The sequence below is a fragment of the Hippopotamus amphibius genome, chromosome 15 (genome assembly GCF_030028045.1).
Source record: "Hippopotamus amphibius kiboko isolate mHipAmp2 chromosome 15, mHipAmp2.hap2, whole genome shotgun sequence".
In the NCBI taxonomy this organism is placed as follows: Eukaryota; Metazoa; Chordata; class Mammalia; order Artiodactyla; family Hippopotamidae; genus Hippopotamus; species Hippopotamus amphibius.
The window spans coordinates 8,794,715-8,845,575 of record NC_080200.1 but is presented as its reverse complement, the minus strand read 5'-3'; the positions used below and the strand labels follow the sequence as shown (position 1 = coordinate 8,845,575).

General features: G+C 38.7%; 1 protein-coding gene and 1 non-coding gene across 2 annotated transcripts; one reads left to right on the top strand and one right to left on the bottom strand.

The window, feature by feature from the left end:
• Positions 1-23,672: 23,672 nt before the first annotated feature.
• Positions 23,673-37,643, bottom strand: ZNF846 (zinc finger protein 846). The gene is given in 8 exon segments (XM_057708261.1): positions 23,673-27,263; positions 27,265-27,655; positions 27,658-27,854; positions 27,856-27,969; positions 28,423-28,507; positions 32,803-32,889; positions 37,233-37,401; positions 37,587-37,643. Coding segments are annotated over 8 exon segments (1,554 nt in total). The 3' UTR covers positions 23,673-26,809.
• A 9,320-nt stretch (positions 37,644-46,963) lies between these two features.
• On the top strand, positions 46,964-47,070 carry LOC130837581 (U6 spliceosomal RNA). Its single transcript, XR_009049355.1, has one exon. It is a non-coding gene; the product is annotated as a U6 spliceosomal RNA (small nuclear RNA).
• Positions 47,071-50,861: the final 3,791 nt, after the last annotated feature.

The following is a 50,861-nucleotide window of genomic DNA, read 5'->3' as shown; positions in this document are numbered from 1 at the left end:
AGGTGCTCCTATATTGGGTGCATATATATTTATAATTGTTATCTCCTCTTCTTGGATGGATCCCTTGATCTTTACGTTATGTCCTTTCTTGTCTCTCATAACATTTGTTATTTTAAAATCTATTTTATCTGATATGAATATTACTACTCCAGCTTTCTTCTGATTTTCATTTGCATGGAATAACTTTTTCCATACCCTCACTTTCCGTCTGTATGTGTCCCTAGGTCTGAAGTGGGTCTCTTGTAGACAGCATATATATGGGTCTTGTTTTCGTACCCATTCAGCCTGTCTGTGTTTTTTGGTTGGTGCATTTAGTCCATTTACATTCAAGGTAATTATCAATATGTATGTTCCTATTACCATTTTCTTAATTGTTTTGTTTTTGGTTTTGTAGGTCCTTTTCTTCTCTTATGTTTTCCGCTTAGAGAAGTTCCTTTAGCATTGGCTGTAGGGATGGTTTAGTGGTGCTGAATTCTCTTAGCTTACACTTGTCTGTGAAGGTTTTGATTTTTCCATTGAATCTGAATGAGATCCTTGCTGGGTAGAGTATTCTTGGTTGTAGGTTCTTCCCTTTCATCACTTGAAATATATCATGCCACTCTCTTCTGGCTTGCAGAGTTTCTGCTGAGAAATTAGCTGTTAACCTTACAGGAGTTCCCTTGTATGTTATTTGCCATTTTTCCCTTGTTGCTTTTAATAACTTTTCTCTGTCTGTAATTTTTGTCAATTTGACTACTATATGCTTTGGCGTGTTTCCCCTTGGGTTTATCCTGCCTGGAACTCTCTTTGCTTCCTGGACTTGGGTGGCTATTTCCTTTCCCATGTTAGGGAAGTTTTCAACTATAATCTCTTCCAATATTTTCTCAAGTCCTTTCTCTCTCTCTTCTCATTCTGGGACCCCTATAATGCGAATGTTGGTGTGTTTAATATTGTCCCAGAGGTCTCTTAGGCTGTCTTCATTTCTTTTCATTCTTTTTTCTTTATTCTTTTCCACATCAGTGATTATCACCATTTTGTCCTCCAGCTCACTTATTCGCCCTTCTGCCTCAGTTAATCTGCTGTTGGTTCCTTCTAGTGTATTTTTCATTTCAGTTATTGTGTTGCATATCCCTGTTTGTTTGCTTCTTAATTCTACTAGGTCTTTGGTAAACTTTTTGATCTTTGCATCCAGTCTTTTTTCAAAGTCCTGGAGGGGGGGAGTCAAGGAAGGGAGGGAATACGGGGATATGTGTATAAAAACAGATGATTGAACTTGGTGTACCCCCCAAAAAATAATAAAAATAATAATAATAATAAAAAAAAAGTCCTGGATCATCTTCACCATCATTATTCTGAATTCTTTTTGTGGAAGGGTGCCTATCTCCTCTTCATGTAGTTGTTTTTCTGGGGTTTTATCCTGTCCCTTCATCCAGTACAAAGTCCTCTGCTTTTTCACTTTCTCTATCTTTCTGTGGCTGTGGTTTTCAGTTCCACAAGATGAAATACTGCTGATACTGCTTGATACTGCTCTCTGCCCTCTTGTGGAAGAAGCTATCTAGGAGGCTCTTGGGTGCTTCCTGATGGGAGGGACTGATGGTGGGTAGGGCTGGGTGGGCGGAGCTCAGTAAGACTTTAATCAGATTTGATGGGCAGAACTCAGTAAAACTTTAATGTGCTTGTCTGCTAATGGGTGGGGCTGTGTTCCCACCTTGTTTGTTGTTTGGCCTGAGGCTACCTAGCACTGGAGCTTACAGGCTCTTTGCTGGGGCTAATGGCAGACTGTGGGAGGGCTCACACCAATGAGCACTTCCCAGAACCCTGATGCCAGTGCCCCCTCTCCTTGGTGAGCCACAGCTGCCCCCCACTTCTGCAGGCAACCCTCCAACACCAGCAGGTAGGTCTGGTTCAGTCTCCGATGGGGTCACTGCTCCTTCCCCCCGGGTCCTGGTGAGCACACTTTTTTGTGTGCCCTCCAAGAGTGGAGTCTCTATTTCCCCCAGTCCTGTGGAGGTCCTGCAATCAAATCCCACTGGCTTTCAAAGTCTGATTCTCTGGGGATTCCTCCTCCCGCTGTTGGACTCCCAGGTTGGAAAGCCTGATGTGGGGCTCAGAATCATCACTTTAGTGGGTGGACTTCTGCAGTATAACTGTTCTCCAGTTTGTGAGTTACCCACCCAGCATTTTTAGGATTTGATTTTAACACGATTGCACCCCTCCTACTGTCTCATTGCTTCTCCTTTGTCTCTGGACATGGGGTGTCTTTTTCAGTGAGTTTCCGTGTCTTTCTGTCGATGATTTTTCAGCAATTAGTTGTAATTTCGGTGCTCTTGCAAGAGGGAGCAAGCGCACATCCTCCTACTCCACCATTTTCCAAAATTATAATTTTTATAATTTTAATTTCATAACTAGACACAATAGCCAAGACATGGAAACAACCTAAATGTCCATCAACAGATGAATGGATAAAGAAGATGTGGTATACATATAAAATGCAATATTACTCAGCCATAAAAATAATGCCATTTTCAGCAACACAGATGGACCTACAGATTATCATACTAAGTGAAGTAAGTCAGAAAGAGAAAGACAAATACCATATGATATCACTTATATGTGGAATTTAAAATACGACACAAAGGAACATACCTATGAAACAAAAACAGAGTCACAGACATTGAGAACAGACTTGTAGTTGCCAATGGGGAGTGGGGTGGGGGAGGGAAGGATTGAGTTTGGGATTACCAGATGCAAATTAGTAGGATGGATGAACAACAAGATCCTACACACAGGGAACTATATTCAATATCTTGCGATAAAGCATAATGTTAAAGAACATAAAAAAGAATATATATATATTCTTTTTATATATGACAATATATATATGACAACGACACTCTCATATATATATGAGTCACTTTGCCGAACAAGAGAAATTAACATTGTATTTTAACTACACTTCAATAATTTTTTCTTAAAAATGAAAGTGGATGGGATATTCTTTTTGAAAACAAGTGTCTTGAAGTTAAACCTAAAATTTGTTCCTTATGTTTCTCCATGATAAATTTTAGACATTTTTTTAAGTTAATCAGAACCTACAAAATGGCACAAGATCTATGGAATAGAATTTATAATATCCAGAAAAATAATTGTATACTTGCCTTTGACCTAAAAAACCAACCTAAAAACTTATTCACTGCAGGTTATTAACAGATGTTAAACAATTGATAGGGGAAACAAGATATTCTGAGTATCAAAAGAGCACCCCACATAGAACTTTTTTATTCTTATGGAAAAGCCTATCTTTAAAGTAGAGAGCTCTGGTGATTACTACCTTAAGCAAGTACTCAAACTTAGCACACTAACCAAGGGATGTCATAAGTTTACATCTTCCCAAGGGAATGCAACTTGATGTTCACAACATCACCTTCAAAATATTTTTTTAATTTTTTCATCTTTATTGGAGAATAATTGCTTTACAGTATTTTGTTAGTTTCTGCTGTACAACACAGTGAATAAGCTATATGTATTCACAAACCCCAATATTCCCTCCCTCTTGAGCCACCCTCCCACCCTTCCTATCCCACTCCTTTAGGTCTTCACAAAACATTAAGCTGATCTCCCTGCAGCAGCTTCCCACTAGCTATCTACTTTACATTTAGTAGTGTATATATGACAATGCTACTCTCTCAATGCATACCAGCTTCCACTTCCCCCACCCCCCATGTCCTCAAGTCCATTCTCTATGTCTGGATCTCTGTTCCTACCCTGCCACTATGTTCATCAGTACCATTTTTCTAGATTACATATATATGTGTTAGCATACGGTATTCGTTCTTCTCTTTCTGATTTAATTCACTCTGTATGACATACTCTAGGTCCATCCACCTCACTACAAATAACTCAATTTCATTCCCTTTTATGGCTGAGTAATATTCCATTGTATATATGTGCCACATCTTCTTTATCCGTTCATCAGTTGATGGACATTTAGGTTGCTTCCATGTCCTGGCTATTGTAAATAATGCTGCAGTGAGCATTGGGGTACATGTATCTTTCTGAATTATGGTTTTCTCAGGGTATATGCCCAGTAGTGGAATTGCTGGGTCATAAGGTAATTCTATTTTTACTTTTTTAAGGAATCTCCATACTGTTCTCCATAATGGCTGTATCAATTTATATTCCCACCAACAGTGCAGGAGGGTTCACTTTTCTCCACAGCCTCTCCAGCATTTATTGTTTCTATATTTGTTGATGATGGCCATTCTGACCACTGTGAGGTGGCACCTCATTGTGGTTTTGATTTGCATTTCTCTAATGATTAGTGATACTGAGAATCTTTTCATGCGTTTGTTGGCAATCTGTATGTCTTCTTTTGAGAAATATCTGTTTAGGTTTTCTGCCTACTTTTGGTTTGGACTGTTTGTTTTTTTGATATTGAGCTGCATTAGCTGCTTGTGCGTTTTGGAGAATACTCCTTTGTCAGTTGCTTCATCTACAAATAGTTTCTCCCATTCTGAGGGTTGTCTTTTTGTCTTGTTTATGGTTTCCTTTGCTGTGCTAAAGCTTTTAAGTTTCATAAGGTCCCACTTGCTTATTTTTGTTTTTATTTCCATTACTCTAGGAGGTGGGTCAAAAATTATCTTGCTGTGATTTATGTCAAAGAGTGTTCTTCCTGTATTCTGCTAAGAGTTTTATAGTGTCTGGTCTTACATTTATGTCTTTAATCCATTTTGAGTTTATTTTTGTATATGGTGTTCAGAAGTGTTCTAATTTCATTCTTTTACATGTAGCTGTCCAGTTTTCCTGGCACCACTTATTGAAGAGGCTGTCTTTTCTCCATTGTATGTTCTTGTTTCCTTTGTCATAAATTAGATGACCATATGTGTGTGTGTTTATATCTGGGCTTTGTATCCTGTACCATTGATCTATATCTTTGTTTTTGTGCCAGTACCATACTGTCTTGATTACTGTAGCTTTGCAGTACAGCCTGAAGTCAAGGAGCCTGATTCCTCTGGTTCCGTTTTTCATTTCTCAAGATTGCTTTGGCTATTTGGGGTCTTTTGTGTTTCCATACAAATTGTAAAATTTTTGTTCTAATTCTGTGAAGAATACAATTGGTAATTTGATAGGAGAAGAGCTAACACCTAACCTTCTCAAACTCTTCTGAAAAACTGCATAGGGAGGAACACTCCCAAATTCATTCAACAAGGCCACCATCACCCTGATGCCAAAATCAGACAAAGATATCACAAGAAAAGAAAGTTACAGACCAATATCACTGATTAGCATAGATGTAAAAATCCTCAACAAAACACTAGCAAACAGAATCCAACAACATATCAAAAGGATCATACACCATGATCAAGTGGCATTTATCCCAGGAATGCAAGGATTCTTCAATATACACAAATCAGTCAATGTGATATACCATATTAACAAATTAAGGAATAAAAACAATATGGTCATCTCAATAGACGCAGAAAAAGCTTTTGACAAAATTCAACACCCACTTATGAAAAAAAACTCCCCAGCAAATGGGCACAGGGGGAACCTACCTCAACATAATGAAGGCTATATATGACAAACCCACAGCAAACATTATTCTCAATGGTGAAAAACTGAAAGCATTTCCACTAAGATCAGGAACAAGACACGGATGTCCACTCTCACCACTCTTATTCAACATAGCTTTGGAAGTCCTAGCCATGGCAATCAGAGAAGAAAAAGAAATAAAAGGAATATGAATTGGAAAAGAAGATGTGAAACAGTCACTTTTTGCAGGTGATACACTATATATAGAAGATCCTAAAGATGCCACCAGAAAATTACTAGAGCTCATCAATGAATTGGGAAAAGTTGCAGGATACAAAATTAATGCACATAAATCTCTTGCATTCCTATATACTGACAACAAAAAATCAGAAAGAGAAATTGAGGAAATAATCCCATTTACCATTGCAACAAAAAGAATAAAGTACCTAGGCATAAACCTACCTAAGGAGACAAAAGACTTGTACTCAGAAAACTATAAAACACTGATGAAAGAAATCAAAGATGACATGAACAGATGGAGAAATATACCATGTTCTTGGATTGGAAGAATCAATATTATGAAAATGACTACACTATCCAAAGTAATCTACAGATTCAAATTATTTTGAAGTGACTTTTTGAAGCTTCTACACCAGGAGGTGGCACACTTTGGTCACAGGCATGTTTTTGTAAATAAAGTTTCTTGGGATCACAGCTATGCCTATTTGTTTGTTAGGCTGTTCTCCCACTACAAGGGCAGAGCTGAGTAATTCCACACCTTACAGAGCACAAAGCATCAAGTACTTGCTATCTGGACATTTTCAGACAAAAAGCTTGCCAACTTCTCCTCTGAACCCAATTACCAACTGAAAGGAAATACAAGACATGAAGGAAAACTTAAACATACTGTGAAAATATAAGCAGAAATATCAAACTGCGTGACTTTCTAAAAGAATGCATGTGACCCTTCAAAGAGTCAATATAATGAATATAATAGACAAAACATAGAGAGTGATTTAGGTTAAAATAGACTAAAAGGTATAAACAACTGTCATATAAAAACCCTTACTGGGACTCCCTCTTTCAAGAACACCACAATCACAACTGCTGAACAATCATCAACAGGAAGACACTTGAACTCACCAAAAAAGATACCCCACATCCAAAGACAAAGGAGAAGCTGCAATGGGACAGTAGGAGGGACACAATCATGATAAAATCAAACCCATAACTGCTTGGTGGGTGACTCACAAACTGGAGAACAGCTATATCACAGAAGTCCACCCACTGGAGTGAGGGTTCTGAGCCCCACGTCAGGCTTCTCAACCTGGGGTCTGGCAATGGGAGGAGGAATTCCCAGAGAATTAGACTTTGAAGGCCAGCAGAATTTGATTGCAGGACTTCCACAGGACTGGGGGAAACAGAGATGCCACTCTTGAAGGGCACAAACAAAGTAGTGTGTGCACCAGGACCCAGGGGCAAGGAGCAGGGACCCCATAGGAGACTGAACCAGACCTAACTGCTGGTGCTGGAGGGTCTCCTGTAGAGCCAGGCGGTGCCTGTGGCTCAGGCTCATTGCAGGGACAAGGACACTGGCAGAAGTTTTGGGAAGTACTCATTGGCATGAGCCCTCTCAGAGTCCACCATTGCCCCACCAAACAGCCTATAAGCTCCAGTGCTGGGTTGCCTCAGGCCAAACAACCAACAGGGAGGGAACTCAACCCCACCCATTAGCAGACAAGCGGACTGAAGTTTTACTGAGCTCCATCCACCAAGCAACACCCAGCCCTACCCACCACCAGCCCCTCCAATCAGGAAGCACACACAGGCCTCAGCTTCATCCACCACAGGGCAGACAGCAGTATCAAGAACTATACTGGGCTTCCCTGGTGGCTCAGTGGTTAAAAATCTGCCTGCGAATGCAGGGGACAACGGTTTGAGCTCTGGTCTGGGAAGATCCCACATGCCATGGAGCAACTAAGCTTGTGTGCCACAACTACTGAGCCTGTGCTCTAGAACCTGTGAGCCACAACTACTGTGCACATGTACCGCAACTACTGAAGCCCAAGTGCCTAGAGCCTGTGCTCTGCAACAAGAGAAGCCACCACAATAAGAAGCCTGTTCACCTCAATGAAGAGTAGACCCCACTCTCTGCAACTACAGAAAACCCACATGCAGCAACAAAGACCCAACACAGCCAATGAATAAAAAATAAATAAATTTAAAAATAAAATAAGATCAATTTCTTAAAAAGAAGAAGAAGAAGGAGAAGAAGAAGGAGAAGGAGAAGGGGAAGAGAAAGAAGAAGAACTGTACTTCTGCAGCCTGTGGGGAAAAAACCACAGCCACAGAAAGAGAAAATGAAAAGGCAGAGGAATTTGTACCAGATGAAGGAACAAGATAAAACCCCAGAAAAACAACTAACTTAAGTGGAGATAGGCAACCTTCCAGAAAAAGAATTCAGAATAATGATGGTGAAGATGATCCAGGACTCTGAAAAAAGACTGGATGCAAAGATCAAAAAGATGCAAGAAAAGTTTAACAAAGACCTAGAAGAACTAAAGAACAAACAAAAAGAGATAAGCAAAACAATAACTGAAATGAAAAATACACTAGAAGGAACCAATAGTAGAATAACTGAGGCAGATGAATGAATAAGTGAGCTGGAAGACAGAATGGTGAAAATCACTGACATGGAAAAGAATAAAGAAAGAAGAATGAAAAGAAATGAAGACAGCCTAAGAGACCTCTGGGACAACAGTAAACACACCAACATTCACATTATAGGGGTCCCAGAAGGAGAAGAGTGAGAGAAAGGACTTGAGAAAATACTGGAAGAGATTATAGTTGAAAACTTCCCTAACATGGGAAAGGAAATAGCCACCCAAGTCCAGGAAGCAAAGAGAGTTCCAGGCAGGATAAACCCAAAGAGAAACACGCCAAGTCAAATGAACAAATACTGAAGTAGTAGTAGTCAAACTGACAAAAATTGAAGACAAAAAAATTATTAAAAGCAACGGGAAAAATGACAAATAACATAAAATGGAACTCTCATAAGGTTAACAGCTAATTTCTCAGCAGAAACTCTGCAAGCCAGAAGGGAGTGGCATGATATATTTCAAGTGATGAAAGGGAAGAACCTACAACCAAGAATACTCTGCCCAGCAAGGATCTCATTCAACAGAGAAATCAAAACCTTTACAGACAAGTGAAAGCTAAGAGAATTTAGCACCACCAAACCAGCCCTACAACAAATGCTAAAGGATCTTTTCTAACTGGGGAAATACAAGAGAAGAAAAGGACCTACAAAAAGAAACCCAAAACAATTAAGAAAATGGTAATAGGAACATACATATTGATAATTACCTTGAATGTAAATGGACTAAATGCGCCAACCAAAAGACACAGACTGGCTGAATGGATACAAAAACAAGACCCGTATATATGCTGTCTACAAGAGACCCACTTCAGACCTAGGGACACATTCAGACGGAAAGTGAGGGGATGGAAAATGGTATTCCATGAAAGTGTAAATCAAAAGAAAGCTGGAGTAGCAATACTCATATCAGATAAATTAGACTTTAAAATAAAAAATGTTGCAAGAGGCAAGAAAGGACACTACATAATGATCAAGGGATCAATCCAAGAAGAGCTATAACAATTATAAATATATATGCACACAATATAGGAGCACCTCGATACATAAGGCAAGTGCTAATAACTATAAAAGAGGAAATTGACAGTAACACAATAATAATGGGGGACTTTAACACCCCACTTATACTAATGGACAGATCATCCACACAGAATATTAATAAGGAAACACAAGCTTTAAATGACACAATAGGCCAGCTAGGTTTAATTGATATTTATAGGACATTCCACCCAAAACCAGCAGATTACATGTTCTTTTCAAGGCACATGGAACATGCTCCAGGATAGATCACATTTTTGGTCATAAATCAAGCCTTGGTAAATTTAAGAAAGTTGAAATCGTATCAAGCATCTTTTCCGACCACAAGGCTATGAGATTAGAAATAAAAGGAAAAACTTGTAAAAAAACAAACAAACAAACAAACAAAAACACATGGAAGCTAAACACTATGCTACTCAATAACCAAGAGATCACTGACTAAATAAAACAGGAAATCAAAAAATACCTAGAGACAAATGACAACAAAAACACAATGATCCAAAACCTTTGGGATGCAGCAAAGGCAGTTCTAAGAGGGAAGTTTATAGCAATACAATCCTACCTCAAGAAAAAAGAAAAATCCCAAATAAACAATCTAACCTTACACCTAAAGAAACTAGAGAAAGAATAATAAACAAAACCCAAAGTTAGTAGAAGAAAAGAAATCATATAGATCAGAGCAGAAATAAATGAAAGAGAAACAAAGAAAACAATAGCAAAGATCAATAAAACTAAAAGCTGGTTCTTTGAGAAAATAAACAAAATTGATAAACCTTTAGCAAGACTCATCAAGAAAAAGAGGGAGAGAACTGAAATGAATAAAATTCGAAATGAAACAGAAGTTACAACAGACACCACAGAAATAAAAAACATCGTAAGAGACTACTACAAGAAACTATATGCCAATAAAATGGACAACCTGGAAGAAATGGACAAATTCTTAGAAAGGTATAACCTTCCAACACTGAATCAGGAAGAAATAGAAAATATGAACAGACCAATCACAAGTAATGAAATTGAAACTGTGATTAAATATCTTCCAACAAACAAAAGTCCAGGACCAGATGGCTTCACAGGTGAAGTCCATTGAACATTTAGAGAAAAGCTAACAACCATCCTTCTCAAACTCTTCCAAAAAGTTGCAGAGGAAGGAATATTCCTAAACTTATTCTACAAAGCCACCAACACCCTGACACCAAAACCAGACAAAGATACTACAAAAAAAGAAAATTACACAGCAACACTGCTGTTGAATATAGATGCAAAAATCCTCAACAAAATACTAGCAAACAGAATCCAAGAACACATTAAAAGGATCATACACTATGATCAAGTGGGATTTATCCCAAAGATGCAAAGATTCTTCAATATATGCAAATCAGTCAATGTGATACAGCATATTAACAAGCTGAAGAATAAAAACCATATGATCACCTCAATAGATGAGAAAGCTTTCAACAAAATTCAACACCCGGGCTTCCTTGGTGGCACAGTGGTTAAGAATCCACCTGCCAATGCAGAGGTCACGGGTCCGATCCCAGCGCCAGGAAGATTCCACATGCCGCGGAGCAACTAAGCCCGTGTGCCAAAATAATAATAATAATAATAATAAAATAAAAAAAAAATTCAACACCCACTTATGAGAAAAACTCTCCAGAGAAAGTGGGCATAGAAGGAACCTACCTCAACGTAATAAAAGGCATATACAATAAACCCACAGCAAACATCATTCTCAAAGGTGAAAAACTGAAAGCATTCCCTCTAAGATCAGAAACAAGACAAGGATGTCCACTCTCTCCACTACCATTCAACATAGTTTTGGAAGTCCTTGCCACAGTAATCAGGAAAGAGAGAAGAAAAAAGGAATCCAAATGGGAAAAGAAGAAGTAAAGCTGTCACGGTTTGCAGATGACATGATAATATACACAGAAAATCCCAAAGTTGCCACCAGAAAACTACTATAGCTCGTCAATGAATTTAGTAAAGTTGCAGGATACAAAATTAACACACAAAAATCTCTTGCATTCCTTTACACTAACAATGAAAGATCAGAAAGAGAAATTAAGGAAACAATTCCATTCACCACTGCAACAAAAAGAATAAACTTACCTAAGGAGGCAAAAGACCTGTACTCAGAAAACTATAAGACACTGGTAAAAGAAATCAAAGATGACACAAACAGGGGCTTCCTAGGTGGCACAGTGGTTGAGAGTCCGCCTGCCAATGCAGGGGACATGGGTTCGATCCCTGCTCCAGGAAGATCCCACATGCCGCAGAACAACAAAGCCCGTGTGCCAAAAAAAAAAAGATGACACAAACAGATGGAGAGATATACCATGTTCCTGGATTGGAAGAATCAATATTGTGAAAATGAGTATACTACCCAAAGCAATCTACAGATTCAAGCAATCCCTGTCAATTTACCAATGGCATTTTTTACAGAACTAGAACAAAAAAATCAGAAAATTTGTATGGAGATAGAAAAGACCCCAAATATCCAAAGCAACGTTGAGAAATGAAAAACGGAGCTGGAGGAATCAGACTCCCTGATTTCAGACTATACTACAAAGCTGCAGTAATCAAGACAATATTGTGCTGGCACAAAAACAGAAATATAGATTAATGGAACAGGACAGAAAACCCAGAGATAAACCCAGGCAATCCATGACAAAGGAAGCAAGGATATACAATGGAGAAAAGACAGCCTCTTCAATAAGTGGTGCTGGGGAAACTGGACAGTTACGTGTAAAAGAATGAAGTTAGGACAATCCCTATCACCATACACAAAAATAAACTCAAAATGGATTAAAGACATAAGTGTAAGACCAGACACTATAAAACTCTTGGAGGAAAACATAGGAAGAACACTCTGACAAAAATCACAGCAAGATCTTTTTTGACCCACCTCCTACAGTAATGCAAATAAAAACAAAAATAAACAAGTGGGACCTTATGAAACTTAAAAGCTTTTGCACAGCAAAGGAAATTATAAACAAGACAAAAAGACAACCCTGAGAATGGGAGAAAATATTTGCAAATGAATCAACAGACAAAGGATTAATATCCAAAATATAAAAAGTTCATGAAGCTCGATATCAAAAAATCAAGCAACCCAATCAAAAAATGGACAGAAGACCTAAATAGGCATTTCTCCAAGAAGACGTACAGATTGCAAACAAATGCATGAAAAGATGCTCAGCATCACTAATTATCAGAGAAATGCAAATCAAAACTATAATGAGGTATCACCTCACACCGGTTAGAATGGGCATCATCAGAAAATCTACAAACAATAAAAGCTGGAGAGGGTGTGGAGAAAAGGGAGTGCTCTTGCACTGTTGGTGGGAATGTAAATTGATACAGCCACTATGGAGAACAGTATGGAGGTCCCTTAAAAAACTAAAAACGGAATTACTATATGACCCAGCAATCCCACTACTGGGCAAATACCCAGAGAAAACCATAATTCAAAAAGACACATCACCCCAATATTCACTGCAGCACTATTTACAATAGACAGGTCATGGAAGCAACCTAAATGTTCATCAACAGACAAACGGATAAAGAAGATGTGGTACATATATGGAATGGAATATTATTCAGCCATAAAAAGGAACAAAACTGCATCACTTTAGAGACATGGATGGACCTAGAGACTGTCATACAGAGTGAATTAAGTCAGAAAGAGAAAAACAAATATCGCATATTAGCGCATATATGCACAATCTAGAAAAACGGTACAGACTAACCATTTTGCAAGGCAGAAATAGAGACACAGATGTAGAAAACAAACATATGGACATCAAGGGGGAAAAGCGGGGTGGGGAGTGTTGAGCTGGGATGAATTGGGAGATTGGGATTGGCATTTATACATTATTATGTATAAAATAGATGACATAAAAAATATCAACTTGTACCCTTTAAATATATGAAGTTTATTGTATGTCAATTATATCTCAATAAAATTCTTTAAAAAAAAAATCTTATTGGGTTCTAGATCCCAAAACTACCCAAAGCATATTTTGGAATAACATGGAGAAGTTAACCTTTTAGAGTAGGTATTAGTAAGCATTGTTATTTTTACCTTTCTTGTGTGAAATAATGCTACTGTGATTTTAGTACGATAATGCCCATATCTTCAGGAGAAGCATTACCAAATATTTAAAAGTCAAGTATCATGTACGCAATTTATTTTCAACTTAATCTCAAACAGCTCACCATAAAATGTACGAGAGAACACACATGCATAATGCTAAAAGTAAGTGAACCTACTACAATGAACACTCATACTGGATTTTCTTGAGGCTTAAGATTTTACCAAAAAACAAAAAAATGTGGGTAAAAAACACACTTAGTCCAAACTACACTCCTACTAAGGTGAGAAGAAGACAACATCAGAAGTAGACACCTAGCCCAAGATCCTGGACCTGACTCATATGATCATTTTTAATGTTTTCATGACTTCTTGGACCTTTGCATATGAATCAAATGTTTTTTTTTAATCATGGGAATGATCTTATTTTACTTTTAAAAATCAATCCAATTGTTGGATTTGTGGCCAATTATCTGTGTCTAGTACTTCTGGATTACCTTGGTGGATTTCTCCACTCTAAGGCTCTAATTGGATGGCCCTTAGGAAATTTATTCTAGAAGGAAGAAATTATAGTCCTGTTCAGGCCACTATTGGTATACTAGATGGGTTCCCCTCACCTAGCCAATTAATAATACCTGCTCTGACCCTGGCCATAAAAAATAACTTGTCCTCTAAAGTTACTCAAGCTCAATTAGAGCAACAAGCAAAAGTTCAGCCAAGGAATAAAACCTCCCACAATTATGGTATGGATTTATGTGGTTAACATTAGGCTATGGTCATTTAAGTTTGAAGACCCCCCCTTCACCTTGGGAACAATTAAATGATACTAAGGATAACCAGCCTAGTAACACTAGGAAGTTGGGCTGGGAGCCTTATGAACAGTGCCAATATATAACTTATCTGAAAGATAAGGAATGGTACAGAACAGACTAAGTCAGATGACCTGGGAATATACTGGGCCACATCTAATGGAAGTTCTTGGCATAATTCTTACTTATGATTTTAATATTTTAGCTAAGTTATCTGTATTTTGCCTATTTTACAAGATTATTGTTTCTTATATTACCAAATGTATGACTGATCCTCCAACAAAAATAATGATGACTAGGCAACTTGAAGCAGTTGATCAAATATATAATTCTGTATGTGATCAATGATTGTAAGAGTGTAACTCTAGATATGGGAAAATGCAATAAGAGGAAATTTTTTTTCCTCGAACAGACTAGTATACCGGTGGTCCAGAGACCTTTAGCTCTTGTTAGTAGGACCTAGTCGAGTGATAGCAGATTGGGGGGCTTATGAGTGATATCTTTGCCAGACCAAGAAATGAGCCTTCCTAGCAATATGGGACAAAATAGTCATGAAATGCCTCCCAAAGCATGGTTGAGTTTATGACCAGAAATGGGCCCTGTCAACTACAAATTGGCACTTGCCATTGGCACTTGACTTCTACCTCCACAAGGATTAAATCATGAACTTCTGCAGCTGCTGACTTTCAACACCCACTGAAAGGCATTCAGGGTGGAAAGTAGAAATGAGGCACTCTGTGCTCTGAGAAAAACTGGCAGAACAGTTCTTTCAGATAGTTAGATATTTTCAGGAGCCAATTTTATGAGCCCAGTTATTGTATCTCCTCACATCTAGAAAAGCACGAAAATCCTTCATGGTAGCTCTGTTCCTCACGACTACTAGTAAACTTCACAAAACTAGCAGAAACCTGCAAAAAAAAAAAAAAAAAGTGCTTCCCATTTATGAAAAAAACTATCCAGAAAACAGGCATAGAGGGAATCTACCTCAACATAAGGAAGGCCATATATGACAAACCCACAGCAAACATTATTCTCAATGGTGAAAAACTGAAAGCATTTCCACTAAGATCAGGAACAAGACAAGGATGTCCACTCTCACCACTCTTATTCAACATAGTTTTGGAAGTCCTAGCCATGGCAATCAGAGAAGAAAAAGAAATAAAAGGAATATGAATTGGAAAAGAAGTAAAACTGTCACTGTTTGCAGATGATATGATACTATACATAGAAAATCCTAAAGATGCCACCAGAAAATTACTAGAGCTCAGCAATGAATTTGGTAAGTTGCAGGATACAAAATTAACACACATAAATCTCTTGCATTTCTATACACTAACAATGAAAAATCAGAAAGAGAAATTGAGGACACAACCCCATTTACCATCACAACAAAAAGAACAAAATAACTAGGCATAAACCTATCTAAGGAAACAAAAGGCTTGTACTCAGAAAATTATAAAACACTGATGAAAGAAATCAAAGATGACATGAACAGATGGAGAAATATACCATGTTCTTGGATTGGAAGAATCAATATTGTGAAAATGAGTATACTACCCAAAGTAGTTTACAGATTCAATGCAATCCCTATCAAATTACCAACGGTATTCTTCACAGAATTAGAACAAAAAATTTTACAATTTGTATGGAAACACAAAAGACCCCAAATAGCCAAAGCAATCTTAAGAAAAAAAAGAGCCAGAGGAAACAGGTGCCCTGATTTCAGACTATACTACAAAGCTACAGTAATCAAGACAGTATGGTACTGGCACAAAAACAGAAATATAGATCAACAATACAGGATAGAAAGCCCAGAGAGAAACCCACACACATATGGTCACCTAATTTATGACAAAGGAAACAAGAACATAAAATGGAGAAAAGAAAGCCTCTTCAATAAGTGGTGCCGGGAAAACTGGACAGCTACATGTAAAAGAATGAAATTAGAAAACTCCCGAACACCATATACAAAAATAAACTCAAAATGGATTAAAGACATAAATGTAAGACCAGACACTACAAAGCTCTTAGAGGAAAATATAGGAAGAACACTCTATGACATAAACCATAGCAAGATCCTTTTTGACCCACCTCCCAAAATAACGGAAATAAAAACAAAAATAAACAAGTGAGACCTCATGAAACTTAAAAGCTTTAGCATAGCAAAGGAAACCATAAACAAGACAAAAAGACAACCCTCAGAAAGGGAGAAAATATTTGTAGATGAAGCAACTGACAAAGGATTAATCTCCAAAATACACAAGCAGCTCATGCAGCTCAATATCAAAAAAGCAAACAACCCAATCCAAAAATGGGCAGAAGATCTAAATACACAGTTCTCCAAGGAAGACTTGCAGATTCCCAACAAACACATGAAAAGATGCTCAACATCACTGATCATTAGAGAAATGCAAATCAAAACCACAGTGAGGGACTTCCTAGGTGGTGCAGTGGTTAAGAATCTGCCTGCCAATGCAGGGGACACAGGTTTGATCCTTGCTCTGGGAAGATCCCACATGCCTCGGAGCAACTAAGCCCATGAGCCACAACTATTGAGCCCGTGTGCCACAATTACTGAAGCCCATGTGCCTAGAGCCAGTGCTCTGCAAGAAGAGAAATCACCACAACCAGAAGCCTGCACACTGCAATGAAGAGTAGCCCCCACTTGCCACAACTAGAGAAAGCCTGTGTGCAGTGATGAAGACCCAATGCAGCAAATAAATTAAATCAATCAATCAATCAATCAATTAATCTATTTTTTAAAAAAAACCACAATGAGGTGTCACCTCCACTGGTCAAAATGGCCATTTTCAAAAAATCTAGAAACAATAAATAGTGGAGAGGTTGTGGAGAAAAGGGAAACCTCCTGCACTGCTGATGGGAATGTAAATTAGTACAACCACTATGGAAAACAGTATGGAGGTTCCTTAAAAAACTGAAAATAGAGCTACCATATGACCCATCAATCCCACTACTGGGCACATACCCTGAGAAAACCATAATTCAAAAAATACATGTACCACAATGTTCACTGCAGCATTATTTACAATAGTCACAACATGAAAGCAACCTAAATGTCCATCGCCAGATGAATGGATAAAGAAGATGTGGCACATATATACAATGGAATATTACTCAGCCATAAAAAGGAATGAAACTGAGCTATTTGTAGTGAGGTGGATGGACCCAGAATCTGTCACACAGAGTGAAGTAAATCAGAAAGAAAAATACCATATGCTAATGCATATATATGGAATCTAGAAAAATTGTACTGATGAACCTAGTGGCAGGGCAGGAATAGAGATGCAGACATAGAGAATGGACTTGAGAACACAGCAGGGAGAGGGGAATCTGGGATGTAGTGAGAGAATAGCATTGACACATACAGAAATGTAAAATAGATAGCTAGTGGGAAGCTGCTACAGAGCACAGGGAGGTCAGCTTGATGCTTTGTGAAGACCCAAAGGGGTGAGAGAGGGAGGGTGGGATGGAGGCTCAAGAGGGAGGGGATATGGGGATATATGTATACATATAGCTGATTCACTGTGTTGTACAGCAGAGATGAACATATACTGTAAAGCAATTATACTCCAATAAAGATTTAAAAAGATAAACATAAATAAATTAATTAAAAATATATATATGCGCTTGATTGCAGGCATTCCACATACACCAAAATCACATATATACTAACCTTCCCCCCACACACACACCTCTTTGGAGCAGTTTCTCAGAGCTATCTGAGGTGCTGTCTCCCTGGCTATAGTCCTCATTTTGCCCCCAAATAAAACTTAACTCACAACTCTCACATTGTGCAGGTTTTTAAAGTCAGCACGTGCTCGATGCTAAAAATAAGTGAATCTACTACAACGAACACTCGTAATGGATATTCACATTGAAGTTTAAGATTTTACCCACCCCCCCAAAAAAAAAAGTGGGGAAAAAGAACACAGTCCAAACATCCTGTTCATAGTTCCTCATTCTGGAACTAGTATCATAAAGCCTCCACCACATCTCCTGGAAGCCATTTTTGTTCTGTAAGTATGTACAGCCCTAGAAAGCTCAGATGAGGAGAAGACCAAGAACTCCTACTTTTTATTAGATCTGTGCTCTACACACGTTTACATTTATATACAAAAACATGCACACCCTTGACACTTGAGAAAGCACCTTATCTACCTCTATGTAATATTCAAAAATAACGTGTGAAGACAAAGCCAAATTAACAGATGAAACATTCTTTTTCATACAAAAAGAACTGGCCCTTTAAACCAACTTTCCCTAACACTCAGAAAAACACGGCAGGTTCACCAGGTTCATGATACCAGAAGGATGTGGCGCCGAAGCATCATTGACTGAACAGTGGAAATTCTTTTCCTCGTGGAAGAAAGTCACAGAAAACATAGTGGAGGCTTTCGAATAGTGAAGCACAGTGAATGATAGCATCCTGCAGATGCGCCCTTACCACACATCTGACCCTGCTAAACACTGGGGCTCAGGTCTCAGGGGACGCGAGTGGAGGGACCAGGTCTTTCTAAGGAGGCCCCTCGGTGGCCCAGTCCAAACCAGTCCTTTAACACCCTCCTTGCATCCCAGAGCCCTCCCTTGATGCAAGCCTAACAAAGGGCACACTGAACCACACGACGACTAGCTCCACCAGGTTCTGGGCCTCAAGAGAGAAGACTGCTTGACTTCAATCTCTGGCAGGGGAACCAAAATTCTGCTTCAAGCTGCTGCAGGCCAGGGCCACCTGAGATCAGGTAGTGAGGAGTTTTACAGTAATGGTTCAAAGAAGAGGGCATGATCAGCTCGTGGACATTCTTTTGACTGGCTGGTGGTAAGGCAATTAATGCTGAAAGCTCAGCTTCTCTGCACACTGAATCAAATCTCAGACACAGAGTTTTGGGTGAAGTAGAAAAGGATAGCTTTATTGCTTTGCCAGGCTAAGGGGGACACAGTGGGCTCCAGCCTGAAAAACTTCGCACCCCAACCCCGGAAGGTTTGATGAGGAATTTTACAGCAATAGTTCAAAGGTGGGGTGCTGACAAGATTAGGGTGTGTGCAGGCAGTTTCCTAATCTTGATGAGCTTCTCTGGTCCCTTTAATCTTGCTTCAGGTGATTTCTTGGCTGCTTCTCCCTTGACCAGAAACTGTCTAAATCTGCCCTTTGGAACTCAAGGAAGGTAAAACGGGCTGGAGTCTTGCCTACAAGAAATGGGGAACAAAAAGATCCATGTCCCCTACACTGGAAGGCAGATTCTTAACCACTGTGCCACCAGGGAAGTCACAGCTATGTCATTCTTTTAAAGGTTGTACCCTGCCCCCTTCCCTCCTTTTCAATAATAGAATCTATAGTATCAAAGAAAGAAAAGCAAAAATGTCCTGAGTCCAATTTATACCTCAGGTGAGGGAGTCTAAAGACATGGTGAACTAGGTGAAGTCTTCTCCAGGGCAGGAGGTAAAGTCATCTCCAATAGCAAGATCTGGGGCTGGGGTAATGTCATCTGAAGCAATCTCGTCACCCCAGTGAACTTCTGGGCCAGGGTGATGTCATCTAGGAAGTGGGACTGGGGTATCCTTTCTCAGATGCTATCCACTCATGTTGATGTGGGTCACAGCACTGACCTACATATGTTTGACTGAAACAGTGACATACGTGGAGGATTTGGACCTCTAGATTGTAAATCAGTGAAAGAATCCAGACCAGGAATAATAAGACCAACGGACAACAGAATGATGTGCAGCTGTGCTTAACAGATTTTTTTGTTTTGTATCTTGGTGGAAGTTTAGTCTCAAATGGGCCCCCCTATCAGATGAGCAGCTGCCTGGCTGTGAGATAATATATGTTTGATGTCCCAGGAGAGTATGCACCCTCCATCTGGCTGCTTCTCCCAACTCTTACGGAATCAAAAATTTATAAAGATGGATGTGAAATGAAATTCACATTTTATGGCAAGACAAGGAAAATTTAAACATAAAAATTCTTCTCTGCCCTTTGGCCTCCTCTCTCCTCCCAGTGTGCACTGTGTATCTGCATTAGGCATCGATAAGACCTCCCTCATCAGCTGGAATACCTGCTCAAGCATAAAGAACAACATTTTCTTAGCATCAACAAGACAACTCCTTAAAAGATAACTTCTTGATCTTGTCAAGGGTCACACAACCCACCATGATGATGCTTAGATCTGGACTATGTAAACTGTCAGTAGTATGTCATTTGATGTACAGCCCTCTGTCTCAATAAACTTCTGTAACTATGCATTGACTTCTAACAGGCAGAACAGTTCTCAGACCCTTGTGAGATGCTCTTCCCAGGTTATAATCCTCAAATTTGGCTCAAATAAAATTTTCCATTTCTTTCATAGATTAAGTGATTAATTTTTCATCGATATAGGTTATGGCTCAGGGCAAGATAGAGAGCCACTCAGTGGTTCATGGTCAGACTGGAATTTAAAAGAAATTGCTTGAGGAGATCATTATGTCTTCCAGTTAAACTGGCTGTCTGGGACCTTCCAGAGCCATGAAACTTTTATTGAATGCCTCCTCCAAGAGCCTAGTGTTGTGTGTTTTGAGAAGTGAAATGTGTGCCTTGATTACTATTGGTAATGTCTATAACTCCAAAGGGAAAATGGAGTGTCCTGACAAGGTCTTATGTTGCGGCCTCAGTAGATGTAGAGACATGTGATTTTGAATGATAATTTGGGTATCTGTGAAGCAAGAGAGTCCTAGAGCTCTTGACCCTGAATGGATGATTTTTAGGGAATGTCCCTATGGTTCATAATAAATTTGTTGGCCAGAACATCCACAGCCAAGATGTCTGCCTGAAGTTTGGCCAAGTGTTTTGTTTGGGAGGTTGGGGGGTGTCCCATTTTTTATTAGGACATCCTGGTTAAGAGATGGGAAGCATTGGGTTCCATCATATATGGTTAGCAGTGCAATTTAATAGTCCACCAACTCTGCTGTTTACTCCCAAGGGGTTAATCCCAAGGGGGTCCCAAGGTAGCCAAGGGATGGATTTCCCCTTTCTTTCTTCCTTCCTTCCTTTTCTTTCTCTTTTTCTTTCCTTCTTTTTCTTCCTTCCTTCCTTCCTTCCTTCCTTCTTCTCTCTTTTTCTTCCTCTCTTTCTCAAGAACACACAAAACTGGGCTATTAAATGGAGTGAGGATAATCACCTCTTTATCAATTAAGTTTGTATAGTAAGTTTTAAACCTTGAAGGCCGTTTTAACTCACAATGGGACATATTATTTTAACTAGGGTGTTGGTGAAGGGGTCTCGTCTTATCAAAATAACTCATGTCAAAGACTTAAATTTATTATTGTTTCAGGGCATCTATGTCCAAGATGGAATAATTTAGGGCAATAGGTATTATGACTATGGGAAATTTAGGAAAGGCTACAATTAAAGTGAGGCACACCTATTTTTCCTCTACTGTTAGCTACTTTTTATAAATTGTAGATGAGTATGTTTAAATTTAATGGGATCCTCGGGTATGCCTGCAATTTGAGTACCAGCATTAAGTCTATAAAGATTTGTCAATTAGTGCATTTTAGCAAATGCTAAAGTAAATTTAGAAGTTACGTTGTAGAAGCACTAAAGCCAATCAGTGCACTTTTAATCTTTTTGTTATAAACATTTTTAGTATATAAATTTTATTACAAATTTCTTGTATATCTTAATTACATGTAAATTCTTATCGTGTGAGTTATTTGGAATCTCCAATTTGGTCATATCATGGACCTCTGTTTCAATCTGCAACTTATGCACAATTTATATAATTTATTATACATCTATATTAAATTACACATGTATACATTATATAAACAAACATATATAGGATATATGTAGTTAATCTTTATTCCCCAGTATGTAAGGGTTTATTTTTCTTTGCTGTTTTTAAATCAGTAAGTAATATGAGACTACTGCTATGTTTACTAGACCTGACATTTTTTCTGTAAAGATTTCAAAAAAATGGAGTATAATCAACAAAAATATTGAATCACTATGTTGCACACCTGAAACTAGCATAATATTTTAAATAAACTATACTTCAATTTTTTTTTACTTTAATTTTTTAAATTTCAAGTTTTATTTTTGGGAGGGAAGGGTGCTTGTAGTCACCTAAATCTGCTATTTTTTCTTTTTTGTCTCCTGTCTGATCCCAAGACAACTGTTTGTTGATTAAGCTGCTGGGGGTCCTGACTGGTCCCTGCTGTGAGTGGCAGGGGCCCCTCTTCCCAGGGTGTCTCTATCAATCTTAGAGGCACTGGGGGTTACCTCCAAGAGAACAATGATGGCAGAACACTGATTTTTGGTTTTCAGGAGGATTTTCTTAGCATGTTGATAGACAGCAGCACTCAAGAGTGCCCAAGTACACTGACCAGGCAATTTACAACCTCACAAATGAGCTGAGAGCCCCTCTATGCATCTTGTGGGAAGCAAGAACAAAATGTGCCTTCCCCTATTCCTTTTCCATTAAACACTGAGCCATGGTCTCTATGGATACCATCCCTTCTATCCCATTATGTCAAGGTGAATTTCGACAAGACCAAGCAAGCAACAACACAGAGATTTGCCTTTAAAGCAGCATTTAAACATTGCAGGAGCCATGGTTTTCCAAGTGGGACCCTACACCTAGGTACCAACAAGTGAGAAGGGTCCATGCAGGAAGAGGAGGAAGAGGAAGAAGGAAGAGGAAGAGGAAGAAGGAGAAGGAGAAGAAAGAAGAAAGAAAAGAAGAAAGGTTATAAGTTACACAATCTCAAGAGAAGAGAGCACCATGCCATACTGGGCCACATGGGGAAGCACCAAGTCAGTCATGAGGGAAAAGCAGGAATGAGAGGAGAGAGGTCTACTGGGGCCTCTACAAGGGAACAGCAAGACGGGACTTCCCTGGTGGCCCAGTGGTTAAGACTTCACTTTCCAATGCAAGGGGTGCTGGTACAACGCCTGGTGGGGGAGATAAGATCCCACATGCCTCATGGATGAAAAACCAAAACATAAAACAGAAGCAATATTGTAACAAATTCAATAAAGACTTAAAAATGGTCCACATCAAAAAAAAAATCTTTAAAAAAATATATTCCAGGGATAGTGGTTAAGAATCCTGGTGGTATAGTGGTTAAGAATCCACCTGCCAATGCAGGGGACACGGGTTGGATACCTGGTCCAGGAAGATCCCATATGCCGTGGAGCAACTAAGCCCATGCACCACAACTACTGAGCCCACAGGCTGCAACAACTGAAGCCCATGTATCTAGAGCCTGTGCTCAGCAACAAGAGAAATCACCACAATGAGAAGCCTGTGTGCACCGCAATGAAGAATTGCCTCCACTCCCCACAAAGAAAGCCCATGCACAGCAACAAAGACCCAACACAGGCAAAAAAAAAAATTATATATATACAATATACATATTATATATACATATATATACAATATACATACTATATATATATATATATATATATATTCAGGAAAAAATTTAAAAAAGAGAAAGGCAAGGCAGAGCAGGGTCCAGCTTAGTGTTGGCCTGTTTGAATAATTCCAGCGAGCTCTGGGGTGTAACAGTAGAAGAGCAGAGTTGGAAAATCAAAGATATGGTAGCACGAGGAGTTCAACTGATGTTGCTGGCTTTGACATCTTACTCTTAGCTCAGTAAGATCTTATTTGGCAATCAGATCTCCAAAACTGTAAAAAATAGCAAACCATTGTTATTTTACATCTTTAACGTTGTGGTAACTTGTAAGAGAAGCAAAAGAAAACTAATATGCAATGTGAAGCTGGAATAGTAAGGCAGCAATTGTAAGGTCAAAGAGGAATACATATCTTTGTTTTCTGTAATGCCTATCCATTCTCATTTTCTGAAATTTATTCCAATGAGAGCTTTCCACTTCCCGCTCCACAAAGTAGGCTTTTGAAACGGTTCCCGATAACTTTCATGGTCAAATCCCAGTCCTCACTTGTCTTGCACAATCAGCTTTCAGTACAGTTGGTTAGTCACTGCTCCCTCATTTGGAGTCATGAACACTAATCAATTCTAATCCTATTTCATGGGCCACTACTTCTGAATCCTTTTGCTACTTCAGTTCACAATCACAGCTGCCAAAATTAGAGGTCGCTCAGGGCTTGCCAGTCCTCAGGTGAAACCATCTAATCTAATGGATTTAAGTGCCATCTATACACTGATGACTCTCAAATGTCCGCCTGAGAAGGAGCTGATTTTCCTCATGTGCCAAGAGGTCTGCAAACAAGCAGTCCACTGGCTGCTGCAAAGATACCATGTAGTGAGTGGGCAGAGGAGTGTCCCTGTGTTTTTTAGCCAAATCATATTTTCTGTGGCTTTTGTCCTCATAGCACAAAATTTAATCATCCAAATTCCAAGAATGTATCTAATTTCCAGGAAGGAAGGGGGAAAGATAAAGGGCAGTAATTTAAAAGGCCATATGAGACTGTCCCCTTTCTAGCAGCTTTCTCTGAATCCACAATAATGATTTTCACCTACTTCTTATTTGCCAGGACTGCTAAATATACTCTCCCATAAATCCAAGGAAACCCAAGAAGTGGAATGTTTTTTTAAGTATGCACCTGAAGATGATCTGGATTCTATTTATAAGGGGCCAAAGTACAAGGAATATTGAAGAGCCAACTAGATACTACTTGCCATTCAAGGCCAAAGAAAATTTCCTATAAATACACACACAAAAAAACATTATAAAGAGCCTATTTTACAACCCTCTTGCAAATATATTAGAAAATAAGACCCCAAAATTTTTCTAAAATGCCTGTACTTTACCAATTAACCTTCCAAATATCTCATAGTTCAATGAAGACATTATCATGAAAATGAGGAAGTCTTCAGAGCTGAGCCATGAAAACACCATTATATGAAATGAGTATGACAGAGCAGAAATCTGAGTCACTTTTATTTTTAATATGGTAGCAATTTTATTCTATTTTATTTTTTAATTTTATTGGAATATAGCTGATTTACAATGTTGTATGAATTTCTGCTATACAGCAAAATTAGTCACTTTAAAAGCTCTTTTATAATACAAAACCGTCCCAGAAACTTAAGGAGATGGGTACTTTCCATGAGAATAAGACACAGAGAGGCAATCTCATGTCACATTATTTTGTTGTTGTTGTTGGGGGGGGTACTGCACTGGGTTTTCATTGCTGTGCTCAGGGCTTTCTTTAGTTGTGGTGAGTGGGGGCTACTCTGTTGTGGTATGCAGGCTTCTCAGTGTGGTGGCTTCTCTTGTCGCGGAGCACGGGCTCTAGGCACACAGGCTTCAGTAATTGCAAAACGTGGGCTCGGTAGTTGTGGCTCGTGGGCTGTAGAGCTCAGGCTCAGTAGTTGTGGAGCATGGGCTTAGTTGCTCTGCAGCATGTAGCGCCTGGACCTGGGATAAAACCTATGTCCCTGCATTGGCAGGCGAATTCTTAACCACTGCACCACCAGGGAAATCCCTCATGTCACATTATTGATTTCACTTTCTCCTCCAGCATGAATTCTCCTGTGTAAAATAATGAAGACCAGCACCTGAAGGCTTTCCAAAATTCCTCACACTCATTGTTTATCCCTCCAGTGTCTATTGTATGAATCCCTTAAGTGGTATGTATTTACCAAAAATCATTCCTACATGTTTGCATTCATACAGTTTCTTTCCACAGTGGGTTTTCACATGTAGAGTAAGACTGATAAAATGGATACACCATTTCCCAGGTACTCTACAATCACAATTTCTCTCTGGTGTGACATCATTTTTACTAAAGGTTGAAATCAAAATAAATACACACACATGAAGGTATTCCCCTATTTCTAATATTCATAACGTTTTCTGCCTCTGTGAGATTACCCGAGAATATGAACCTAGGAGACAGAAGTAAAGCTTCCCCATGTACCTGACACCTTGACAGGGCTTCTTTCCACTGCATGCTAACTTACTAACACCTGAATGATTTTTAACATTTCTTACATTCCTGAGTCTTCTTGCACATGAAGCTTTCAGGAATCTCTAAAGGCTTCCCAGATTTCCTACATGAAGAGGGCATCTCTGCACTGTGTGTTTTTAAATGTTGGGTTCTTAAAAGATATGAAAAGCAAGTGTAGTTCTTCCTGTGTCCTTTACATTCATAGGGGTTTATGCCAAAGTCTTACATGGATATTAAGGCCTTAACACTAAGTAAAAGTTTTACCACATTCCTTACATACACATGGTTCTTTCCTCAGTGTGAGTTATCATGTGCTTTTAAAGCATGTGAAACATTTTAAGGCTGTATCTCATTGTTACCTTCACATAGGTTTTACAGTAATTTCAATTATGTAAAATTAACATTAGGACAACAACAAAAAGGCTTGCCCACACGCCTTATGTCCAGAAAGTTTTTCTCTCAAGTGTGAGTTCTTTTTTCTTTTTTTTTGGCCACCTCACATGGCTTGTGGAATCTCAGTTCCCCAACCAGGGATCAAACACGGGCCCTCAGTAGTGAAAGCCCTGAGTTCGAGCCACTAGACTGCCAGGGAATTTCTAAATTTGAGTTCTTACATATTCTGTAAGGTGTGAACAATTACTGCTCTCCTACACACCTTCTATGAATTTGAATTCTGCCCCCAGGTAAGTTCTCACATATCATGTCAGAAGAAAACTGAGTGAAGCTTTTTCACACTCTTTACTTTCATGAGGTCTTTATCCAGATGAGTTTAGATGTGAATACTAAGGTCTGAAGAACATCTACAGGTTTTTTCACAAGCCTTAGTTCTTAGATGCTTAGCAAGTACTGAAGACTGAGTGAAGGTTTTCCCACATTCCTTACATTCATAAGGTTTCTTTCCGGTGTGAGTTCGCATGTGAATATTCAGGCATGTAGAGTATCTAAAGGCTTTTCCACATTCTTTACACTTGTACGGCTTTTCTCCTGTGTGCATTCACATGTGCATATTAAGATTTGTGGACCGAGCAAAGGCTTTCCCACACTCTTTACATGCATAGGCCTTCTCTCCAGTGTGCGTTCTTAAATGTGTAGTAAGGCCTGATGACTGAGAGAAGGCCTTCCCACATTGCTTGCATTCATATGGCTTCTCTCCAGTGTGTGTCCTCACATGTTAATTAAGCACTGAGCAATTATTGAAGGCTTTTCCACATTCCTCACACACAGGGTTTTTCGCCAGTGTGTGTTCGTATGTGTAAGATGAGACCTGAGGAATGAGTAAAAGTTTTCCCACACTCCTTACATAAATATGGCTTCTCTCCACTGTGAATTCTTACATGTTTTGTAAGGTAGGAAGAATGAATAAAAGCTTTTCCGCACTCCTTACATTCAAAGGGTTTTTCTCCAGTGTGAATATGTATGTGTAAAATAAGTCCGGTGGATTGAGTAAAGGCTTTCCCGTATTCCATACACACATAGGGCTTTTTGCCACTGTGAATTCCTATATGATCTGGAAGGTATGATAGATCAGTGAAGGCTTTCCCACATTCTTCACACACATAGGGCTTTTGTCCAATGTGGTATCTCCTATGTACCTTAAGTGATGACTGATTAACAATCTCCAACAGTCTTTGCATTCACACAATTTCCCTTGTGTCTGAGTTTTTCTGAGATTTGAAAGCTGACCAGAGACTTTGTCATGTTGAACACACCCAGATTTCTCCCCAAAACTGATTTCCTTGAGCAAAGTATGAATAAAGTTCTTTTTGAAGGCTTTTTGACTCTGAATACCCTTAGAAGTCTTCTGTCTAACATGAGATCTTGTGTGTCATAAGAAATGAATGTTCACCAAATATACTTCCACACAGATTAGAGTCATATTGTTTCCATCCAGCATTGCTTCTCTCCTGTTGATTAAGGTATAAATAATAACTAAGGACTTTTTCACATCTATTATAATAACAGAATTTTTCCCCCCTCACATTATCATAATTAAATTTTCCCCATTTCCATTAAGTGTACAGAGTTCCTGCTCTGTTTCTGAGTTAAGCTGAACAAGCTATGAGGCCAGGACCTTGAATTACATTCTCTGTTTTCACAGAGCATCTTACAGAGTTTTTCTGATAATTATTTAGGCTGCATTGTGTTTCGAAAACTGGATATCAGAGTTACATACAACGTGGATGTTTACATGTGAGATCTCTGAGGAGAAATAGGTTTGAGGTAAGTTTAGAGTACTTCTCAAATTCTTGATATTCAGAGAATCTCTTCATAGACTCTGCTTTCTTTGGGTAAATGGTATTTATCTCATATAATAATTCTCATGGATTTTGTGCTTCTGGCCCAGATATGGAGGGGAAAAAAATTGTTTCTTGGAGATCTTACCCCAACTGTATTCCATTTGATGTTTTTGCCACAGAAATATCTTGAACAGGTGTGGGACCTTTGGTTTTAAGTTGCAAATCCAATTCTGAAATAAAGTGGAAAAATTCAAGTTTGGGGAAAAATTGAGGGATAAAGTTATCTCAAAGTATAAGGCACAGAGAATGACATCACAAAACACGGTAGATTCCAGAGGCTCCTTCCTACCAGAAGACAACTAACAAGTTTATAAAAACTATCAGAACTCTTGTAGAATTCAGAATCTAGCAAAAAAAAAAATATAAGACAACCAAGCAAATGCTTAAGAAGAAAGAAGGAGCTGTATTTCCCTGAGAGAGTGCTGTGGCATTTTAACCTCCCACCTACCCTCCACACTATCCAGATCAGCTGCAGTCATGGAGATGCCAGGATGCAGCCCTTGAACAAGCTGCTGGTGCCAAAAAGAGCAACATGGACCTTGTTCTCAAAGAACTGCCATTGTGGGTTTCAATCTGTCTGGCAGCTTCCTCAAGTATCAGTGCAAGGGCTTCCCTTCATTCACCCAACTCAGAGAGTTCCCAAGAGTGAGGCAGCTTCGCTTAAAGTGTCTACAGGTGAAGTACTGGACATAGCAGCCTGAGAAAAGTGAAAGTGGTTGGGAAAAACAGTAGACAGACTGAAAAAGCCTTGGGAGGAACAAGCTGGGAATGTTATATGTGGGTGAATAGGGGCTTTTAAAAACTCTAACGTTTACCAGAGTTAAAAAGTCTGCAAGCATGCGCAGGGCCACATGCATGCTCAGAAAGGCCAGAGAGGACCAAAAGCCTTCACCTCTGGTTGACCTTCAAGATGCACTCAAGCAGGAAGGGAAGGCTAAGGAAGAGTTGTAAACAGCCTGGCAAGCCACTAAAAGAGAATTGTTAATTTTCTTTTCATGGCTTCAGGCATTTAAGAAATTTCTGTCACCTTAAGGTAACCACTAAGCTAGCAGAACACAGATTTCAAGGGCTGCGCTAGAAAGAATGTAGAACAAAAATAATTAATAGCGACTTCGCTGGCTGTCCAGTGGTTAAGACTTCGCCTTCCAATGCAGGGGGTGCAGGTTCCCCTGACTGGGGAGCCAAGATCCCACATGCCTCGGGGCCAAAAAACCAAAACATAAAACAGAAGCAATACTGTAACAAATTCAATAAAGACTTCTAAAATGGTCCAAAATAAATAAATAAATAAAAATAATGAATAAAGGTCACTGAACAAACATGAGCAATACACACAAGAAGCAACAACAAACCCCAGGCAGAAAGGCAAATCAGATTTATAAATTGCCACATTATAACATCCAAAATTTGCATGTTCAACTAAAAAATATGAAGTATGCAAAGGAATAAGAAAAAAATTAATAGAAACTGTCCCTAAAAGCCAAAGCACTGGACTTACTGGATAAAGACTTTAAACCAATTTGGTCTTTTGGTTTCTGTTTTTTTTTTAATAAATTTATTTATTTATATATTTTTGGCTGTATTAGGTCTTCGTTGCTGTGCTCATGCTTTCTCTAGTTATGGCGAGCAGCGACTACTCTTTGCTGCAGTGCCCAGGCTTCTCATTGCAGTAGCTTCTCTCATTGAGGAGCATGGGCTCTAGATTCACAGGCTTCAGCAGTTGCAGCATGTGGGCTCAGTAGTTGTGGCACACAGACTTAGTTGCTCCACGGCATGTGGATCTTCCTGGACCAGGGCTCAAACCCATGTCCCCTGCACTGGCAGGCAGATTCTTAACCACTGTGCCACCAGAGAAGTCCCACTAATTTGCTTAATATGCCTAAAGAGCTAATGGGAATCATGGACAAAGAACTAAAGGAAACCAGAAGAATGGTGTCTCACTAAATAGGGATTATAAATAATGAGATAGAAATCTCAAAAAAGAACCAAATAAAATTCTGAAGCTGAAAAGTATAACATTGAAAATGTGCAGTGCAGGCAAAAGGACAGACATATACATGAATGGAAAAGAATCAAGAATTCAGAAATAAATCCATATATCTAGAATCAACTGATTCTCAACAAGCATGCCACAACCATTCAATGGAGAAAGAACAGTCTCTTCAACACATAGTGCTGGGATAACTGGATATCCACATGCAAAAGAATCAAATTGGACCCCTACTTCACACCATATACACAAATTAACTCAATGGATCAAAAACCTAAGGTAAAGGATAAAATTTTAGAAGAAAACATGGGGGTAAACCTTTATGACCTTGGATTTGACAATGTCCAGGCTTTCAATCTATCCTTAGATGTGACACCAAAAGCACCAAAGAATATATAAACTGGACCTTATCAAAACTAAAAATATTTAGGCATCAAAGAACACTATCAAAAAAGTGAAATGATAACCTAAAGAATGGGAGAAAATATTTGCAAATCATATATCTGATCAGGGCCCACTATTAAAGTACATAAAGATGACTTTCCTGGTGGTTCAGTGGCCAAGACTCTGTGCTCCCAATGCAGGGGGCCTGGGTTTGATCCCTGGTCAGGGAATTAGATCCCACATGCTGCAACTAAGACCCAGTGCAGCCACATAAATAAATATTTTAAAAATAATAATAAATAAAGTATATAAAAAACTCCTACACTTCAACAACAAAAAGACAACCCAGGGTAAAAAGTGGGCAAAGGGAGCATTTCTCCAAAGAAAATACAGAAATGGCCAAGAAGTACATGAAAAGATGTTCAACATCATTTGATTTAGGGAAATGCAGACACAATAAGATATTTTATACCTGCTAAAATGATTAGTATTTTTAAAAAAGGAAATAAGAAGCGTTGGCAAGGATATGGAGTAACTGGAACTCTTCTACATTGCTGGTGAGACTGTAATATGGTACAACCTCTGTAAAATAGTTTGGTAATCCTTAAGTTAAACATAAAATGACCATATGCCCCTGCAACTCTATGTCTAGGTATGTACCCAAAAGAGTTAAAAACAGTTGTTCAAATATATGTTCACAAATGTTAACAGGTGTATTCAAAATTGGGAGAAAAAAATGTCCATCAATGTACAATTGGATAAACAAAATGTAAATAGACATGAAATTGAATATTATTCACCCATAAAAAGGAATGACATACTGATACATACTACAACATGGATGAACATGGATGAACCCTGAAAACACTGTACAAGTGAAAAGTCAGACAATCACATTTTGTATGATTCCATTTATACGCTATACACAGAATAGGTAAAGTCATAATGAAAGCAGATTAGTGGTTTCAGGGATTGAGGGAAGGGGGTGAATGCAGAATGACTGCTTAATGGATACTGGGTGTCCTTTTGAAATGTACTCAATAACAATGAATTACATTCACTAAAATGGTTAATTTATATGCATTTTACCTCAAAAAAAAAAGCATATGGCACATGTGTATGTCTTTCTTAACATAAATGAAAAATAATAAAAATGATGAAACAAAAGGGAAGATGGACCACAAAGTTTGGTTGTGTTAGGAGTTTGACAATGATAAGGATATAGTTTCAAAATTGTAGATAATTTACCAAGTTCACTCTGGAAAAGTAAGGCTGATGGTAAACAAAAAGATGATAGAATCAGGAAAACAATATAAGAAGGTATAGTGAGGGAATTCCCAGGCAGTCCAGTGGTTAGGACTCTGTGCTTCCATTGCAGGGGGCACAGGTTTGATTCTTGGTTGGGGAACTAAGATCCTGCATGCTGTGTTGGCATGGCCAATCAATCAATCAATCAATCAATAGCTATGGTGAGAAGAACTACTTGTAAATAATGGTATTTTCAAATAAGCTGCACAGATTTTTCTGGGGTTGAGATCAATGGAATTTAAAGATAAACGGGGGACTTCCTAGGTGGCGCAGTGGGTAAGAATCTGCCTGCCAATGCAGGGGACTCGGGTTCGATCCCCGCTCCAGGAAGATCCCACATGCCATGGAGCAACTAAGCCTGTGCGCCACAACTATTGAGCCTGCGCTCTAGAGCCCGTGAGCCACAACTATTGAGCCCATGTGCCGCAACTACTGAAGCCCATGCACCTAGAGCCTGTGCTCTGCAACGAGAGAGGCCACTGCAATGAGAAGCCCGCACACCACAATGAGTAGCCCCCGCTCTCTGCAACTAGAGAAACCCTGTGTGCAGCAACGAAGACCCAACACAGCCAATAAAATAAATAAATAAATTTGTTAAAAAAAATAAACAAATAAAGATAAACAGGAGTTGAAAGTTCCTGAAGAAACTCAGAAGCCAAATGGCCTCAGTCTTCTTAGAAAAAAGAGTACACCTTTAAGTTTGCAGAATGACATTTCCAAAGGCACTGCCCCTTTCCCAGACTCACACTGCTTTTCATAAAACCCTATCTGCCATGAACTCACCCTGCAGAACTCCTCTTGCTCCTGTCCTCAGCTCTTCTGCTCCTTCCAAAGGAGAGTGGAGATGGGGTTTACATGATTCATACCCTGCTTAAAGGAAAAACACATAAAGAGGACTTTGCAAGACATGAACAACATGCCCTTGAATTGGGAACCAACACTTTAGTGTCCAGGGTTACTGAAGACAGTGAAGTTTAACTTAAAAGCAGCAAAATAATCATGCAAAGTCTCAAACAAATAAAACTTTTTTAAAGGAGCAAAAATCCAAACACATTCTCTCTCTGTGTCCTCAAATGACTGGCGATCTCTAAGACCTAAAAACCATGTTCAGCCTCATATACATTTAAAGTCTTCAGATTTTTAGTCCCTGAAGGAAATGAAGATCATTTTTATGGTGGAATCCTTTAGACAGTAAGGTTCATGATGCCAAGGACTAGGTCTGTCTTGTTTACCATGCTATTCCCATTTGACAGCAAAGGTACTTGAGAAACATTCATTTCATACAGGGCTCAGTGAAGAAATGATGCCAGCCTTACCTAGCATAATGAGATTCTGCTAGTTCTCCCACATCACATCTCTGTAGAGATCTCTCTGCGTTTGATCCAATAAAGTCCACTCCTCTTGGGTAAAGTTCACAGCCACATCCTCAAAGGTCACTACATGCTAAACCATCAAACACATGCTGGCTTCAGCTAAATATCACCATCTCTGAAGTTCTCAGAGAGATGCATCAGGGATTGAGGAGGGCAGACCAGAAGCTTACAGTACTCCTGGGCCCAGACCTCTTCTCCCTAGCTATATACACTGCCTGATCACATCCAGTCATGTGGATTTACCAGGATCACTGACATGTGACTGAACTTATCTTACCACAACTTTACTGTGGGCTCTTCTTGCTTTATTCCTCCTCTATTTATAAGCTATAGTTAGCGCTGAACACAATGCAGCACTCTGTAAGATTTAATAACGAATTATTTTGAGAGCAACACACAAATTTTGTGAGATTAGATCTTACTTTTACATACTTTCCTTAAGATCTGTCATAACCCTCAGCAAAACAGTAAGCCAACAAGCATGACTGAGGATCAGAAAGAATTAACAAATATTGAGATAAAAGAATCATATTCCATATAAGTCTTGTATATTCTGAGATGGTATGGTCCTGGAGCAATTCACTTGGGATTCATTCTCTAAGCAGGGCCATTAATTGCTTTAGAAAGCTTGGGGACATTATAAGGAGACATGGCTACCTAATGGAAACAAGCATGACAACATTTTGAAGAAAGGTCCTCTTTTCACTTGCCTGAGAAGAATCTATCAGTAACCCAGCCACCATTCGTGTCTCCTTGGTTTTTCTCTTGTAAAGACAGGAAGGGTCCCCAGAAAGATGACCTCAGAGAGAAGAAGAATGGCATATACTCTGAAGCCAATTCAATCCCAACAATCGCAGGCCTATAAACTGTTCCACACTATGCACAGAACACACCACAAACACACTACCTCCATAATACAACAAAGCACCCTGAGTTATCTGGAGCACGAAAATGGTTTTCTGAATCTTGCTACCCATGAAAACAGGTTAAAATCCACCTTAGAGTTCTACAAATCAAAGTACAAAGAGGCAGAGTTGTGTGACAGACACAATAAAGTTCATGAACACTTTATCCCCCTCAAAAGCACACACCATCTTCTTGCATCCCAAATTCCAGAAACGTGACCTGTGGCCATTTCAATCCCAGTGCATGATCTCTCAGCCCACTGCAACTACATGAAGTAAACAGTTTGAAAAGACACATCAACAAGGACTCACCACACCCCTGAGTCAGATCAAGGGCTGCCATCCTGTGAGTCTGATAATGAGAGTTTCCAGAACATTCCATTTCTTGCTCAGATCACTCCAGAGAAGCTTTTGAGTAAATTAAGAGGTAGATCTCAACTTCTCTTTGAATACTAGAATGTCAGGGTAACTGGTTTGCAAACATCAATCATTAAGCAACAGACATTTTTCCTCAATCATGAAACATCTCTCTGCATATGAAACATGTGACAGTCATTAAAAACCATCTAATATGATACCACACAAATATTAATAAGAATTGCCATTTACTGAGCACCTATTAGTAGTTCTACATATATAAACTCCTTTAGCTGTCAACAACTCCCCCCTCCCCGCATTGGGTATTAAACTGTCATTTAATAACCAACAAAGCTGAGGTTCACACAGGATTAGGAATTGGCCCCAAATCACCAGTTAGGAAATGAGAGCCTGAAGTAGATACAGTTTAGTGTGTCAAGAGCCTGATCTCCTGTGGTTGTTGTTATTCCTAACATGACCAGAATTCAGTCCAGACCCTCTACTAGGCATAATGGAGAGGAGAAATACAAAAGAGTTTATGAAATCAGAAGTCTCCCTGAGTACCCCATGCTGGAGCTTGGTTAGGCTTGGAACCTTTGTCTCCATCTGTCTCTTATCCCTTCATTCAGTTAACAAATATTTATTAATGGCCTTCCTTATACCAGGCCAAGTACTAGGACATGAGGAGGGAACACTCCTTAGGGATCTCACAGTTCAATTGGGCAATGCAAATAACTGATTATCAGTTGCTGATGAGCAGTATAGTTAAAGAAAGAATCCATCCCATTAAAGTATAAGGAGTACCACACATACACAAATATATCCCTCATACATAGACAAGACTGGTTAAGCATAAAATAAAGGCAGAATAGGGGAGTAACCACCTTAGAGGACTGTGGTAGTTGATACTTCATTTACTTAAAAAATTAGTGTTACAATTTTGACCCAAAGATATTCAAACTTGAACATCCTGATTTCAGAAAAAAGTCAAGGGCTTCCCTGGTGGCACAGTGGTTAAGAATCCTCCTGCCAATGCGGGAGACACAGGTTTCAGCCCTGGTCTGGGAAAATCCCACATGCTGCAGAGCTACTAAGCCCCTGCGCCGCAACTACTGAGCCTGCTCTCTAGAGCCCACGAGCCACAACTATTGAGCCCACGTGCCACAACTACTGAAGCCCACACCTAGAGCCCGTGCTCTGCAACAAGAGAAGCCACCACGAGAAGTCCACACACGGCAACTGCTCTCTGCAACTAGAGAACGCCCACGTGCAGCAATGAAGACCCAACACAGCCAATAAATAAATAAATATATATATATATTTTTTTTAAAAAGCAAGAAAAAAGTCAAAATACATTTTTAACACTGGCCACTCCAACAGGGTCTGAATCATGTCACTGTTTTTCTTTTATGTTGAAATTTAAGTCTTTCCATATTATCTCACAGTTAACTCCAAAGACTATTATATAGTTTTCATCTTTTCACCTTTTCATACTCCTGATCGGTTCTACTTTTTTCCACTAAGTACTGGTTTTATTTTTAGTCATCCTTTTAGTATGTTTTGTTCTACTTCTGCATTTCTCATTCAACTTTAGGAGGTAGAACACTTTCTTGAACTTCTTGTATTGAATTACAGCACACATACAACGAAGGGAGGCAATCATGAATAAGAATCTCAAAGAACTATCAAGAAATGACCAGCCCCAGGTAACCACCATTCAGATCAAGAAACAGAATGTTCCCACATCCAGCATCTCAGACACACTGTCTCTTTTCCAAATCACTAACTCTGTGCCTCTCAATCCAAACCCCATATCCTGACATTTAACATTCTAGGCTACTCTGCCTATTTTTGAATTCTAAAAACACAGTATCACACAGCATGCATTGTTTTGTGTCTGGCTTCCTTGATTCAACATTACCTTTGTGAGGTTCATCTAAGTTGCTGCATCTATCTACCTGTGGTTTGGCCCTTTTCTTTGCTGAAAAGTATGCCACACAAAACAACATTCCACAATTCATCCATTCTCTTGATCTACTTTGGGTTATTTCCAATTTAGGAATATTTCAAATAATATTATGAATAGAGCTTATGTTCAATTGGTGGACATGTGCCTGCACTACTGTCGTGTTATCAACAGATCATATTTAGTTGATATCTTTAAAAACGTGTTTCCATTAGCCCTGTATACACATCTCAACCAACACTTGGCACTATCACTCTTTTTAGTTTTACTTTTTACTATTTCGTGTAACACTATCGCGTTGTAATTTTAACTTGCATTTCCCTGGCTGCTAATGATATCAAGCACCTTTTCGTGTATTTGTCGTCTCTGCTTTTTTGCTATTTTGTTGTTGTTGTTTATTTGTTAAGGTCAAATATTACGCCTGCAAATTATTTCAATGTCCTTAGTCTCAGAGTTTATCGTAAATATATAACTATGAACGTGGGGACAGATGTATCGATACTACATATGCAAAACATGAACAAATGGTCAACCCACAAGATAACAACTGAATACTTTATCAAACTGCAAAAACGAGTGCTCACAACCAGAACATTTCTGTCCAGTGCTCACCGGAACGCGCCGCAATAGCCAGGTCCGTGAGAAGAGGGTGCTGGGGCAGTTTTCCAAAACGTAAACTCTCTTCCTTCACGAGGAAAGACACAAAGGTTGCTTCGGCAGCTTTTGAAGAGAGGCGCACAGCGGCTGGAGAAAAGGCCCTGCCTCCAACCGGGACCCAGAGCTACCACCGAGACCCGCGCCGGCGGAGCGGGAAAAGGATCTCGGAGGGACGGAGGCGGGAAGCCTCGGGCGCGGGGTACTTGCAGGAGGAGGCGCTGCAACTCCTAGCCGACAGGCGAGGCCGCAGAGGCCGAAGCTGAGCCCCGAAACCGGAGGCCAACGGAGGAGAGAACCAGCCGCACACACAGCGAGAAACGCGAAGCGAGACGGAAACCGGAAGCAGTTTAGCTTCCGGAGCAGCATAAGGGGCGGAGCCTCGGGCGCTCCAGGATCTTGCTGAGTTGTGGGGCGGATAGGGGAGAATGGGGGTGGATAGGGGAGAATGGGGGTGGCGGCTGATTCTTCCAGACACTAGGGAATGCCGTTGGACCTGGATCCAAAGCAGGCTCTCGGTATCGACCAGGCCCAGAGGACAACGCCACTCCGGAGATCCGAGCGGAGTGCAGAAGGCAGAGTTAGAAGCGGTACGGATGCGGAGGGCGGGGTTTGCCTCCTGCCTGTCCCCGGAGGGTGGGATCCCAGGCGCAGTCAGGCCCAAGGCTTGGTGTACAGACCCAGCAAGGTCATCAAATGCTTTTCTACAGGCTTTCCCCACTCCACAGGCCTTCTTATTTCTTTAGCCCAATGCAACGATGTACATATAATTCCAGAGAGAAGCCTGCTTGTCCACGAAATGGTCTATCCTCCTAATTCATTCAGTCCTCTTAGTTTCATTTGAGATGTAATTCTCATAGCACACAATTAGCCTATTTGAAGTGTACCATTCACTGGCTTTTTAAAAAATTTTTAAACTTATTTTTATTATTAAAGTTGATATACAATGTTGTGTTAGTTTCAGGTGTACAGCAAAATGATTCAGCTATATATGTGTGTGTGTGTATATTCTTTTTCAGATTCTTTTTCCACATGGGTTACTGCAAAAGACTGAGTATAGTTCCCTGTGCTATACAGTAGGTCCTTGTTGTTTATTTTATATGTAGTAGTGTGTATATGTTACTCCCAAATTCCTAATTTATCCCTCCCCCCCACCTTTCCCCTTTGGTAACCATAAGTTTGTTTACAAAGTCTGTGAGTCTGTTTCTGTTTTGTAAATAAGTTCATTTGTATCATTTTTTTAGATTCTATATATGTGATATCATATATTTGTCTTTCTCTGATTTGCTTCACTTATTATGATAATCTCTAGGTCCATCCATGTTGCTGCATATGGCATTATTTCATTCTTTTTTATGGCTGAGTAGTATTCCACTGTATATACGTATACCACATATGCTTTATCCATTCATCTGTAGATGGACTTTTAGATTCTTCCATGTCTTGGCTATTGTAAATAGTGCTGCTGTGAACATTGAGGTGCATGTATCTTTTAAAATTATGGTTTTCTCCAGATATATGCCCAGGATTGGGATTGCAGGATCATATGGTAGCCCTATTTTTGGGTTTTTGTTGTTTGTTTGTTTATAAATTTATTTATTTACTTATTTATTGGCTGCATTGGGTCTTCGCTGCTGCACATGGGCTTTCTTAGGACAGGCAGGGGCTACTCTTTGTTGTGGTGTGTGGGCTTCTTATTGCGGTGGCTTCTCTTGCTTCCCTTGTGGAGCACAGGCTCTAGGTGCATGGGCTTCAGTAGTTGCGGCACACGGGCTCAATAGTTGTGGCTTACGGGCTCTAGAGCCCAAGCTCAATAGTTGGGCAGGTGCTTAGCTGCTCCTTGGCATGTGGGATCTTCCTGAAGCAGGGATTGAACTCATATCCCGTGCACTGGCAGGTGGATTCTTAACCACTGCGCCACCTGGGAAGTCCCTATTTTTGGTTTTTTAAGGCACCTCTGTACTCTTCTCCATAGTGGCTATACCAATTTACATTCTCTCATTGGCCTTTAGTATATTCACAGTTGTGCATCTGTCACCACAACTAATTTTAGTACTTTCATAGTCACACACACACAAAAAATCCAGTACCCCCTTGGCCATAATCCCGTACTCTACCCCTGAGCCTGAGGCAACAGCAAATCTACTTTTTGCCTCTATAGATTTGCCTGTTCTCTGCATTTCATATAAATGGAATATTATAAGTGGTCTTTGTGTCTGGCTTCTCTGAGTGACAGTGTTTTCAAGGTCCATCCATGTTGTTCCATGTATTCATACTTCATTTCTTTTTCTTATTGAATAATGTTCCACTGTATGGATGTATCATAATTTATTCATTCATCTGTTGATGAATATTGGGTTGTTTCCACTTTTTTGGCTATTATAAATAACATGGGCTACCTTTTAAGCAGTGATCTGAGGGAAATTCATCCTAAACACTTTTATCCTTATAAATGAGATAATAATAAAAAATAAATTCCAAGCTCAAAAAACAAAAACAGAAACCTAGAAATAGAATATCAGTGCAAACCAAGATAGATAAATTTTATAGGAGCTTACACTACAAAAGAACATCAAGCCCAGATGAATTGCTTTTTGGCTTGGGGTATAGGGTATTGGTAACAACTTTACTGAGACAATTTACATACCATACAGTTCACCCATTTAAAGTATACATTCAGTGGTTCTTATATTCACAGAGTTCTGAAACCACTACCACAGTCAATTTTAGAATAATTTAATCACTCAAATACCCCATCCCATCCCCAACCCTAAGCATCCACTAATCTATTTATTGTCTTTATAGAATTTCCTTATTCTGACAATTTCATGTAAGTTTTTTTTAAATACCATAGGTATTTTTATTTTTATTTTTTTTTTTTTATTTTTATTTTTTGGGCACACAGGCTTAGTTGCTCCGTGGCATGTGGGATCTTCCTGGAGCTGGGATCGAACCCGTGACCTCTGCATTGGCAGGCGGATTCTTAACCACTGCGCCACCTAGGAAGCCCTAAATACCATAGGTATTTTTAAATACTTTTTGTGACTGATTTATTTCATGTAGCATAAACTTTTCAAGGTTCATCTATGCTGTAACATTTATCAGTATTTTATTTTTTTAAGTAATGAATAATATTCCTGTTAATTGATGGACATTTGGTTTGTTTCCACTCTGGCCATTGTGAATAATGCTATGAGATATTGTTGTAAGAGTTTTTGTGTGGACATGTTTTCATTTCTTTTGGATATGTACTTAGGAGTGGGATTGCTGGGTCATATTGTAAAAGTATATTTACCATATGTGTCACCTGCAGTGTATGGGGGTTCCAAGTTCTCCTCATCCATGCCAACACTTGTCTTTTTTAAAAAGTATTTTCTAGCTATCCTAGTAGGTATGAAGTATTTCTTTGTAGTTTTGATATTTTTGCTTTTTGTGTTTTGTTTTGTTTTGTTCTTTGAGGCTACAGCAGGATCTGTTTATTCTGCATTAGGAGAGCAGTCTTGAGAGTGGCAGGTGCCACCCTGTCCCTAGTGGAGGAAGGGCCCATCATTGTATTTTTTATTTTAATTTCCTCAATGACTAGTGGGTATTGAGCATATTTGCATGTGCTTGTCAGTGATTTTTTTAATTAATTAATTAATTAATTTGTTTATTGGCTGTGTTGGGTCTTCGTCACTGCATGTGGGCTTTCTCTAGTTGCAGAGAGTGGGGGCTACTCTTCGTTGCAGTGTGTGGGCTTCTCATTGCAGTAGCTTATCTTGTTGCGGAGCACAGGCTCTAGGTGCATGGCCTTCAGTAGTTGTGGCTTGTGGGCTTAGTTGCTCCACGCCATGTGGGAATCTTCCTGGGCCAAGGATCGAACCCGTGTCCCCTGCATGATAGGCGGATTCTTAACCACTGCGCCACCAGGGAATTCTTGTCAATGATTTTTCTGTATATTTGAGAAATGTCTATTCAGATCCTTCAATTGTTTTGTCTTATTTAATCTTTTACTATTGTATTATAAGAGTTCTTTATATATTCTAGATGCCAGTTCCTTATTAGATATATAATTTCCAAACATTTTCTCCCATTCAGTAGGTTATTTTTTCACTTCTTTATGGTATCCTCTGAAGTATAACAAATTTTAAGTTTGACAAAGTCCAACTTGTCAACTTTTTTTTTTTTTTTTGGTTGCTTATGCTTTGGGTGTCAAATTAAGGAACCACTGTCAAATCCAAGATTACTAAAGATTTATCACTGTGTTTTCTTCTATGAGTTTTATAGTTTTAGCTCTTACATTTAGTTTTTTGATCTGTTTTAAATTAATTTTTTAGATGGTGTGAGGTAGGTATCCAGCTTCATTCTTTCACATGTAGATATCCAGTTGTCCTAGCACCATTTGTTGAAAAGACTATTTGTTCCCTTATTGAATTGTTTGGGCACCGTTGTGAAGCATTAGTAGATCATAAATGTGAGCCCAGATGTTTTGGTAAGGGAATTATACCAAATCTTCAAAGGTCAGATATTTTCATACTCCATAAATTGTTTAAGAGCAATGAGAATAAAGATTTTCCAAATACCTTTTATGAAGCAAGATAACAGTAATATAAAACCTGACAGAATACAAAAGTGGAAAATTACAGAGCCATATCACTTTTGAATATTGATTCAAATGAGCTATGTTAAATATTAGCAAGTAGAATACAGAACCACGTTAAGAAAATAATAAACCTTGACCAAGTGGAATTTACTCTAGGAATTCAAGGTTTGTTCAGTTATTAGGAAATCCACTAGCATACTATATCAATACATCTAAGAAGATAAATCATATGATTATCTCCACTGGTGCTAATGGAGGCTTTGACAAAATTCAACAGCCATTATTGACATAAGCACTCAAGAAAATAGAAGTTCGTAAATACTTTCTTAAGGTGATTATTATATCTATAGCTGTGTGTGTGTGTGTGTGTGTGTGTCTGGGTGTGTCTTTGTGTACTGGTGACATTAGCTAATGCAATTAGATAAGAGAAATTAATTGCAAACATAATCATTGCAAGAGAAGTAAAACTATCTCTTTTTGCAAATGATATGTCATTATACATGGAAAGGTCTAAAGTATCAATGATAAAATTAATGTAAGCAATGAAAGAATTCAGTATCTTAGCAGGATATGGAATTGCCATTTAGAAATCAAAACCCTCCATCTACTAAACCAATAACCAGTAAGGTGATACCTGGTAGAGAAAAACTCAGTTAAGTAGCAAAAAAAGAAACTTTGGATTAAACTTAAAAAGAAATGCATAAAACCCACATGAGCAACTTTAAAACACTCTTGAAAAACACAAAATAGACTTGAACAAAAGGAAAAACATCACTTGTTCTTCAATAAAACAGCTTAACATTATAAAAATATTAATTTTCCCAGGGTTAATTGAGAGGTATAACATAATCCTAATAAGAATGCCAACGACCTTTTTTCTTTTTAATGGAGTTAGGCAAATTGATGCTAAAGTTTATATGGAAGAATAAACATCTGATGATAAGAAAGCCCTGAAAAACAGGCTGTGATGCCCTACTGACGTTAAAACATAGCACAAAGCAACTATAATTAAACCTATGGTATTGGCACATGAATAGGAATCAAATGAAATAAAAATTGAATATCTCAGGTAGACCCAAGAACATATGGAATTTTAGTTCATAAAGGTGGTATTTCAGATCACTGCGGCAAAAATGGAGTTTTTAATGAAAAGTGCTAAGACAGCTAACTGGTTAGCCATCTGAGAAAACATAAAATTACATATGTACCTCACACCACTCACAAAAATAAACTCCAAATGGATCAGGGATCTAAATGTGTATGTGTGTTGAGGGAGGTGGGGAGCCATACATGTGAGTAGGGTATTCAAGTTACTGCTAGACTGATTAAGGAAAAAGATATTAAGGTGGCAGTAGCACACAAACGCTTTATTTGGGTAGAACGTTGACAGGTTTGCATATGGGAAAAGTCCGTTATGGTATGCGGAAATACTGAAGCTACAGCATGGGGGCTGCTACTCCAAAGGGGTGTAGGCAAACTCCTGTTCCAGGAGGAGAAGGCAATTGCAAAGCGGGTTTATGTATCTAGGTGATGTTGCTCAGAAGTCTGGTGGGGAGTCTCCGGGTCAGAAAGCTCTGAAGGGCAGCAGCACCTTGGGGTCTTTGTAGCCCCAGAATTTATCTTTTCTGTGGCTAGCAGACTTAAGACATCATTTCTGGGATGTGCAAAGCAGGCATGTTCTAAATGGCTGAAAATCTCCTTGTTTGGGCTATGTTTAAAACAATTGAATTTATATATGAATAACTGAATCACTTTGCTGTACACCTGAAACTAACACACTTGTTAATCAATTATACTCCAATATTAAAAAAAAAACTTATATAAGGAAAGAGAAAAAATAAAAATAAAAACAAAAAATTGTTCATAAATTTTTTAGTTTGGCAGTGGTAGGCTACTGTGAATAATGCTGCTGTGAATTTTTTTTTAATTTATTAATTTTATTTATTTATTTACTGGCTGTGTTGGTTGTTCCTTGCTGTCCAGGCTGAGAGCCTGGGTTCAACCCTGGGTGGGGGAACTAAGATCCCTCACAAGCTGCGCGGTGCAGCCAAAAAACAAACAAACAAACAAACTCTTAGTTTCATTGGTATTTTCTATTGTTTTCCTATTCCCCATTTATTTACTTCTGCTCTGACTTTTGTTATCTCCTTCCCTCTGCTAACTTTAGGCTTAGTTCTTCTTTTTCTAATATCTTAAGGTGCAAACTTAGGTTTTTGACTTGAGATCTTTTTTTCTTAATGTAGATGTTCATTGCTATAAACCTCTTCTTTAACTGCTTTGCTGCATCCAATAAGTTTTGGTATGTTGTGTTTTCATGTTTGTTTAAGATTTTTTTTTACATACAGTAATGTTAAGGTTTGTTATTACCAGGTCTTATATGTCTGGTTGTAATATAAATTGCTACTTTGGGGAGGTATATTTGGCAATTGAAGTAAGAAAATCCAAAAATGTGACTATCTTTGGTTCAGCAATGCCACTTAGGTATTTATCTTATGGAAAAGATACAATAGGCTTGTAAAGATTTGACTACAAGGGTATTCATTATAGTATTGTATCAATAGCAAGAAAGGTTGGAAACAAGTCTTTAACAGGGCATTGTTTAAAATATAGTTTATTCATGTGAAGAAACACAATGCAACTACTAAAATGATGTCATGAAAAAAACATTTAAATACATGGACAGCCGATTGAGTTTAAAAAGCAGATTACTAAACATTATAATGTGATCTTATTACAAAATATGTGCATAGGAAAATGACTAATAGTGGTTTATGTAGTTGATGGAATTGTGGGTTACTTCTCTTTTTGCTTGTCTTTGTTTTCTACAATAAACATATATTATTTTACAAAAAAAGTATTTTTAAATCTCCCTTTCGATTTCTTCTTTTTTTTAGTTAATTTATTTTTTTATAAATTTATTTATTTAATTTATTTATTGGCTGTGTTGGGTCTTCATTGCTGCACATGGGCTTTCTCTAGTTGCTGCAAGCGGGGGCTACTCTTCATTGTGGTGCATGGGCTCCTTATTGTAGTGGCCCCTCTTGTTGTGGAGCACAGGCTCCAGGCGCATGGGCTTCAATAGTTGTGGCACATGGGCTTAGTTGCTCCAGGGCATGTGGAATCTTCCCAGAGCAGGGCTCGAACCCATGTCCCCTGCATTGGCAGGCAGATTCTTAACCACTGCACCACCTAGGAAGTCGTGATTTCTTCTTTGACTCATTGATTTTTCCACATATTTTGTGAATTTTCCAGCTTTCCTCCTGTTGATATCTAGTTTCATACCATTGGGTTCAGAAAAGATACTTGGTATGATTTCAGTTATCTTGAATTTGCTAAGACTTATTTTGTGACCTAGTATGTGATCTATCCTGGAGAATGTTGTATGTGCACTTGAGAATAATGTGTATTCTTCTGCTGGTTCGATGAAATGATCTTCATATATCTGTTAAGGCCATTTGGTCTGAAATGTAGTTGAAGTCAAAATAGTGATTTTTTTGTCTGGATGATCTGTCCATTTTTTGTTTGTTTGTTTTTTGGGTTTTGTTTGTTTGCTTGTTTTTGGCCACACTGTGCAGCTCGAACCTGGGCCCCCACAGTGAAAGCAGCAAGTCCTAACCACTGGACCACCAGGGAATTCCCTGCCCATTGTTGAAAGTGGGGTACTGGAGTCCCCTACTGTATATATATATTATTGATTTGTTGTCTATTTCTCCCTTCAGATCTGTCAGCATTTGCTTAATATATTTAGGTGCTCTGATGCTGAAGGCATATATATTTATAATTGTTGTATCCCCTTTATCATTATATAATGATCTTCTTTGTTTCTTGTTCCAGTTATGAACTTAAAGTCTTTTTCTGATATATGTATGGCTGCTGCAATCTTTTGGTTTCCATTTGCATCTTTTTCTGTTCCTTTACTTTGAGCCTCTGTGTATCCATAAAGGTGAGGTGAGTCTCTTGCAGGTAAAATATAGTTGGGTCTTGTTTTTTATCAATTCAGCCACACTGTGCCTTTGGATTGGAGAATTTAACCCATTTACATGTAAGGTAAGAACTTACTAATGCCATCTTACTGTTTTCTAGCTGTTTTATATAGTTCCTTTGTTCCTTATTTCATCTCTGCCTGTCTTGAAAAGATGTTTACCCTAAATCTGATTAAACCTGCAAATCTACGCTCTCCAGTAAGCTAGCCACCAGCCACATGTGACTATTTACTTGAAATTACTCAAAATGGAAAATTCAGCTTCTCAGTCACCCTATCCACATTTAAAGTGCTGAATAGCCACATGTGGCACTAGGATACCATATTGAACAGTGCATAAATAGAACATTTCCATCATCACAGACAGTGGCGCTCTAGATCAGAGTTTCTCAACTTCAGCTCTATTGACATTTAGGACCAGCCAATTCTTTATTTTGGGAGGTGTCTTGTGTATTGTAGAAAATTTCACCACATTCCTGACCTCTGTACACTAAATGAACATCTCCAGACATTGCCAAATGTCCCCTGGGAGCAAAATCACTTACTTTGAGAACCACCACTCTACATGTAATTTACAATTTCTGGGAAATGAGGTAACAAAAAAAACAAGCTAAAAGAAACTGTGAGAAAACAATTAGACATCCATAATATGGGATATTCCACAAGAAGTTGACATGGATTCTTCAAAATAACATCATGGAGTTTGAAAAAAAAAAAAGGCAAGGTTCTACATTAAAAGAATATATAGAGACAATAAAAACCAGTGTAATGTATAAACTTTGATTGGGCTCTGGGCTAAATAAATAACCAGCTCTATAAGACATATGAACATGGCCTATATATTAGATAACTGAACTATTTTTAATTTTTGTAGGTAAAATAGCAGTATTGTGTCTGAGTAGAAGAATGCCCTTCTTCCTAGGAGATGCATACCAAAGCATTTAGGGGTCTGTCATAATGTCTTCACTTTAGTTTTAAATGGTTAAGCAGTGGGGAAAATGGATAATGGTTGGGGCAGTTTGTGGCAAAGGGTTAACAATTGATGGTTCCAAGCTAAGTGTATTCAGTTCAGTATGTTCTTTCAACTTCATGGCAAGTTTGAAATATTTAAAAATAAGAAAGGGGGTGCTCGCTTCGGCAGCACATATACTAAAATTGGAACGATACAGAGAAGATTAGCATGGCCCCTGCGCAAGGATGACACGCAAATTTGTGAAGCGTTCCATATTTTTAGTCAAGGAAGGGAGGGAATACGGGGATATGTGTATAAAAACAGATGATTGAACCTGGTGTACCCCCAAAAAAATAAAAAAAATAAAAATAAAAAAATAAAAGTAAGAAAGGGGACTTCTCTGGTGGTCCAAAGGTTAAGACTCCACACTCCCAATACAGGGGGCCTGGGTTCGATCCCTAGTCTGGGAACTAGATCTTGCATGCTGCAACTAGAAAGATCCTGCATGCTGCAGTGAAGGTCCTGCGTGCCACAACTAAGACCTGGTGCAGCCAAATAAATAAATATTTTTTAAAAATAAAATTACAAATAAAAATAAGATGTTGAGGGAATTCCCTGGTGGGCCAGTGGTTATGATTCCACACTTTCACTGCTGAGGGCGCAGGTTCAATCCCCGGTTGGGGAACTAAGATCCCACAAGCTATGTGATATGGCCAAAAACAGAAAAAAAAGTTGATAGTAAGAGGGGCAAAGGGGGAATCCACCTTTGGTCAAAATATATTTCATGGACTTCCTAGGTGGCGCAGTGGGTAAGAATCTGCCTGCCAGTGCAGGGGACACGGGTTCGATCCCTGCCCCAGGAAGATACCACACGCCGAGGAGCAACTAAGCCTGTGCGCCAAAACTATTGCGCCTGCGCTCTAGAGCCTGTGAGCCACAACTGTTGAGCCCATGTGCCCGTGTCCCACAACATCTGAAGCCCACACACCTAGAGCCCGTGCTCTGCAACAAGAGAGGCCACCGCAATGAGAAGCCAGCACACCACAAGGAAGAGTAGCCCCCACTCGCCACAACTAGAGAAAGCCCATGTGCAGCAACAAAGACCCAACACAGCCGATGAAATAAATAAATAAATAAATACATAAATTAATTAATTAATTACATTTATTTTTAAAAAAATACAATTAGTTTTTTTAAATATATATTTCATGTTATGATAAATTCTAAATTGTTGAATAACATTATTTTTTCAGAGAAACTAGCATGTCTTTGTAGTGATCGTGGCAAGCTACAGCTGGATGAAATGTCACAACACTATTGAGTCTAAAATTATTTCAAAATATAAAATTTTCCTAAATTCTATAATGATTAATTTGGGGTACTGTTTAATCCTTGGAGTGTCTCCAAAATGCCTGCTTGACAGCTCCACTCGTGTGCGTGATGGTCATGTTAAATTTGAGATGCCCAAAACTAATTCATGATTTTCCCCAAAATTTGTTCCTGCTCAATCTCACCCCATTTCAATAAATGACAATTCCATTATTGCAGTTGCTCAAACCAAATCCCTTGGAGTCATCTTATATTCCTTTTTTTTCTCATAGTGCACTTGTAATCTACTGCAAAATCCTGTCATTTCTACATTCAGAATATGTAAAGAATACAGAAAATATATTTATAATTCATCCACATATCACCATCCTTAATGCTGCCACTGGACTTCAGGGCTTTAATCTGTTTTAGCAGCCAGCTGAAATTAGTTACCTTAACTATGATTGATTGATTGAATGATAAAAAGAAAGAAGAGATAATGTTAGGTAATAGAAAAAGCATTTTGTATTTTTATATAATATTCTTCTACTTATTTTGTGAATTTTAATATTTTTTAATTGATTCTTAGACATACAGTATCGTTTTGATCTCTTTACCCATTCTTTCAAAATAAGTTTCTCTCATTTCTATAAAATGTGGTAAGACTCTGCTAAAATCTTTTTATTTTTTAATTAAAAAAATATTTATTTGGTTGCACCAGGTCCTAGTTGCGGCAGGAGGGCTCAGTTGCAGCTTGCAGTCTCCTTAGTTGTGGCATGCGAATTCTTAGTTGCAGCATGCATGTGGGATCTATTTCCCTGATCAGGGAGCAAACCCGGGACCTGCAATGGGAGTGCAGAGTCTTAACCACTGCGCCATCAGGAAAGTCCCTAAAATCTTTTCAAATAGTGTTAAACTTCATTAATAATGTTAAAACTGAGTTTTTAAAAATATTATTACTCATCTGTTAATAATAACAATAAGCCATTACATGTAAACATAAATATCTTTATTTTTTTTAAACTCTATTTTCCAAAACAAAAAATTTAGAAGAATAGCATTAGTTTACATTTTTGCATATCTGTTTTTTTAAGGCAATTTTTTATTTTATGATAATTTTTTAGATTGGCAGACAAGTTGCAAAGATGGTACAAGAATCCCTGTTTACTTTTTTTTTTTTTGGCCACACCACACAGCACGTGGGTCAAAGCACAGAGTCTTAACCACTAGATGGCCAGGGAAGTCCCTTGTATATCTCTTTAATGTTTACTTAACAGATGACAGCTGGATTCTCATATCTGCTTTTACAGTCAATCTGTTTGTGATATGTTGTTCTGATGGAAGTATATGAAGAACTTCAGCTACACACAGATACACAAATGGAAAAGGGAGGAGTATTTTTACAACCTCTTCAGATAATTGTGAAGAGTCTTCTTTGATACTGCACCAAAATTAACAATCGATCATTTATTTCTTAAAGATTAGTTGCACTGTGGAATCTGAAACCATTATCAATAAACTTGTCATACTCTGTCATAAACAAAAATCAATTTCAGGTTGACTGAGAATTTAAACATGAAACCAAACATCAAAAGCTGAAGAAGACAACCTGAACATATTTAGAATCGGAGCTTGGCGGAGGATTTCTTAAATGAGACACAAAAACTCAACACCATAAAGAAAAAGGCTAATACATTTGACAAAACTAAAATTCAGAATCACTGTTCATTAACACACCATAAAGAGAGAGGGCCATTTACAACGAAAACAGAATTGGTATCAGAGATATCACACTCCTAAATATCATAGGGAAATGACAGAGATAGAGAGAAAAATCAGCAAAAACATGTAAAGATAATTCCCAAATGGAAACTCAAAAGAGCCAATAAATACAAAAAGATGCCCATTTTTATTACTAATCAGCAAAGTACAAATTAAAACAATGAGATACATTTCACATAAAATACAAATTTGAACATAAAGATTCTACATTCAGGGGACCTTCCCTGGTGGCACAGTAGATGGGACTCTGCGCTCCCAATGCAGGGGGCCCGGGTTCGATCCCCAGTCAGGGAACTAGATTCCACATGCATCCTGCAACTAAGAGTTCACAGGCCACAACTACAGAGCCCTGGAGCTGCAACTAAGGAGCCCACCTGCCACAACTAACAACACCCAGCACAACCAAATAAATATATATTAAAAAAAAAAAAAGATTCTACACTCAGCAAATTCATTTTTTTTTTTTTTTATTATTTTATTTTATTTTTTTTGGGGGTACACCAGGTTCAATCAACTGTTTTTATACACATATCCCCATATTCCCTCCCTTCCTTGACGCCCCCCCCTCGATTCCCCCCCACCCTCCCTGCCCCAGTCCTCTAAGGCATCTTCCATCCTCGAGTTGGACTCCCTTTGTTATACAACAGCTTCCCACTGACTATTTTACAGTTGGTAGTATATATATGTCTGTACTACTCTCCCGCTTCTTCTCAGTTTCCCCTTCACCCCCCGCCCCCTCCCATACCTCGAGTTCTCCAGTCCATTCCCTGTATCTGCTTCCCTGTTCTTGTCACTGAGTTCATCAGTACCATTTTTAGATTCCGTATATGTGAGTTAGCATACAATATTTGTCTTTCTCTTTCTGACTTACTTCACTATGTATGACAGATTGTAGTTCTATCCACCTCATTACATATAGCTCCATCTCATCCCTTTTTATAGCTGAGTAATATTCCATTGTATATATATGCCACATCTTCT